The 72,089-nt window shown below is 43.1% G+C and overlaps 1 protein-coding gene and 1 long non-coding RNA gene across 9 annotated transcripts; both read right to left on the reverse strand.

Annotated features, from left to right (window-relative positions):
• Window positions 1–10,607: 10,607 nt before the first annotated feature.
• On the reverse strand, window positions 10,608–15,313 carry LOC123398604. Of its 8 annotated transcripts, none has more exons than XR_006610211.1 (8): window positions 13,384–15,139; window positions 13,194–13,277; window positions 13,010–13,048; window positions 12,003–12,918; window positions 11,777–11,926; window positions 11,398–11,658; window positions 10,929–11,178; window positions 10,608–10,773 (listed from the first exon to the last, which is right to left on the reverse strand). It is a non-coding gene; the product is annotated as an uncharacterized LOC123398604 (long non-coding RNA). The 8 variants fall into 8 exon arrangements; XR_006610212.1 differs by lacking the exon at window positions 10,608–10,773 and adding an exon at window positions 15,146–15,313 and having other exon boundaries at window positions 10,982–11,178; window positions 13,384–14,984; XR_006610213.1 differs by lacking the exon at window positions 10,608–10,773 and having other exon boundaries at window positions 10,982–11,178; window positions 13,384–14,136; window positions 14,215–15,139.
• Window positions 15,314–26,521: 11,208 nt separating this feature from the next.
• On the reverse strand, window positions 26,522–28,147 carry LOC123395589 (myb-related protein 306-like). The gene is made up of 3 exons (XM_045090609.1): window positions 27,889–28,147; window positions 27,631–27,760; window positions 26,522–27,507 (listed from the first exon to the last, which is right to left on the reverse strand). The coding sequence occupies exons 1-3, from the start codon at window positions 28,019–28,021 to the stop codon at window positions 26,832–26,834; spliced, it is 939 nt and encodes a 312-aa protein (XP_044946544.1). The 5' UTR covers window positions 28,022–28,147; the 3' UTR covers window positions 26,522–26,831.
• Window positions 28,148–72,089: the final 43,942 nt, after the last annotated feature.

Consider the following 72,089-nt stretch of genomic DNA (forward strand, 5'->3'; position numbering starts at 1 on the left):
CGCGCCGCACCGACTCTTCACTGCTTCTGCTACTGCTTGGTTGTGAGTTTGCGAGTTACCTCCATCTTCATAGTGTTTCTGGTGGTTGTGAGTTTGCGAGTTACCTCCATCTTCATAGTGTTTCTGGGTGTGACCGTGTAGCATAAATTTTTGTTGCATAAAACGATTCCCCTACATATTTCACTTTATACAAACAATTTATATAGGCAACAAATTACTCAATATTTCCATAGAAATGGAGCAAACAAGAAATTTATAAATACTCTAGTGTTGTTAGATGTTCAGTTTCCAACGAATTCGGCCTTAGTTCAAACTATGAAAGCCCCACTTGTATGAAAACATCAACTGCCACATGTATAAAGACTCCAACAATGTTAAATCTTCAGTGCTGTAATCAATCAACTTGTATGAAAACATCAATTGCCACTTTGAGTTTGTACTAGACGGAGTACGAAAATTCAGTAAAACTAAACAAGTTGCATTAGTGTAACACTACTGTAAATTGTGTCAGTATAGGAAACTAAGGAAGGAAAATTAGTGTCAGTACTAGATGGAGTATGTCGCTGTTGTAAATTCATTGAAAACCCAAGGCGAGGATAGATAGAGCATGTACTAAAAATATTTGTTCACACATAATGTCTTGATGCATGTACTAAAAATAATTGTTCAGAGTAAAGTGTTTAATGAAGTTTCTTGAGGAGTATATTTGACTATTCAAACATGAAACTAACACTAAAATTTTCTTCTGAATGTGCATAAATATTTATTTTACAAGATTCTGCACCAAATCTTTAGTTTACAAGATTCTACACTAAATCTTCGATTACTACATGAAGTCAAAACTTATCAGCTTATCAAAATTTACAAAACAAAATTTCATTGCCATGGCAACATTCCGAGTTCGGCTGACATGGCAACCGTTTTTCATTGTACTCCCTTTGTTAGTACTACTACACTAAAGAACACAACACTTGTACTCCCTTTCTGCATCATATTTTTTCATCTTGAGTTATGGTGCTAACCATATGTACATTCATCTTTTTTCATTGATTATAGATAGCAACATATCATTATGCATGTATTTAGATTTGAACTTGATTTCTCAAGAGGACGAATATGAAGCTCTAGATGAAGAATAAACTCAAGAAGAAGTACAACATCAATATGAGCATCCAAAAAGGACATAGCTACCATATAAGAAGAGATTTTATGTTTATTTTGCTTTTCTAGTAATCAAGAGCAAAGATGGATCTATTCAATTAGATGACAAGCTGCTCATTGCAACTCTGTCGAGTACAAGTGTATGAATATTTGAAAGAATCTGGTTAGACACAAAACATCAATTTGCCGATGGACAAGAAGTGGATGTCTCAAACAAGAAGGGAAGAGTTATCGAGGACATTCACAATCACACTCAACAAAAGGAGGACAGTTCGAGCGTTAGCAAGGTATCTCAGTGTTCCCTCTCAAACCTACACCGGAGGTTCTAGTTGGGTGACCTGAAGTGCATCGCTAGCAGCGTGAAGCATTTCCTCAAGTCTGATAACCTTTTACTAGAAATTCTACACTAATGCGCTTTTGACTTTTATAGGTTTATGCATCGATATCAGCTTTGGATCTCAAGTCCCCGTCCTCTTTTCAATCCAATGACAACCATGTTGCATATCGATGAGAAGTGGTATGATATGACATGAGTGAAGAGCTTGTATTATCTACTACTAGAAGAACCTGAATCCGACCGCACCGTGCAGAACACAAACAAAATTGGGAAGGTCATGTTTCTCACTATTCTAGCTAAGCCAAGATACAATGACAATGGAGAGGTCACATTTGATGGCAAGATCGGTACTTGGGTCGTCGTCTATATTATATACAATGTTTGATTTTTGTTGTACTTACTAATAATAAATAGTTATTTATATTAAACTTTTTTACCTATTACAAATCATCACATCACAATAATGTTTACCGAGTATATTTTATTATGCTTAGTATAATAAAGCACATAAATACGTCGGTGCATATTAAGGTGTGACATTCTATGTAACCAATTTCAACATTTGTCATTGCAAAGGAATTATTCTAGATTAAAATCATGTTTTGCCACAAATGTTATGCTATTTTCCATAAGATTTAGTTTGGTATATTTCCAATAAAAGGTTTCATTCAAGAGTCTCCCTTGGGTATGAAATGATAAAGACAAAATGCACATTAGTTCACATATTAATGTTCACCATGAGATTAGTTGTAGTGTATTTATATGATTTCATGTACATAATATCATATTTGAATATATTAGTACATCACTCTAGAGCATATGTATATCTGAAGAAAAAAATTCTTGTCAAAAATTTTATGGTCTAAGTTAATATATGTCTAGATAAATAAAAAAATATAATGCATGAGATGTCTACAAGTTTTCCCCAACAATTGGAATTATTCGTTTCTTGGTTCTTTCATCGGCAAATGTACTTTCCTAATTTTACGTTCAACTGTTGGGTTGCATCGCATGTTTGTTTTGTACTGTGTAGCAAAATAAAATCATTTGGGAAAGACACAAATGATAATTCAGAGCATAATATTGTTTAACGTGTGCAGTCGTAAAACTTTGTGACATAACTCGTTAATAACACAAGCATGTTAGGTTGACCCCACTCTTGGCTAATTAACAAACATATCATCCAACAACTATGCATCCTCATCATCAGAACGATAAATTATTGTCTTCTCCATCTGAAACAAAATCAATTTTATTAATATCTTCTTCTGGTACTCGGGCATATGCTTGCACTTCTACTTGAAATTTTGCTGCTTGATCTTCTGGTAGAGGTAATTGTTCTCTAACCAGAATGATTTCTCCCTTGTCAAGTGCCTTTACTGATATTCTTAGCTTGTACTATTTCTTATGGCTCCCTATTTCGTATCTTCAAAACTTGTATCTTTCCCTCCTTTGATGCACTAGTCAACATGTAAATAACCGTTTCAAAATAGTGCCCCCCTCCATCTCATCTTCAAATTTACCCTCTACTTCCTTCTGTATAGCTTTTGCAGCAAATGACTCCAAAAATATGTGAACTACTCCTCCCCGAACTATACTATGCCATCCTCTAAATAGATATATCACCATACAATAATCCCAATCCATTATGCAGTTCTTCTCCAGAAAAAAGCTAGTGAAGCTGCACCCTATATTTATCAACATCTTTCCAATGATCCGCAAAATTACCAACAATCTTTGGACATGACATTTTATTTAGCATCATACTAAACGTCATGAGATTTCCACCCACGCATTGCAGCCAATCACTGTTCCTCACAAACTCCCCTCCATAATAAACCGAATAGGAAAAAACTTTGAAAGGATCCATTTCAGATCCTACGGATGGTATATTGACACATAAACATCGTCTATGATGATCCCTACAAATTAATTGACCTCTAATCATTCTCAAATAACACCACCAAGTCTAAAATAGATGTTAGGTTTGACTAACCTCGTCCGCCTCTGCTTAGCCGATGCCACCTCCCCAATGCTTGTCCTCTATCATGCTTATAGTCGACGCCAGTCCAGCAAGTTGCTGCCGCGCCATCGTTCCTTCCCTCATACCTAAAATGAGTCGTCGTTGTGCCGCCACGAGAAGTAGGGTTCGGGAGAGAGGCAGTTAACGGATGAGTGAAACACACACACACACACACACACACACACACACACACACACACACCGAGAGAGAGAGAGAGAGAGGGAGAGAGAGTAAGGAGAGCACGTGTGTGTCGGCCTACATGTTTGCTTTGCCATGTTGATGAGTCAAAACCATGTTGACTCAACATTGATACTAAGTGGGCCGAGACGAGGGACTAAAATTCTGATTTCAAGAATAATGGGTGAAAGTTCACTCATTTGAGAGTTGAGGGAGAAAATCTAGACTTTTCAAAGAGTGGGAGATGAAAAGCATATTTCCTAGACTTATATTAGTTTCTCCGGCATTGTTCTTTCAAAGATATGGTGTGTCCGCCAACTACAAGGCATTTATGGCAATTTCGTTAATCTCAAGATCTGTCGACTCAGCCCCTCAGAGGTGTTCATAGGGGTAGGGTGTACGAGTGTGCTTTTATATGGTGAGTATCCATGCATGTATGTTTTTTTGAAAGAGAGGGAAAATCTTTGCCCCATCATATTAATCAAGAAGATTTTTACAAGGAAACCAAACACTCGATATCGTACATAGTGCACTCTCGCAACAATAGTGAACTCAAATGCTTATCACTCGCAAGCACCCACACTCAAGTTCTTCCTTAATCTTACCAAAAACAACACTTGGCAATGTGCAAATGTTTTCTATAAACTCTCGCATTTTGCTCGTTCCAAATCACCCACGAAACAAGCATGAGTAGGATGACAATTCCTTTACTTGTGTTGCTGGTGCCATTATAGCCATTTATGTTGCCCATCGAGTGCCACAAATCTGTCAGGAGAAGTACTCCCAATTTTCCATGTGCAAATCAACCATCCCAAGCTAAAGCTTGACTTGCTCCCAAATGTGTCTAGTGTATGTACCCTTGAAGTAAAAGTGTGCAGCAGATTCCGGTTTTGCTTGCACAATTGGCAAAGCCAACAATTAGGCTAACACACCATATTGGAGGCGGTCCTCCGTACAAACCATGTCCTAAAGGATGGGCCAAGCAAAGAACTTGTGCTTGGGAGGAGCCTAATTATCCCAAACAGCGGGCTTAAGAATGGCTCAGATCCCCAAGTTGTTCCTTATATGTCGAGGAGGCCTAGTAGGAGCCCGACGTTGAAGATGGTATCCTCTTTGTCGTTCTAAAGGTGTTTGTCCTGCATCTTGAACCAAATGCCATATAATCCCAAATTATTTTGATGTTGTCAACCTACTTGTGATAGTGCACACCATCACAAACATACAACTTCTTACTCTTCTTGGATATAGCATAAATGGATGGAGCAATGTATTTTGGCTTTTGACCTTGCAACCAAGGCGATTGCTAGAAGTGTGTAGTTTTACCATTGCCAACAGTGATTGTCGTCATTCTATGAAATAGAATGTCAACCTCTCTCTGATTCGTTGCACTCAATCCATGGCCAAACAGAGCTGAAGGGCACACGCGAATTTGTCCAAGTCAAGGATCCTGAGGCCATCAAACCCCTTGGGCCTACAAACTTGCTTCCATTTGACTTTGCACTTACCACCTAAGACCTTGTCTGTTCCTACCCAAAGTAAAGCCAACTCAAATTTGATGATAGCCTTCATAGATCCTTTGGGAAGGATCATGGGGTGAAATGATAAATAACCTGCAAGGATATAACATATTCAACGCATGAGTTTCTTCCAGCGACAGTGACATGCATGCCAACCTGTTGGACGAGTTTGCTTTCCATTTTTTCATGCACGTGTTGAATATCAGCCGCTCTCCATCGATGTACATAGAGAGGAAGCCTGAGGTATTGAAGCGGGAAAGTGGCCCTAACTGCTGGGAAGCCAAGGAGAACACTATCAAGGTTAATGTCCGAACAACGAATTGGAGCCACCAAGCTCTTCTATACATTAGTTACCAGACCAGTGACATCGCCAAAATTGCGAAGAACGCGCATAAGGTTGTCAATGTCCTCTATAAAGGGTGCCACCAAAATGGTCGGTTGTCCGCATATAGCGAGGTTCACATACAACTGGTCCTTTCCCACAACCTTCGCCAGCGAATTGATGGCAATCATGAAGAGGAGCGGTGAGAGGCGATCGCCCGGACGGAGGCCTCGTCTGTGAAGGATAGGCATGCCCAACACACTATTAAGCATGATGTGAAGGAAGACGTGTGATGTAAGGCCGACAACCAATCACGGAACCTCGACGGGAAACCTCGGTGCTACAACAACTCAAGCAAGTACTCCCAATGGACGAAATCAAAGTCTTTGAATATCCAATTTTAGCAGAAGGGATGGCGTGCGGGTAAGACGCGCAAATCATGTGTATGTTTTTTTGGAACCACAAACCTTTATTACTCAAAGATTAAAACGTTTGGGATACATAAAAGATCATGGGGGTTGGCCTAATCATACATGTCGCCCTTGATCTAAAGAATGAGCATACTTGGCACGCATATAATATGAAGCATAACCTTCAAAACAAAAATTGCAATTAAACTCCATTGCTCTTAACCTAATCTCAATATAATTTGACCGTAGCTTCCTCTACAACCCTCTGACACATCACTAGCGACTTGCTTAGGATAAGTTGCCACCATAATATCATGAACGAGGAAATCATCTGCAAGCGACAATCACTTCGAGAGTTGCAATGTCCTAAACACCATGAATTACCAGAGTCGACGAACCAAGGTAATTCCCACCAGAGTATCGACAAACAGTCGCACCAGTCCTTGATCTCGCAAGGCCTACATGAACATGTATTTTAGCAAATCCGATATGCAAAGCATGCGTGTAGGTAAGCATCTGCATTTGTTATGTAATCAACACAAATCATGTGTGTAGTGTACGGTCCCAAACAAGTTGGTGTTTGTTCCGCGTTTCAAAGAAAGGGAAAGTTCTGGTTGTATCCACATACCAGTGTACCCTCTATCCTCATCGTCCATTTTTCTTAAGTCGTCATCGTCCATTTTTCTTAAGTCGTCGGAGGGACGTGATCCCTCCCCACTTAAATATATTGCTCATAAAGCTGTCAAAGTCAAGAATCACCCCTTAAGCTTTGGCTGGTCCAGTTTATAAGAGAAATCAAATAAAAACATAAAAAAATGATTATGAGGAAAACCGGGTCAAAAATCGTACTATAACAAGTTCACAGGAAATGAGAAAAAAATTGATGTCTAGGAAAAGGCATGACCTAGCTAGCAGGCAGAAAGACCAACACCACGAGAGGATCCAAGTAGATGGGATGTTGACACGAGGGACCACAATACCAAGACTCGACAAACAACTTAACGCACCGCCCGACGTGCATACTGAGCCCCACGACACGACAGAGGATCATCCATAATCAACGACTGTCAAACCTTAACGGTTTGCGAATGGAAGATCCGCCATAAAAGATCAAAACAATTAGCGGGTTGGGAAGGCATCATTGCGCCATCATGAGCAAAGGTAAACTGAGACAACATCAAGAGCCCGAGGCTCACCACAACGGCAACCAGGGTCTTGAGCATGCAGGACGGAAACCATGCGAAGGACAGCCAAAGAGACGCACATGAAAATGAACACACCACCGTCAGCCCCAAACTGACCTCATCACCACCACCAAACACACCATCATGAACCATACGTAGCATCATGAGCCATCGTTTGGGCCTCCAAGATGACGCCTCGAAGGAGGTAGTGTTGTCAAGGACACAACACAGTCCATTCTTGCATCAAAGTTCATGTAGAAAAAAACATCGCCTTTTTCTTCTCTACCTAATAATAAAGCAAATAGTGTTTCTGGTCGTACGTCATTAAAATTGCCCCTGAAGTTGGCTTAAATTACCCACTATGCCATCCATAAGTGAAAAAGCGGTTTTGATTTTTTCTGTCAAAGCGGCCGTCACCTGCGGTTATTAATATCTGAGAACTAGAAGAATCACGAGCACGGGCGTTGCTTGGTGGCCAGAGCGCGTGTCTTCCACGGGGATGACCCAGGTTCGATCCTGGGATGCATCTTTTATCATCCCCTATTCTTTGTCTTTTTATAGCAACATGGGTTCATGGACCAGCCCATGTTTTATTATTTCAATATTTTTATTCTTTAAATTAGTTTGTAATTTTCTGAATTCCATTTTTTTTTTGAAAAAAATCTTCATGAAATCAAAGAATGTTTGGAAAATTTAAAAAAAGGCTTAAAAATCAGAAAATGTTCACGGATTCATAAAATGTTGATGGTTTTAAAAAACTGTTCGCATATTATTAAATAATTTACAAAATGTCTATGATTTTTTTTAAATGTTGAGAAAAACTATAAAAATACGAATTTCCAAATTTCTTCCCCATTTACAAAAAGGTCCATCGATTCTAAAAATGTTCACTGAGTGAAAAAAACTATCCATGCATTTTAGAAAAAAGATAAGTTTACATCAATTGACAAAACTTGATCACATGAACACTGATTTTCTCTTTTGATAGCAGCAAACACAAGTTCATGGGCCAGCCCATGTTTTATTAATTCATTTTTTTCTTATTTAAATTAATTCATGATTTCACAAAATTTCATATTTTTAGTTCTGAAAAAAAATGTTCATGAAACCATAGAATGTTTGGGAACTGAAACATAGGTTTGGGAAATAATAAAACATGCACGGTTTTAAAAAAAATGATGAACTTTAAAAATTGTTCACATATTATAAAATGATTCATAATTTTGAAAAATATATTCAACAAGTATAGAATGTTCATGATTTCTATAATGATCATTTATTCAAAACATATCCATGAATTCGAAGAAAATGTCTATGTAATAAAAAACAACATTGAGAAAAACTAAAAAAATCACGAATTTCAAAAATTATTCCCCAATTTTAAAAAGTTCATAGACTGTGCAAAAGGTTGTCCATGCATTTCAGAAAAAAAAAAAGATAAGTAAACATCAATCAACAAAATTTGATCACAGGAACATCATGACCATCATTAATGAGGATGGGAGAAAAGATAGGTGGCAACATGATGGGACACCGTGTTAAATAAAAAAATAGAGGATGCTCATATGTCGAGGTATTGAGTTATATTATACTTATTTGGCTATAACGTAATATTTTTGTCTCCCGTTGCAACGTACGGGCATATTTGCTAGTTCTTCCAAATAAAAGAACATTTGAATTCGAAACTTTGCAGATCAACGTCACACAATTTGTACCCACATACGTGTAGTATTAGTACCATACATGCATGCAAACAAAGAGGGCTTCATCCGTCCGTCCGTCCGTCACTGTCTGCATTCTGCAGCCGTGCTGTTGGTTCGCGCCTGGCCGTTATCGTGGCCTTTAAAGTTCGTTTACCCTTGTCCTGTCCGTTGCCGCCTCCCGCCTGCCCACACGCTGCCAGTGCCATTCCTCGCTGTCAAAACTATCAGCGCAGATACGCAAGGCTATGAACTTACGATGAAGCGGGTGCATGGCGGAGGCTGGATCCGAGGAACACGACGACAATGGCGACCTGTGACAAGAGCCGGCCGGGGGTCACCGGCTCTCCCAAACACAAACAGTTGTCGCACGAGTGACCAAAAGGCCGGATGGAACGGGACACGAAAGCGGTTCCAGGGAAAAGGAGAGGAAGATGAAAAGGAAAAGGCTGGCTGGCTGGGCTAGAGCTATTCATAGTGTGTATCTCTGCGAATTACTGCTATAATTGCTGTCGTGCTGCCCTTTTTATGCTGCTGTCGAGGCAGGCAGGTCCAAGCAGCCCACGCATCTAACTTTTCCTTCCACATAAATGTCCAAAATAAACATTCGTGTCGACCAGGCTACTCCCCCCCCAGTGATTTGATCATCTCCATTTAATTGGCTCCAAAATCAAGCCCACGAAAATGTAACTCTTTCAGGTCGGAGGCGTGCAGACTACACGATCTAGAACATTTCAGCCACTGAGGAAGCAATTAAGCAGAGGAAGCATGCATGTGAAATGGAGTTAGCTACTACAGTATTACTCCCTACATTCCTAAATATAAGTCTTTTAAGAGATTTCACTAGGGGTCTACATACGAAACAAAATGAATGAATCTATACTCTAAAATATGTCTATATACATCCGTATGAAGTCCACTAATGAAACCTCTAAAAAGACTTATATTTAGGAACGGAGGGAGTAGTACCTATGCTGTGTGCATGACATATTGACATGAACTAGAGCTTGCTTGGATGGTGCAAAGTCTTGGATTTGTAGAATAGGTATGTCTCTGCAAGTTCAGATGACACAAATCCGGGCAATGAGCTGACAAAAAGGAAGACACCCGGTGGTGGCCGGCCAAATGCCACTGTGGATTAAGAAGACAGATCCCACGGAAACTGTTTATAGCCAGGTGCAGTATATATCGATGGGAAAAAGTTTGGAGCCACAGCAGTTGACATGATCAGTGGCCATTGACAGATTCAGAGAAGCAATATGTAGATGCATAGATAGATAACATGAGCTTGCATGGATTACAATCAGGAGGAGGGAACAACCAAGACACCGGGGAGTAGACTAGAGATGCTCACTTTGAGTTATTAAGCATTTCAAATACAGGATTGCTAACAATTAATCATAGGGGCCCTAGAGCAGACATGATGCAACGGCAGCAGCAGCTTGACGATGGAGGAGGACGGCAGCGGCAGCAGCCTAGTCGCTGCTTGAAGAAGAAGACGAGGACGACGATGTGTCGGACTCGCAGTCCCATGCAACCTCGTAGACCTGCACCCTGTGGTGGAAGCTGCGATGGCAGCCGCAGGCTGAGCACTTGAGCGCGCCGAAGGTGCCCTCCTCACCCTCGGCGATGAACTCCCGGCAACCGTCCACGGCATAGCCCCCCGTGCTGGCGGCGTGGTTGCGGCGGCACTCGCCGTACCGCACGCCGCAGCAGCTGAACCGCACGATCGGCTCGCACCTCCTCAGGACCACCAGCCTCTTCATCACGAGGTGGCCTCTCTCTTGCCCTCTCTTCTTCCACTATGCTCCCAGCTACCTTGCTTCCAGTTCCAGCACAAACCAACCCCTATCCATCGCACCGCATATTTATAGACAACTTCCTTCCCCGGCGTCCTTGGCCTAGTGATACATCGTTTCCGACGGACAAAGTGCATGCTAACCTGCATAAACTCGACACATGATCACCCACTCATGCATGTGGAGACCTAATTGGGCTGGCTCAATTGATGGTCCAGCAAATTTCCACCTCACATTAGCAGGGGTGGGCAATTCTTGGGCCATTAAGGCAAACCTTAGATGAGACTGAGAGTCCTACCTTTCTGCCCTACCTCGTTCTCTGGGTGTGTGTTGTGTGCTCTTTTCCTCTCCTTTTCTTGGTTTCAAATAATTGGGGTGACCAGTTAAGGATACTTGAATCTTAAGAATCCCAAAGGAGTAGGCCCCTGCGACTGCGATCGAAAGGATATCATCAGCGTTGCATGCCAGCCTAGATATCTAACAAGGCAGGGTGTTGATTTCCTTTGCTCATTCTCTGCCCACCAGGCACCTGTTGCTCTACCCCATCCCTGTGCAAGTAGATTTCCTTTACTGTTTCAGCATGTGCCATAATGTTTGGACATGGATTTCTATATTGATTTAGACTCCTAAACAACAATTGGCCGAGTGTGATAGGGGAAAAGCTAAAAGGCCAATCATATGCAGCAAGAGAAGGGATCACAATCATGCAATCGACGCAAAGGTGAAAAAAAAATATCTTTTAACCAAGCACGCAACTATGTACTTACCCTTACGGGTTAGTGTCTCGGTATGGAAGGATAACGGTATAGGATGTCCTGAAACCAAAGATGGCTTAAACAAGTGATGACAGTCAGTCTACTTGGTTGAATACCTAAACGTACCAGAAGCATTCAGACATTGCCGTGCAGCCCAAAAATGCTATTACATGTAGGCTATGAATGGTCCCTGTTTGAGTGGGGTCCAAGGTCATCACGCCTTCACCTTTCTTAGGTGCTGCATCTACTTCAAAAAGCAGGGCTTTAAAACATCTGTCAGATCAAGAATACAAACCATCAATTTAATGATATTCAATAGTTTCGCAAGGATAGCATGCCTATTTTAATATGCGAAATCTTAGTGATGCAAAACATATGAAGGAGTCTCAACTTGACAAGCAAAGGGTACAAAGATTCATCTGTACAGTCAGCAACTCAGGAGTGCTAACTGCAGGGACATGTGAAGCCTATTAATTTTGTGCTTTCCATCCCAAGCTCAGATCCTGAGGCAGGAGAACATAACACCAAGAGAAATAACATCCTGGAGAAAAACAAATATCAAAGCTGCATTAGTGTGTAATGTGTAGATTTAAAAAACATTTGGATTTAGTGAAAACCTGCAGGGACATTCTGAGCTGACAAAGATAATCATCCAAGGGAAGATTCCTGCCAACTCCCTTTTTGCAGATTAGGCTTAGGTCATTCACAAAGCAATCACATCACCTTTCTTCAGAACAAGTGCAGAGTTCACATGGAACAACAAGAAGAAGCATGTGCATTCTTGTCCTAGGCAGCCTTCACCCTTTGAGAACTCAGTCTCAGGCAGCAATGCAAACCTCATACTGGAAATACCATGATACTGGATTATTTTGGAATGCCTGCACATGTCACATGAGATTAGACAACGGAAGCTTTTGCCTTTTCTTCTTAACTACCCAACCACAGAAGAGCTTGAGTGTTAGAGACATCATTTCCCTCGTACTGATGTGACTAACAACACACGATGCCATGCTCCTATGTTTTCGATATTTCACTAATATAGGATGTTTTCGATATTTCAATATGGACTACATACGGACTGGAATGAGTGAACAAATACACTAAAACATGTCTATATACATCTAATTCACAAAAAAGTTAGAACATCTTATATTTGTGAACCGAGGGAGTAGTTATGTGCTGGTGTAACTTTGCTTCAGTAAATTTGCTTGACTAATTCGAATTTTAGTTGTAGATACAAACTCCCTGTCATCATATCACCTTCACAAAGAAACTAGATACGTCTTACAGATATATTTGCAGCCCAGTCACTGGATGGTATTTTATGGGGGAAACTAGACAGAAAAGTGGGTAAGGGAGATGGAAAGCATGTACGATCAGAGCTAGCAACTAGCTCAAATATTAAATTAATCACAGAAAGTAGCAGTGTGCTCATAGATCACTGTTCAGCTGCCTTAGGCTTTTTTTTCTTTCAAATCAACCTTTGACCAAGTGAATAAAGGATGCATTGTGCCAATGGTCAAGTATATAGACCTGTGTGACACATGAAACATCATATAAGTTCGCGATAAATAAAACAGTGACATATGCACTCAAAAGCAGAGCCGCTCAATGATCTGGTTACCTTATTAAATTACCTTGATAGGACAAGCAAACAACAGACCTACGATTCCATAGCTAATTAGTTTAAAATGTCCAGGAAAAAGAAATCAGTTTCAGGTAAACCAAGATCGTCTAAATATGAAAACCATATGCAGTAGAACATTCAACGTTACAGACTGCAGCAACTTGGAAACTGAATTTTTTACCTGTAATATACGGTAGCAGGAAAAGAAAGGTTAAGAATCAGCCGTAAGATGATTCTCGCATCATGGTTCATGAATCCTTTCCATCTGCCAACAAAAAGTGCTTCAGCATTTACCTCATGAATACAAAGGACCAAAACATCCATGATAGCGCTGATTGACTGTCCTGATGGAAGATAAAGTGTTTATGTACCTCAGTAGTTGAATAGAGAGGCTCCACCTTTGACCCCGTGCCCTGGAAAAGGCTGGCCAATTTGCAGTTACGCCAAACCATTGGGCTATTTACGTTTTTGAACTACATCCAAATAATATTACCAAGATAAACTATTAACATAAAAACCATGATCAAGTGATCATTTAGAAATTTTCAGACATATCAACTATGCAAACAACTTTTTAGAGCAGGGGGTTTAACTGTTACAAGAATATATTTTCAGCAAGCATGCTGCATGCAACGCAGCTGTGTATTGTTCAATTTCAAAAGAAAACAAACCCAAGAAATCCTTTATTGGCAAGACCAAAACTACAAAGGGGTAGAGTCATGCACAAATTCATCAACAGTTAAAAAAGTGAAGCAACCAATGATGAAAATATGCATGCTGTGACCCATTAGCATTTAGCAAACATCAAGCAGCATAAGGCAAAGTTGAAGTTCTAAGCTCAGCATTGATATAGGGTAAAATAATATGACTTGGGCTCTCAAAGAGTAAACATAATATGTCATCTGTAAGAATTTACTCCAACCGACTAATGATTCGCTTTGTTTTGAATTTCATTAGGTTTATGCAATGCTAGACCAGCCAGGGACTATCTCTCCTGGTGGCATTTCTTGAAGATGAAGAAGAACCTGAGCAGGCACCCTGAGAACGCTGTGCCTTGAACACAGGAAGGTGGCCCATGAGCACACATACTCAGCTAGCCATACCAGAGGAGATACTCGGTCCCACTGTATGCAATACAAATAAGATCCTTTATATTCCGAGCTTCTGAAATAATCACTTATTGCAATTTGTTATATCCTGACCTTGTTGATTAAGAACAATAGAACTATAGAAGTGTTGGAAACTGCATATGCAGCGATGACATCTTCTTGCTCAAATGTTCAATATTACTCCCTCTGTCCCATAATATAAGATGCTATTACAACCAATATGCGAGTATATCTGTTGTAATAACATCTTAAGGAACAAGGAGCACTGCTGGATAATTCAGAGGAACATCTGCATCTAGATACTGAGGTTATGCTCGTAATTCTGAACCTGAAGGAAAGAAATTGTGACGAACTATGTTCCATTGCTAACATAATATGATTATTGCATACACCAAATCACTATGATGTAAAATATACCCTCTCCGTCCCAAAAAATTTGTCTTAGATTTGTCTAGATACGGATGTATCTAGAAGCGTTTTAGTGTTAAATACATCCGTATCAACAAATCTAAGACAAGCTTTTTGGGACAGAGACAATACTTGACATTGATTAGATGTGAATCTCAATAGCCAAATAGATGAATTCGGGCTATAAATAGCTAGGGGAAAATACTTGTCTGTTTCTCCTGAAACAAGTCTAGAATGTCAGAACACATGGAAGCCTGTAAAGAAAATTTCTTGATCGCTTCACCCAAGGATATATGGTAAGTCACAATTTACATAGCATAGTATACAGTACCATCTAACAACTTCATAGGAGTGCAAACGCTTGTCCATTCCATAGCATGCTAGCATCGAATACTGTAGCCCTTAGTGGTTCAGACATTCAGTCAGGCTCAGATATGAATCTTCAGGCACCACATCTTATAGAAGAACAGAAAAAATGAGACAAGGGAACGACGCACTGAGTTCTTCAGCAACCAACTGTTTGCGCGAACGGCGCAGAGCGGAGAAAATATATGGCGATTTCTCTTTTAATGATATATATCTGAACGGGTGTAGCCACCCAAAATTAGGAACATACCCGCGTGGGAAGAAGGGCGTGGACAGGGAGAAGAGTTGGCGGCTGGCTCTGGTCACCTAGAGGCTAGCGCCGCCGGCGTCGCCAGTGCCGGAGATCTTTCATTCAGATAAGCCATTGCCGGAGACGGGGGCAGGAGGATGGGGATTTGTTTTATTTTTTTTTACAGAAAAGAAGATGGGTTTGAATTGGTGGGGGTGGGCTGACATGGCTGGTGATGGGATTTCTTGGGCTGACATGCGCAATAGTTTCTGGTCGGATGGATCGTGGCCCGGACTACTTTCCAGCTTTCCTATGGCCTAAAGGCAATGTGCAATGACCCCTCGAAAAATAATATATCATTCTCATTTTGCGTCTCTGTCATTTTCCTTATTGCATCTCTTTTTTTGAAGTTAATTGTACAGAAATATCATAATTAAGGCATTATAAGCATATTGGTATTAAGATTGATAATTTTTACATGTCAGTGTAAGTCTGGGGCAAGACGTTACAAAAAGATCTAAATCGAATATAAATATGTATTGATGGTGTATCTGACCAACGAGTGCCGATGTGGCAAGTATTTTCAGAAAACCCGCTTTATTTATATGTAATCATATAAATGCCTTTTATATCACAGGAAAAAAAAATCTTGTGAAAGATTTTGTTTTGTTCGTAATTTATGAACACCCAATTGGACTCTTTTGAAAGTTTTCATTGAATTGGACAACTAAACAAAAGAAACATAAACTGGGCGTTGGCAGGAATCTGATCGATGGGGCCCATCTGTCAGGTGCCGATGCGACAAGTTTTTTTTTTGCAAAACCCCCCCTTGATTTATACAAAATTATATAAATGTCCTTTATTTCGCAGAAAAAAGATCTTGTGAAAGAAATTTTTTTGTTCACAATTTCTGAAGTCCGAATCAGACTTTTTTGAAGCAGCGCCCTAGGCACCGCGCCACAGAGGCACTTCAGTCACATAACCAGCAAGGTTACTTTTATACTAGCACAAACATGCTGGGCCGGTTGGTTGGGCCCAGCGAGGTGTACCTGAATTACTATTAAAAAATTATATGGAACTATTAAAATACACAACTATTTAGAAGTATGCAAATTATACATTGCAAGGCTGCGGGAATTACAAATATTGTGTATCCTTATTATATTATTCAAATACATAAAACTAAAAAAAGTATATGTCCAACAAACATTTTTTATTTTGAATTACTCATATATTGATTGTACTTTTTTTAATACACAGTTACTTAAAAGTTTCTGACATGTACTAAAAATATTTTTGTAATCATAATTAATTTTTGAAATAAACTAAATTTTTTCAAATTTTATTAAAAAACCCCGATGTGTTTCTTCAAATTCAAAATGATTTTACACAATAATTTTTAAAGTTGTTCATCATATATTAAGAAAATTACTTATAATTGTAGATACCATTGTGTAATCAACTATTAAAAAATTCATTCATAATATCTACCTTTTTATGAATATTTTTAAAAATATAGATTGTCAAACCAAATCATGTATTAATAAAGTATTCACCATAAATTATAAAAACTTCACTGTGCATTATTTAAAATGTTCATCATATCTTAAAAATATTCAACATATGTTATAAAAATTGTTAATTTGCATTTGAAATATGTTAAACGTGCTTTACCAAAAATTCATTATATTAAAAAATGTTCATCGTTTGTAAGAGAACTAGGCAACGAATGAACCCGAGTAAAATGCAAAATGAAAAAATAAAGCAGGCTTTGCTGGGCCCAATTACCAGCCCATCATTTATTAGTTAAAAAAAGAGAACGCGTGTTGTATAACGTGAGCGCCTTTGTGACCCGTTGGCTAGGGCGCCACTCCTCCAAACGGAGGTCGCGGGTTTGATTCATGTTGACGCCCAATTTCGACAGACAGGCCCCATTGGTCAGATACACCGTCAATACATATTTATATGCTCATTGAATGTTGGATAATTAAAATGAAGAGAGATGATGGCTTGCACCTTTTCAATGCATTTTTTTTACTTCACTCAATAATTTATCCTAAAGTTTTTATATGCACACTTTTCACCGGACGGAGGAAGCAGATCGGTTTCTAACGGCCTACCTCAGACTTGGTATCGACATGTAAAATTTATCAATCTTGGTACCAATCCGCATGTAATGACCTGATTATGATACTTTCGTGCAATTAACTCTTTTTTATCCTAAAAAAATCTGTTTTACTTTGTTACAAATTTCACTAGAAGTATAAATCATTTTTTCAAGGAAGAAATCATGTTAAACATAATAAAAATAGGATGTGGCTAGATCTCAGTCTAGATTTAACCAAGTCTCAATCATGTGATAGAACATATAAAAAAGAAATAAAAACTTAAAATGAAAAATTTGCATGGATCTCCACTAAGATCCCATGAATATTTCATGGACTGAAACTTCGACCGAGATTTAGCAATCCAGATAGAAATTACATTGAGGTTCATGGACAACTGAGCGGCTACTGCCGCCGCCAGCCAAGCCACATACTTATAACATTTTGTATCTACTCCCTCCGTTACTAAATATTTATCTCTTTAGAGATTTCACTACGAACTACATACAAATGTATATATACATAATTTAAAATATAGATTCACTCATTTTGTTTCGTATGTGGTCCATAGTTGAATCTTTGAAAAGAGAAATATTTAGGAACGAAGGAAGTATATGATGAAACTTCATGATATGTAGAACTATGCATTGTTCTGCCGTTGAGTTAAGAATATCATGCCACGTTAATTCAGGGGAAGCGTGTTGAAAGTACAAGAAGTGAGCATGTCTCAAAAAACGATGGATCATTTTATTTCCATGTCTCTACGTGCAAATTGCAGAGAAGAACATATGTATCGATATACATGACGATGCATGCAACCGGGCTGGGAACCACACGTTTTTGTCTGGCGACGTCAACGTGGATCGCAAGAAAGAAAGAAAAAACGTGGACAGACAAGCATGAGCGCGAAAACGCAGACAACCTTTTCGCGAGATGACATGCATGCATGCTGCCGACCACGCGGAATCAATCGCTAGTTTGCTACTACTACTACCATGCATGACGCTCCGTATATGTGTGTGTAGTAGCAACGGAAAAACAACTCTTGCGAGTTGCGACGGAAGAAAACAAGAAACGAGACGACATTAACTCTGGATCGATCATCGCGAGTTGCAATCCATCGTGCTATTGTGTGCGTACGTACGCACGCTCAGGGCCGGTTGCGATCATGGGCGCCCATACGTGCACCTATCTCTTGAGGCCGACCTGTGCTACAGCTCTAGCGCACATGAACGGGGCACTGACCACACGCGGCCGGGAGAAGCAAAATTAACGGCCGCCTCGTCAACTTGATCGACCCCGCACGGCCGGGCGCACACGCATTTCCGCGTGAAAAAGAAGCTAGGCTCTGCTATGTTTTGCATGCCATGCTAGCTATATATGCGGCCCATGAAATAGACATGCATACTTCAGAGTATGTGGATATACATATATGTCACGTTGTCACTGTACTAATACCATGCACCTAGGCTGCCTAGCTAGCTGAGTAGCTACCACGAACTGGTCGATTCGACCGATCGATATCCTATCCTTGTATGTATGCGGACGCCTTACGTGCTGCTCATGCAATGCAACGTACCGCAACGCGTCGTGGTACGTACGTGCATGGTCGACGCTCCGTTTAATCGATCGGTAGATCGAATAATAACATTGCATGGTACGATTTCAAAATCGTGCTCGCGCGTCCCATATGTGCAGAGGGAGTGCGCGCACCTAGTACGGCGGCTCGGCTAGTGCACTCTCCCTCCGTTCCTAAATATAAGACTTTTTAAAGATTGCACTATAAACTACATACAAATGTACATAGACATATTTTAGAGTATAAATTCATTCATTTTCCTTCGTGTGTAGTTTCCTAATAAAATTTCTAAAATGTCTTATATTTTGAAACGGAGGGAGTATATCTCTAACCCGGCCCCAGACCTGTTGAGACGGAGTGCTTGACACATCTTGACGTCGGCCCTTGCTTGGTTAATTAACCTCTTGATCATCATGCCATGCCATGCCCGTACGTACGTACGCTCGTGCGATCGACGTCAACTCATTCCAGGACCGCTCGGCTGGCTAGCTGTACGTACGTCTTCAACCACGATCGAACGACCGGACGAGTCCTGTGTGAAAGATCGCCTGGCAATGAAGAAGAAGTTGCGGGAGGACGTTTCTTATTTTCACACCTCCGATCGCACGTACGCGCGCTGGCATTTGCGTCGGCAATAAGCTGCTAGTAGGAGCGTTCTGAGCTGAGCAGTGGCCACAACGGCGGCGCTTTCAGGTCAGGGTCGGGGTCGATCCATCAAGCAGGGCATATATATATATATATATATATATATATATATATATATATATATATATATATATATATATATATATATATATATATATATATATATATATATATATACTACTCCCTCCATTCCTAAATATAAGTTTTTTTAAGGGTTCTACTAGTGGACTACATACGAATGTATATAGACATACTATAGAGTATATATTCATTCATTTTTCTTCGTATGTAAACCCTTAGTGAATTCTCTTAAAAGACTTATATTTAGGAACGGAGGAAGTATATTGCATTAACTCGATCGATCGGTTTCGCGAGAGGCGGGAATAACGTAGCCCTTCCGACATCTCTCCATGTCACTCTACTCTCTACGAGTCTACATTAAGGAGTACATCAACTCATCATGCATGCATCTCGATCGGAGGTGATATTGATCAACTCGACCGCAGTTAAATGTAAGATCATGTGGCGTCGACTGCATGCAAACGTAGAACTGAAAGATCAACGGGCTAATCAACTCATGATGCGTACAAGTACATTTTCGCTTGGGGCCCTCCTGTGCCTGAGTGAAGTTGAATTGTGGGCGAGTTAGGGGCAGGCAGGCCGATCAATCCCTCTGTAGCGAGGGGTCTAATTCCCCACATGCTCACCATTACTGCCCATCACTAATGAGTTAATCTACGCACATGCCCTTGTCCGGACGGCGCACGCCAATGCAAGGGATATAACACAACAACACAGCAACGAATAATGAGGATGATAATAATACGTTACGTTACGTACGCATTCATATGCCTTGCAGCGAGAAATAGCTGTGTGTGTGCCCCGAATATACATTCTGATGCCACGACGCACTGCGCGTACGTTGCAAGGCCAGCGTGTGCGTACGTACGTACGTGCTGCAATGCGTGGATGGCCTGGCTACTGGCTTCGACCTGCAATCCTGCCATTGCATGCAGCCTTAATGCATGTCCTACAAGTTAGTTAGTCATGTCGATTAAGCAAGCAAGTGCGGTATATATGCTGAACTGAAGAAGCTCTATGGGACTGTGGTACGGCCAGAATTAGGCGCTGCAACCTTGGTTAAGTACAAAGCAAAGCATGCTCCTGGTCTCAAGGACAGATGTCACAAGCGTGTGCTCTGCTCTCTCCTAGCTAGGTCCATCTTTACTTTACAGCTGGGTTGAGAGAGAGGAGAGGGCAAGGAGCTACAGCTACTACAGGAGGAGGAGGAGGAGGAGGAGGAGGAGGAGGAGGAGGAGGGGGCAGCATATGCATGGAGATGGAGCTGATAATCTCTATTGTATCTAGCAGCAGCCTAGCCTAGCCTAGCTTGCCAATAAGAGCATGGTTAATAGTATAGCCAACTGCTGGCTATAAGCAGTCTTATAGCCCATCTTATAGCCAGCTTGTACAATAGTTAGCTATAGAAGAGTACTATTTTTATCATATATGACCCACCTTTCATTCTCACAAAGCACCTAGGAGCACGTGCTAGAGCTGGCTCTTCACGAAGAGCCCGCTTCCCTTCTCTCTCTTCTTCTCTCTCATCCAACTCAGCAAAAATATAGTATTTTAATCCTTACAGCCTGCTGACTGTACCTTATTGTACTTGCTCTAAGTCCCCTCACATGTGCAGTGGTGGAGGGCACGCATTTACGCCCTTGTTTTCCTTTTCTCTCGGGCATTCAATTCGCGCACTCTGAGTTCCGCTGCCACTTTTTGTTTATCATCTCCCTGCCTAGGCACTGCCCTGCTGCCTTGCCCCTCCATCTATCCCGATCTTCATCTCTTCATGCATGCATGCACCTAGCTCATCGACCGATCCTTCTCCTCTGACCATGACGCATCACGGGTCAAATTTTGTCTACCTCTACTCTAAACAAATGCTACAGTATATGAGAGTCAAATTTTCTTCAGTAGTAAACTATTGCCACTGTTCGACCATGTGCTCCTTCTCCATGCAAACTATATATACGTACGTACACTGAAATTCTAGAGTGTGCTCGAAGTCTCTTCCTCTCGGTATTGTATACAGGTACTACGTATAATGGAGGTACATTGGTCAGTTTACTGCCCGGGCAAGGCAATGGCGTTCACATGCATGCATGCCCTGCCAAGCCCACAGACTAAAGAACTCGTCCATTAACCTTTTGCTGTGAGGTCATGGCTTGCATATGAGTGAGATGAGAGGGCCAGTTCTAGTTAATTTACACTACCCGTATAGTATAAAGTAGTGAGAGGGAAAGCATTTTTATTATTAGGATGGCGTGGTGCATGCAGACTGCAGAGATGCAGGTATCAAGGGCAGTGCCCTTGCATGCATAGCAGCCGGGAGAGAAACGGAAAAGGTCAATGCAGCGCCGGGATGGCTTTACTGCTCCAGGACGCACCGGCATTTAACGCCGCTCCCTCGCCGGCCGGCCGGCCGTGCGTTTCCAAGGCGCCTGCAGAAGTTTCTTTGCTCCTTCGTTATTAACTGAAACCTTTTTCTACTCCGACGACAGGCATACTCGCACCGGTGAAGCTACGCGCACGTCGTCCAAAAGAAATCTAGACAAGCTTTATCCAACGGTCAGCCGAACAAACCTGGGACTGTGTCGGCAAGACCTGTTGAGGTCTTAGAGCATGGTTAATAGTATAGCCAACTGCTGGCTATAAGCAGTCTTATAGCTACCTTGTACAATAGTTGATTATAAAAGAGTATTATTTTTATTATATATGATCCACCTTTCATTCTCACAAAACACCTAGGAGCACGTGCTAGAGCTGACTCTTCACGAAGAGCCCGCTTTCCTTCTCTCTCCTCTTCTCTCTCATCCAACTCAGCAAAAATATAGTATTTTAATCCTTACAGCCTGCTGACTTTACCTTATTGTACTTGCTCTTAGTCATCGTTACGGGGTTAGGGCCGTGCCGTATTTTTTTCCCTTCTATTGTAATGCACGGTCTCTTTTGCTGGTATTGTTCAAATCCGTATGAGTGTACCATGCCTTATGTTGGACAATACAGAACTGTCGAAATGATATTTTGTTTAGCAAAGTGAGGATATCCACTGGTTTTGAGTTTATTCGCGAGGTTACACGCTGGATCATGTGGCCCTTACTTCAGTATACAGAGGCTCAGTATCGTCTGAACTCTGGGTGCGGCCACTTGGTGATGGTAGCACGAGCTATATTCAGTCGATTCAATGATGACTTGATAATATGATTATTAATGCATAACAAGAAGCATCAAGGATAGATATACAATAGATAGGGGGTGATTTCAATATTGTTAGATGGGCTGATGAAAAGAACAATGATAATTTTGAAGGCAGATGGTCATTTTTGTTCGATACTATAATAGAGAGCCTAGACCTAAGGGAGATAGAACTCTCGGGTCAGAAATTCACATGGGTCAGAACTCTCGGCTTGGTAATATGATTATTAATGCATAACAAGAAGCATCAAGGATAGATATACAATGAATAGACATCTGATCTCCGCATAGCTATAACGTATACAGTCAACACATACATTCACACTTCCAAGTAGCAAAGTCAAACAAGACCGAAGCTATGGCATGATGAAGTAAAAAGTAAAACCCCGAAGTGATCAAAATAATGATCGACAAGTTACAACAACAATCATATTGGCTCTAATTAATCATTTCTTGACATCACGGAAAATGAAGCATCACTTGATAACCCATTCCTGAAATATTTGGACATAGGAGGTCACTGGACATGTTTTAATTCAAGTTTCTTGTTTACCCGGAGAGAGTGACTCTATCTGTTTAGTGTTCGAACGTGCAGGTATAAAGAAATTACAATATATGCATACACTCAATTATTCATTCATTATTCGAATGCTAACACTAGTGCATGATTAGTTCCAGCTATTGTCAACAAAGAAACCTCTTGGATGATTTTTTTTAGGTGGAATCTGCCAACTAGGTGATCCTAGTCAGAATCGAAGATGGGACATTATCTCCGTCAATTTAACACAAAACATGTTTGAGATGTATCAGGATGATTATTTTCGTGAAACCGTTTGGATGTATCAGGATGATAACGAAATGGTACATTATCGCTGATGTATTATCCCAAAACCTGTTCGAGACGTATCTCCGATGTTTATTCCCGTAGAACATTTTGAGATAAGCTCAGTTTCTTAGACCCTTTCGGATTTGTGATCGACAACGATATGCGTGAGATGATTCTCCATTTGACTCGTCCGTGATAACGGGACACGCGACGAGCCTGCGATTCTCTCTCAAAGAAGGCCAAGTTCCTGACTAAGCATGTGCGTGTCTCCGATGAAGGACCGTGCAGAGAGCGTATGCAATGCTTCATTGTGACCTAAATGAAAAGACATTAATTATAACTAGTAAGGTACGCTACCCCCCAAAGGATATCATGGTTCATGCTTCAACACAAGGGGAACAACAGAGCAATTACTTTGACCGTATTCATAGCCGAACTAGCTAGTGTAACAGTGCGAGCTTTTCATGATGAGCTACTACCACCACCATCAGATGCAGCAAGGGGGCGCATTGGAGCTTAACTCTAGTGCAAGATTCCATGGCTCAGCCTGTCACAGATCGCCGTCATAAAGGGAAGAAAAATTAGGTCAAGTGTCTTCTTAATTAGTTTTCATAAGAGCTGGTTGAATATATACATGATGCTGTTTGAATTAACTGAAGGAATCACTTAATTAAAAACAGATCACATGTATATGAGATTCTACATCCATGTGGGATCGTAGACGTAATTTGCAAGTCGAAATGGCATTTCTTTCCCCTTAAAAGTCACTTGTAGTGTAGCTACATGTCAGGTAAGTAAATCATATTGTGTACTCTGCGCAAACAGAGCGAGAGTTACAATAGGGCCTCTTGGTAACGCTACAAAGGATTCACTTGTAGGCGAAGAATCGGATATACCATGATAATGTATCCAACGTAGATTAAAACACACGAGAATAAACAATATATTCAGGTACTACAACTGTTATGAGATATGATTCATGTAGCCTCTAGTGTCAGCACTCCGATTAGTATTAACACGTTATTTCGAAAGCGGTTAAACGGAGTTGAGCCAAGTAGCGTGGGACATAGTCAGATAGAAGTATGTGCATTACTTTGAACTATATAAAACTGCAGAAATGACATGATATTTAACAGACAAACTTTTATTAAATTTTTGCCGGGTCATTTATAGTTACTAGTACATGGTCGTTACTCAATCTCGCGATAGCTAAGGAGCTTATAACTATTGGATGCAACCGATAGAGGATGATAGCATGGGATACTTACAATCGGTTTGGATAACAGTTTAATAATGGACTAGGTGTTTAGTCATCTTGACCTATTGCTCGCCGGTTGTGACACTTTTCCCCCATTATTATACTCTTTCTCACTTGTGAGCTTGTACCGAACGGCATACATTTCATTTAATAATATGATTGCATGCATCACTCAGATGCAGAGGCCGGAGACAATCCTCCTTTGTAAAGAAAATCTAGGTACAATTGCTACGGTGGTTGACGATTTTAGGAGCTCATATCTAGGTTGTCTGGTTGCAACACATGACAAATGCAATATTTTCTTGTAGGGTTGAGGAGTGCATGCCATGGTAAATTAGTAATCATATAAATGATTTTTATGGGAGTTTGGACTCGGTGAAAATTATCTTGTAATTAAGTGCACACTACACATTGGTGGCCCATAAGAAAAATTCCTAAGGCCTATAATCCTACAAACCAAACAATGTTTATACTGAAAGTTCCAAAGGATCAAAACCCTAAATGTCTCTGAAATTTATTTGAATCAAGGAGGTCCCTGAACAGTAACTTATATATTTGACATTTTTCGTAAAATATCGCTCTCTCTCTCTCACACATACGCACCCACGCACACACGCGCACGCGCGCGCGCACACACACATACACACACACACAAATGTAAAACGATATGTAAGACACATGTTCCATATGTATGGAGTGGTACATCATATGGAATTAGCTAGTAATGTGGTCCTTTCTGTTTCAAAAACAGAAATGCTTGTTCTCATATGGGCACACATGTGACGGCGTTGAGCAGTATTCTATTGCACTTTGAGATACATATGACATTTTTATTCAATAAATACTTAAATAGGATACCAAATTCATCCTCGGACACATATTGAGCAAATATTTACCTAAAATCATAAGAGGACAAGTTCCGTAAATGTCTTATTCAGACTAGCACCAAAAATAATATATCTGTGAGTTTAACTGTGATTTTTTTCATTATCAAATAAAATATTTGTTTAACTATCCATGTCCCTAAAAGAATTCAATATATCAGTTGAAGTAAAGAAAGGATCCGGTACAACATGTGGTTTTCAAGCATTAAATTGCATGAAATAAATGCATGACAGCTCTATGTCTAGTTGAGTCAAATATGAAAGGAAAAGATTTGAGCATATAGTATACTACTAGTACGATTTTAATGTGGCAAATCTTCCAGAAACCAGATGTTAAAATTTGGGAACTTCAGGCCTTCCACTCATTTTGATATGTTAAATATTACAGAAATTGCAAACATGCATGATTCACAAATGAGATCCCGGTTTAGATTGAACCTTTTTTGTTGTTGGGGGACTTGGCTCTGCTTTTGGTAACCTCATGGAATGACCTCACATTTTTCTAAGCTATTAAACTTATCTTTACGAAATTATTCAAAACTAAATTTTTCGATAACAGGTTCACATGATGCATCTGGTCTTGGAAACAAAATATTTTTTAGAAATCAATTAAACCTCCACTTAACTGCATAGGATCAGCGACAATTAAACTCTAAACAAATACTCCCTCCGTCCCAAAATAAATGTCTTAAGCTTAGTACAATTTTGTATTAGAGCTAGTATAAAGTTGAGACAGTTATTTTGGGACAGAGGGAGTACATGAACACAAGATATGAAATGATTTATCTTAGCTCGACAGGGTGGAACGATTATAGTGAGGTAAAATTAACATATGAAGAGTATACTCTAAGTAAATATTTATAAATTAAGCATCTATATAGATCTTTCTTTTATAAGATGTACATTCCTTTCTTTATCCCTCCTGCACGATCCATGCATGCATGATCAGTTTCAAACCCTAATTAACATCGGAAAGAGCAACTACTTAAAATCTAGAACGATTAAGCAAACTGGATCGACACCCAGCTCGATCTAAGCCCCGGCCTTTTCTTGTTTCTGCTCAGCTACCCGATCGGCGGCGATCACGCCGTTCTTAAATTCTTGTTCTTGCTCTAGTCGATCAATTCCCGGTTGGTACGCGCGCGCCGTACTTTAGAAGAACTCACTGGGGTCCCCTAGTGGCACCACGTCGTCCATGAGTCCCGCCTCGCCGTGGCCCATGCCGTCGTCCAGCAGCCAGTTCTCCAGCATGGAGAACGCCGGCGGGGCTCCGCCGGCGCCGGCGCCCGCCAGCTTGCTCGTCTCGGTCGAGCCCTCGGGGGTCTGCGCTGCTGCCGCCCCGGCCGCGCCGCCGCTGTGGCTGGCCGACGCGGACGCCGCGCCGTCCCAGGAGCACTGCGGCTGCTGGCGGGTCGTCGCCGTGGTGGAGGAGGTGGACCCCGACGCCTCCGGCCCCTTGCTGCTGCTCCCGGGGCGCATCCAGCCCTCCAGTAGGCGCGCGATGTTGTCCGCGCTGGACGCGTACGTCGTCACCGACCCCGGAGGCGTCGGCAGCGCCGGCACCGCCATCGCGGTGGGCTGTGAGGGCTCTAGAGAGAGCGCGTCGCGCAGGGCCTGCCTCGCAGTGTGGATGTCCGTCTGCAGCCGGCGCTCCCACTGCCCTTTGGGGGCGGCCGCCTTGGTGACGCCGGCGCCCTCCGAGCCGCCGTCGTGCCCACCCCCACCGGCGTCCTGCATCTTCTTGAGCTTCTTCTTGAGGTGGGTGTTCCAGTAGTTCTTGATGTCGTTATCCGTCCTCTCGGGCAAGTAGGACGCTATCGCCGCCCAACTGCGCATGGCGTCAACCGCAAGCTCATATCAGCAATTCTGTACTCTCTCTACGTCCACGGAAGAAACAAACAAACAACGAGACGGAAATTAAGGAAAGAGATGAGTTGGAAGCTATCATCACCGGTTGCCGAGGAGCGCCTGGAGGTGGACGATGAGCTTCTCCTCCTGGTCGTTGAAGTTGCCGCGCTTGATCCCCGGCCGGAGGTAGTTGGTCCACCGAAGCCGGCAGCTCTTGCTGCACCGCATCAGCCCTGCAACACCCCCCCAAATCAACAAAGGCTCGTCAATTCCAATTCCAGTTCACCTGCACACAAGATCGGGTCCCGAATTCCCGATCCATGCACGATCCATGACCCCTTGGGTATCCCGCCGTGCGTACCGGTGTTGGTCGGCACGGCGCGCCAGTTCCCGGGGCCGTGCTCCTGGATGTAGGAGACGAGCATGAGGTCCTCCTCCGGCGTCCAGGGCCCCTTCTTGACGCCCATCTTGTCGCAGCACGGAGGCCTCCCCATGGCGCCGCCGCCGCGTTCTCAGCTCCCACGGTGGCCGGCCGGGTTGGTGATGAAAAGTATCTTCTTGGCGCTGGCTAGGCACAGCACAGCACAGCACAGCACAGATGGACGCAGGGACTGGGCCGGTGCAATTAAGCGGATGAGGTAAAAGTGGGGGGGTGGGGGCTAGTGCTATATATAAGCCGTGGCGTAGCCTTGGGCTGGCTGGGCTTGTTGGGGGAGAAGGGAAGGAGAAATGCTAGCTACCACCACACTCACACTGTCTACTGAGGTTTGACCTGGAGTAGAATGCTGAGCTAATACACTGCGACGTGACCTCGACACATGTTACAGCAACATGTAGTAGTGGTACTACACATGCACACGAAAACGAGAAGGGGGAGCAGCGCAGCCACGCAGCAGCTGCGGGCCGTCAGCTGAATTATTGTAACCCCGCTGAGTGAATCTGGTGATGGGTTTGGTATAGTACTTTGCTGCTTCAGGATATCTGCCATTTTGGTTTCCCTCATCAATGACTACACTTGAAAAATGTGGAGTAAGTTGTGCTCTATCTTGCTACAGATGGATTTTAAATGATTAGTATTGGTTGTGTGGTGTGTCCTTTTTGTGTGAGGAATTAAATGTGAAGATTACTTTTGGTTGGGTAATTGATCACTGCATCTAGGTTAGTATCTCCAGTTCACAAACCATAGGTATTTAAAATCATATAGGCAGTCAAATTTCTACGAATGTGACTGCACAAATGTCAAAACATCATCATTTTTTTACCTGAAACGAGGAGTAAAAGTTCTCTCAATGGTCAGAAATTGTGGTGCAGCGTATCTGGTTAAGGGATGTGAAATATACACCTACAAAAATATACGAGTTAGTAGAATCCAAACAATCTGAATCGCCCATCCAATTCTAATCTGACGGCTCATGATAGTTAGGTCCATTGAAATCATCCTTAGTCCATGATAGATTTTTTTTAGTTGTTAATTCATGATAAATGATTTAGATTGATTATATTGCGACATTTTTAAACACATTAAATATGTTTTGCAACTTTCATGTTTCTACCTAATAAATTTATGGTTTGTATATCAAACTAATATGTAGTGTTTTTTATGATTTGACAACTTAGAATTTTTGTTTTGAAAAAAATAACTTAGAATTTTCTTCTTAGTAAAAAATGAGTTCGGTCAATAATAAGTTAGATCGGCATTTGATGTATGATGTGCAAACTTGCATTGCACATACATGATTGTTAGTAATGATAAATATGCGCGTATTAATCTGGTGTAATCAGAAATTGTTAGTTGTGCATATACATAGGACCTAAATTGTTAGTATACTATCAAAACAATAAATGAAAAATAAAAGTATACATTGTTAATTGTGAATATTTTTCCGTGAGAAATGCACATGCACCATGTGCTTATCTGGTTAATGATTTTTCGCTGTCATTATCTGATTAATTATACTACTAATATACTCATTGTTGTGTATTTGAGAATATTCATCGTCGTATATTTGAAAATAATAATGCATATATTCACTGTCGTGTATTCAAAATAAACGTGCATATATTCATTGACGATTATTAGAAAATAATAATGCATATATTCATTGCCGTATATTCCAAAATCTTCAATACTTTAATAATCATGCATATATTCATTGCCGTATATTCCAAAATCTTCAATACTCTAATAATCATGCATATATTAATTGCCGTGTATCCGAAAATAATAACCTGTGCTTTTTTTTGTTGGCGTCTCTTGTTATCCTAAAATGTTTTAAGTTCGAATTTGACCTTTCTTTGATCTCTGTAATATACAGGAAAGCTTTGAATAGGAAGTAGCACACATTTTTTGGTCAGAGTAGCATGCTAGCACAAAAAAAAACTGCAATACATAGAAAGGTAAATAATGCATGTCGGCTTATAAAATAAAAACGTGCCAGCAAACCAATACTATTACTGCAGATGATTTTGTTTTTGAAGTTCAGTCATCTCCTATTTATTCATAAAAGGCTGGAATCTCTGCCGAAACAATGTTCAAAATACAATCAGGAGGTTCATGCAACCAAACCTTACATAAATCAGTAGACACTCCTACCTTAGCTAACGCATGTGCTGCACTGTTTGCTGAGCGACGAGGCCTCCTCGATCAAAGGTGCGCCCCAGCATCGAAATCTCTATCCCTGCTCTGTAGCTTGCCGACTATCTCTTTGCAGTCCATCTCAATATGCAAGTTACTGCAACTCCTTGGTGATTTTTACTTTTTTAGTAATCTTATTTGAATTTGACCCATTCATTCGCACTGCAAAATTTACGTGGCCAGCAGCTGAATACATGATTAAGATGTGCATTAACACTGGAGTGCTAATTAATTAGTAAGTTAACTCATAACAACCATGCTTACTTTCTTAATTAAAACGATGGTGACTACCAGAATGCTATTTACCACATATGTGCAACCGATGTATTATGTATATCAAATGGTTCTCTTGCAAACAATGACCTTATTTTCAAACTTACAAGTGAACTTATATTACAGTATGAGTTATCAAGATCTACAAGAAACATCAAGTCTATTAATTTTAAGTCTATTATGTGGCTTGATTTAGTATTTTGGCAGGAACATTTTTAATTAGGATTAGGCTGTTAATCTTAGTATATTGTAATTATTATATTATACTTTTTACAATATTTGAATCTAAGGCACACAGACGTGGCAAAAGTTTCTGGCAGTGCGTAATGAGTTCCCAATAGAGGACAGCAAGGTGCATTAAATAGGATGGGGTTGGCTAAAGTCAGCTTGATTGGAGTGAACCGGGCCGCAAGCATTTATTTTCTGAAGCCATCTTCGTCTCTCACACATTTTTTCCGGGGCTAACAGTAAAAATAAATAATAGTATACTTCAGAAAATATAATTTTTCTCATAAATTTTTAAGGCCTGTATTTTTCTTGGTTCTTTGGAAAACACAGAGTAATTGAAATATAGACGCGTGTGTGCATGCGGAAGACACATGGCCTGTACCGATGTGAGGCATATTTCTATTGAGTCAGTTTTGGTGATTGATGATAATGTATTTATGAATTAATTATGTACATTAAGCCTTTTAGATATTTTATTATATGACACAAAATGATTCTCACCCCTCGATGGATTAGAGTGAAGACGATTTCTTTCCTGTGTTTCAATGGACTTGAGTCGTAGGAAAACCGTACTACTAAGAGGGGGCACACATAAAAATGGTTTGGGTGGAATCATACACATTCTTTCACACCCATGTTCCTCTCCCGCATCTTTGGAGCTCCAACTTTGTCTTTATTCTCTTTCGAAAAGAACCAAGCGGTAGTACCGCTGCCAACTACCGGTTAGAAACCGCCTACTCTGACACGAAAAATGTCGAGACCCAGAAGACAGCGGTATAGCCCACGACACTAGGCAAGGGTACTACCGCCTATAAGAGGTACTACCGCTGCCCAGGGCGGTACTACAACGGATAAGAGGTAGTACCGCTCCTGACAACGGTAGTACCGCTGTGGCGGAACTACCTCTGCTCCTCCTTCTTCTTTGCGCGTGTGTGGCTGGTTGTGCCGCCCCAACGGTAATACCGCCCTCAGGAGCGATAGTACCACTTATGTGCGGCTGAGTGAGGATAATGGTTGGATTTGTTCCCCCACTATATAAAGTGGTATTGTTTGCCAAGAAGACCACCTCTCCTAAACCTAAGCTCCATTGTTCCTCCAAGCTGCATTTATTCCCGATCTCTCTCCCTAGCCAACACAACGTGTTGATCTTTTAGGGTTTGCTTGAGAGGGCCTTAATCTACACTTCCACCAAGAGAAATTTGACTCCCTCACTAATCCCTTGCGGATCTTGTTACTCTTGGGTGTTTGAGCACCCTACACAGTGAGGTCACCTTGGAGACACAATCCATTATGGTGAAGCTTTATGGTATTGTTGGGAGCCTCCAATTAAGTTGTGGAGATTGCCCCAACCTTGTTTGTAAAGGTTCGATCACCGCATTTTAAGTGCACCACTAGTGAAATCACGACATCTCGCATTGTGTGAGGGTGTGAGGAGAATACAGTGACCATAGTGGCTTCTTGAGGAGCATTGTGCCTCCACACCGCTCCAACAGAGACGTACTTCCCCTCAAAGGGAAGGAACTTCGGTAACACATCTTTGTCTCCACCGGTTCCACTTGTGGTTATCTCTTAACTTTACTTTGCGCAATCTTTACTTGTGTTGTATTACTTTGCTTGCTTGTTGTGGTTGTTGTTGGCATCTTATAGGTTGTTCACCTAGTTGCATATGTAGAAAGCCTATTTGTTGCTAAACCTAATTTGTTGAAGAAAAGTAAAAATTGGTAGTTGCCTATTCACCCCCTTTAGTCAACCATTTCGATCCTTTCAATTGGTACTAGAACTACGTCTCTTTATTAAGGATTTTACCACCCAAAGAGTATGGTTGACGATGGAGATACATTTGTGGAGTTACCCGAGGTCGAGGGTGTGAACACGGTTTCACGTGAGGATTTAAATGAGGCAATTGCCTCACTTATATCTTATGTGGCGACCGAGGTCAAATCCTTGTTCAAAGAATTTCTTGATGGGCTCAAATTGTCTACCCGATGTGTTGCGAGTGGTTAACCCCACTACCTTGGATTCAGATGCCAACTTCGGTAAGGAGGGGGCTAGTAGTACTAAGAATAAGTTGCCTCAAGGAAAGAGTGGGGCGGATACCTTTCCCTCGGTTCCCCCTCCTGTGGTCTATGGAGGACCGGTCCACCCGTCGCATATTATCAACCTCGGTCCTCCTCCTAAACTTGTGAAGAATGATTCTTCTAATTGGGTTTTTTCATGTGATGTCTCATTTGAATCATAGCTCAACACAACTTTGGCGAATCATTGATCAAGGGTACTACCCACATGATCAAAGCAACCTCACCCCAAGAGAAGAGGCCGACAATCAACTCAACCACTTCGCATTGTTCATTCTTCAGTCTGTTGTCCCCATGGAGGATCTTTCTCACTTGCGTCCCTTCACTCATGCAAAGAAATGTTGGGAACACATTGTCTCCATGTATAAGGGAAGCTCGAGTATTCGACGGTCCAACTTTGAGGTGGTTCTTGATGAGGCTGATGAGTTTGTGATGCTTGATGATGATTACCTTCGTGAGCTTTACCGGAGAGTGACAACTCTTGCTGTCGCTCTTCAATATCATGGGTGTAAGGATACGGATGACAATTGGATCAAGCGTAAGTTTCCCAAGGCCATCATGCCATTCAAGAGGGCCATGTCCTCCGTTACCCGGCAAAGACTGTACTTTCACTCCTTGTCCTCAAGCAATGTGTTGGATGAATTTATTGCCATGAACATATTGAACAAGACCGCCGACAACGCTCTAGCTCATGTCCAACAAACAAGGAAATCCACACCCAACCTAACTTTGAAGGCCAAGGCTATTTTAGAGTAAGAAGAAGAATAAGATGAGTGTTGTCCCGAAGACACCAAATATGCTTACCGCGAGCACATGGAGCTTGCGTCAAGGCAATTTTGGGGCAACAAGAGAAACTCAAGGCCCAACTTCTCCAAGAACAATTCAAGTGGGTCAAAGGGAATGCAACGTGTGAGGAGTTGTTATAATTATGGAAATGTGAGTCACTTTGTGGTGGATTGTTCGTATGAGAAGAGGAAAGACAATGGTGGCGAGCTCATCCGCAAATACAAAGCCAAGTCCTTCCCCAACAAGAACAACTTCCCCAAGAAGGTGACTCAAAATATGTTGGTGGCTCAAGAAGAGTACTTATCCAATGCTGCTGCTGCTGATGATGAAGATGCAAGTGGTGAAGTAATGCCGATGGCCACGCTGGCCATTGCAACCTCCTCTCCAACTAACGTGTCTCTCTTCGACTCCCCCAACGAGGGCAGCATTACCAAGTGCCTTATGGACAAGGCATACAATAAGGTAACCTCCAACATCAAAACAACCATTTCCACTACCCCTTCTTCTACGGATAGTGGAGATGAAAAAGAGGAGGTAAAAGTTGAGGAAAATTCCTTTGATAAATTCTTGAGAAAAATCATCAAGGGTGAGACCAAGAAGCATTTTGTTGGTCTCTTGGAACAACTAGGTGCGGCTAGTGATCTCATTGATTCTCATGAAGAGACCATATCTAAATAAGAGGGGCACAGTCGTGACTATGTCGATGAGATAGGCGATCTTTCCATTGCTCTTGAGGAAGAGTTTGTTGGAAATATGCCCTAGAGGCAATAATAAATTGTTTATTATTATATTTACTTGTTGTCGGGACCCCGATCCTAGGTCATAAGAACCCAGCCTGTAACACATCACACCACTTTGCGGCCTCACGGACGGTAAACTCCACGGCCGCCACCTTACCTTGGCCAGGACCGTTTGCGTCTTTTGGCTCACGTATATGAATGTGTCGCTAGCGTTCAAACGACAAGAACCCGGGTCGACAAGACTAGTTATAAACCCAAGCGGTACATCCGTACAGGGACATGCATACATAACCCAGCAAGGCAGGTGTCGGTCATCAGCGTGTGTAGACGAGTCGTAGCGAGCTACAAGGACTCCATTACACCGCGTGGCATTTCCCCGAGGGGACAGACACAACAACAAAGAAGGATACATGCCGGTCAATCAATGTGTTCCGAGCAGTAGCAAGCTACCAAGGCCCGATGGAAACACAAGGAGGCATTTCCCTGTAAAGAGTACTACTAAAGGCAAACAACTAGGTGTCGAATCCCACACATATAATGCATTTCAAACATACACACATTATGCACGATATGTGTAGATACAACATGGCATCACAACATAACTCTATGACTCAAGCATTTATTAAAGACTCATAAGAGTCAACATAGTATGATATTACAAACAGGGGTCTCGTGACCCGACACTCAAGTCATACAAACAACAAGCGGAAGCAATTCATGTCTGGGTACAGACATCTACTAAAAGTGGCCGGAAGAGCCTTAAAAGCTACTACGACCCTACCAAAGGAGCCAGACCTCTGTCTGGGATTCCCAAGCTATTCCGGTCAACATCGAACACATCGCGTAGAACCTTTTAATGAGTCTAAGTCTTCTCTGCAAAAACATAAATAAAGCAACCGTGAGTACAAAGGTACTCAACAAGTCTTACATCAGAACTATCTACATATGCATCATGTTTCAATGAAAGGATTGTGGGGTTTGATTGCAGCAAGCCAGCTTTGACTCTTGGCTACTACGACTACAAGTTCTTTCTTTGAGGTGGGATAGCGCACACGAGTCCACATATTCACCAATTCAATACACCACTATGGATCCACTCTCGTCTCCCTACGAGAAAGCCTTCCATAGCACTCACACTTATCTTGCATGTTTTAGAGTATCCATTTAAGTTGTCTATGTACCACGTAATGTTCCCAAGTAGTCCATATCCGAGGACGCGGCTATTCGAACAGATTGATTCACCCTGCAGGGGTATACTTCTTCACACATGCTCTCACCACTTAGCACCATATGCACGTCATGCATCTCGGCAACCTTCAAGCGGAAGCACTGGCGTGGGTGTCGGCCAAGACCGTTAACCACAGAAGACCCTAGTCCAGGTTTATCGCCTATTTGAGACTGAACCCGCAAGGAAGTCCGGCTGAGGTTTCCTCTACGACCCCAAACGATGTGCGCAGGGTTTCCAAGCCCACCATCTGGGTGCCACTTGGTACACCGTGCCACTGTGTATCTACCGCAGAGAAGCCTACCCCGTCGGGCAGAGCTAAACACGGCCGCCAAAACTTTTCCTACAAACACCAGAAACTAATTGCAACTCCTGGACAGGGATCTAGGCAATTAATAAGCCGAGCGGGGTCATATTTCAGGGCCCAATGCATGGTAGTATCTTGTCTTGGATAACATACACATAACTCAGTTCTTAAGGACGGTTTCAATGAGACAACCCACCATGTACTCCTACATGGCCTCTCATCGCTACCTTTACCAAATCGGATTCACACTTTTACTCTCACACTGTAGAACATGATCACAACCATTCCGATTCATCATCCAGATGGATCAGACCCGACACGACTCTGAGCATAGCAGGCATTGTAAACAAGCATGAATGAGTAAGCACAACAAGGCTCCAACAGTTGCTACTCATGCTAAGTGGTTTCAACTATTTATTGTGACAAAATCAGGTCATGCAGAGGAATGGGTTCAACTACCGATAACATGTACAGTTGAATCGTGTTTGTCCTAATGCAGTAAAAGAGAGCAGGAGCGAGAGAGTGGGTTTATATCAATATGCTCAAGGGGGGTTTGCTTGCCTGACACGTGTGAAGATAGCAATGAGTCTTCATCAATGTCAACGATCACATCGTCGGGAACATCGTTTACCGAGAGGGAACAACACCGGCAAACAGGAAAGAACAACAATTACTTCACGGAAATGCAACACTATGATGCATGCTCAAGACATGAAATGAAAGGTGGCAGGGCTAATGTGGCTATCATTTCTTAAGTTGAAGTTGGTTTGAATTAGGATTCAAACACCACTTCAAGCCGGTTATTTTTCCAAGTACCCTTATAATTGATTCGACCTGATGCTCAGATATAACTTGTTTTAACATGCATGAGGATAGTATTTTGAGGTATTGATTTTCCTTGATCAATGTTTGGTCATATCAATTGAAGTGGAATTCAAATAGGAATCAAATTCCAACTCCAAACTATTTATTAAATTTACCCTATTCATCATTTTGCCTATTTGGTGTTGTTAACTTTCTCAAACCAGCATGAAATTGCCATAATCAGATTCTTTGGATTTTTCGGATCCTTTTTCATATATAAATTATTTCCATCCGAGTTATATTTTAATTTCTATGATTTTTACAAGTTTTGCTGTTATTCTGGAATTAATTAAAATCAGAAAAAGCTATTACTGCGTCAGGCTGATGTCATCCCTGCGTCAGCAGGTCAAGGAGCCGGTCCAGGTCAAACCCTGACCAGTGGGGCCCACTGGTCAGTGACCCAGGGGCTAACCCCGCGCTGACCAGCCCCTAATTGGGGTTTGACTAGGCGTGGGGCCCTTTGGCAGTGGCTCTAAGGCCTGATTAGTGGCGGGTTAAGGTGGCCACGTCGGCCCCCACCGGAGGGTGGTCACCGGCGACCATAGCCGCGGCGGAGGGCTTGCCGGAGACGACCTAAACAGCGCTACAGAGGTCCAAATCGAGCGCGGTTTGCAGCTACGGGACGTTGGCGAAGCGGCCGTTCTTCCAAGGTTAAGCAGCGAAGCTAGGGTGGCCGGAGGAGGTGCCGGCGACGAGCTCGTGCGGCGGCCGGATCTCGGATTCTTCAGAACTGGTGCTAGAGGGGACGGACGACTGCTAGAAGAGGAAAAATGGAACCGGTGGCTCACGGGGGGCTCGACTGGCGGCTCGGAACGCTCGAGGAGGCCCTGCTGGCAGCGAATCGACGACGGCATTCGGCGACCGGAGATGAGGAAGATGACGGCAGTGGCGGCGCTCCGAGGCTCCCGGGCCCGATTCCAGTGGCGATGAGGAGCAGGGCGACGCGGCGGTCCTTATGGGCTTTTCGGAGAGGCGAGGGGAGGCCGGAGGCTGCGGTAACGAGGAGCGACAGCTCGAGCAGAGCTCGGCCATGGCGAGTAGAAGCAAGGACGAGTGCAGACGGGGCAAATGGTGGCTGGTTCTATGGGGATGGCTCTCCCGAGCCTATCCCAGCCACCAGGTTGGCGGGGAGGCCATGCAGGCATGTGGCGTGGTGCCCCTGGCCGAGCGCCGTGGCGAGCTTCTCCTCTGCCTTCTGGCAGGAGGAAGAAGACGCGTGTGCCCCTGGTGGGCTAGGCCAGGCGACAGGTAAGGTTTTCTGTTTTCTTCACTTTATTCTTTTCTGTTTTCTATTTGCTAACATTTGTGTTGATTTGGAAATAAATCCAAATCATTTTGCAAAATCCTTATAATATTTTTATGTGGCATAAATATAAATGTCCAATACCACATAATAGTTTCAGTATTTATAAAGCTATATTTTATATATAGAAAATATAATTCCATTTAAAATAGTTGTTTGATTAATTCAAAAATCCAGTATAAAAAGTTTATGTGATCCAAAATATTGGTTGACATTTTTATTTCAGTCCAATATTTTATTGGAAAATCAGGGACATTTCCTTGAATCAATTTGAAGCAATATTTATGTTGCTTGTTTGACAAAAATTTAAATGATGAGGCTTGATCACTCCTCATTTCATTTCCAAAAGAAAAAAAAATAGGAATGCATGCATGAGATGCAATGACAAACAATTCTAGGTCTGGGGCTGTGACACTTGTTCATAATAATCGTTTATTATCCATGCTAGAATTATATTGATTGGAAACTCAAATACATGTGTGGATACATAGACAACACACTGTCCCTAGTGAGCCTCTAGTTGACTATCTCGTTGATCAAAAATGGTCAAGGTTTCCTGTCCATGGACAAGTATTGTCACTTGATAACGGGACATCATTAGGAGAATGATGTGATGGACAAGACCCAAACTATGAACGTAGCATATGATCATGTCAGTTTATTGCTACTATTTTCTACATGTCAATGTATCTGTTCCTATGACCATGAGATCATGCAACTCCCGGACACCGGAGGAATACCTTGTGTGTATCAAACGTCGCAACGTAACTAGGTGACTATAAAGGTGCTCTACAGGTATCTCCGAAGGTGTTTGTTGGGTTGGCATGGTCAAGACTGGGATTTGTCACTCCATGTGACAGAGAGGTATCTGGGGGCCCACTCGGTAATACAACATCACATCAAGCCTTGCAAACAATGTGACTAAGGAGTTAGTCACGGGATCTTGTATTATGGAACGAGTAAAGAGACTTTCCGGTAACGAGATTGAACTAGGTATAGAGATGCCGACGATCGAATCTCGGGCAAGTAACATACCGAAGGACAAAGGGAACTGCATACGGGATTAACTGAATCCTTGACATAGAGGTTCAACCGATAAAGATCTTTGTAGAATATGTAGGATCTAATATGGACGTCTAGGTCCCGCTATTTGATATTGACCGGAGAGTGTCTCGGTCATGTCTGCATAGTTCTCGAACCCGTAGGGTGTGCACACTTAAGGTTCGACGATGTTTCATTATAGTTGAGTTATAGGTCTTGGTGACCGAAGGTTGTCTGGAGTCCCGGATGAGATCCTGGATGTCACGAGGAGCTCCGAAATGGTCCGTAGGGAAAGATTGATATATAGAAAGTCCTGTTTTGGTCACCGAAAAGGTTTCGGGCTCACCGGTAGTGTACCGGGAGTGCCGGGAGGGTGCGGGGGGACCACTGGGAGGGGTGTGATGACCCTAGGGCTTCATGGGACAAGAGAGGAGTCAAACCAGCCCCTGGTGGGCTGGCCGATGCCACCTCTAAGGGCCCATGCGTGTGGAGTAGGAAATAAGGGAAAAGTACAAAGGTGGAAAAGGTTTCCAAGTGGAAGGGGAATCCTACTAGGAGTACGACTGGAGGAGGACTCCTCCTCTTCTCCCATGTCGGCCTAGCCAAAGGGGCAGACCTAGGGCCTAAGGCCTCCCTCCTCTCCTCCTACATATATTAGAGCTTTTGAGGGTTATTTTAGACACAATAACTAGCCACGTGCTACCGTCTCTCTAGGTCCGTTTCTCCTCTAGTCTTGTTTTCAGCGGTGCTTAGGTGAAGCCCTGGTGGACTAGCTCCACCACCATCGCCGTCACGCTTTTGCGCTACCGTAGAACTCATCTACCTCTCCGCCCCCTCTTGTTAGATCAAGAAGGAGGAGATCATCGTCAAGTTGTACGTGTGCTAAACGCGGAGGTGCCATCCGTTCGGTGCTAGATCGGGACAAATCGTGGGACGGCGGCGATTTGGATCACGAAGACGTTCTACTACATCAACCGCGTTTCTTAACGCTTCCCGCTTAGCGATCTACAAGGGTATGTGGATCCGATCTCCCTCTCGTAGATGATCATCACCATGATAGGTCTTCGTGTGCATAGGAAATTTGTTGTTTCCCATGCAACGTTCCCCAACAGAGTGATATCTTCATTTGAGTTGAGGAGTCACACAACGATGATCTTGCTAAATTACAAAAAGATCACGATCATGCTCTTGTTCTTACTCGTGTGCTCCAATCCAAAAAGGTTGCACTTAGGGTTTACCATGATAGACTCAATGAAGTGTTTGTCACACTTGACAAGGCTCACAAGGCTTTGAAGAGTGCTCATGCTTCTCTAAAATAATCTCATGATCAACTCCAAGTAAACCTTACTAAGGAAATAGCCACGTGTCCTCCTTTCGTGTTAATTGATAATGCCAATGCTTCTAACCCTTGTTGTGAGAATGTGCATCTTGTGGAGGAGAATGGCAAGTTGAAAGAGCAACTTGAGAAAGGCCTTGTGACTTGCATCTAAGGTGAGAAGAACCTCAATGACCTTTTGAGCAATCAAAAGGAAGTAGTTGCAAAGGAAGGAATTGGGTTTGCACCCAAGTAAAAGCTACGGAGGGTACTCATGAGAAGAAGAAGGACAAGATTGTGGGTGGTAATGCAAAGAAGGTCAAAACCACCCCATCCAACAGAGTCAACGACTTTAACCCCTATTATGTTTTATGCCGCGCTAGTGATGGGCATGTTTATGCCAAATTTGGTGGTTCTTCTTCTTATTACATTGAATGGTCTATTTGTGTTCCTAATACACCTTTCACTAACATGAAATGACCTATTACAGAATGGGCACCTAAATCCGAGCATTGATCTCTTGTAGGAGTTTGCTTCCGGAGGAGTGTCGTGGTTGCTTGATAGAGGAGCAACAAATCATATGACTGGAACCAATGACTTGGTGGTGGACAATCATTCTAATTCATCCTTAGCCACTCAAGTCTCCTTTGGTGATGATACAAGTTCAAATGTATTGGGTCTTGGCAAGTTGGTAATCTCTTCGGAATTAACCATTGAGAAAGTCATGCTTGTTGAGACCCTTGCATACAATTTACTTTCTATTCGTCAACTTGCACTCATGTGTTTTTGTACATTCTTTGCTGTTAACTACGTGGCCCTTTTGTGGAGCAAGACTCTTAAAGTAGCCTTTGTTGGGCATGTGAAAAATGATCTCTATATGGTTAACTTTTGGGAGCGACCCACTAAGACTGCAACTTGCCTAATGGCTAAAGTTGATGTGGGATGGCTTTGGCATCCCTGGCTAGCCCATGTCAATATGAGATCTTTGCAAAGTATCATCAAAGGGGATCACATTCATGGACTAACAAATGTGACTTTTTCCAAAGATCGTGCTTGTAGTGCTTGTATAGAAGGAAAGCTACATGAGACGACTCACAGACCCAGGACTACCATCTACTCGAAGTGGCCCTTGGAGATCCTTCACATGGATCTCTTTTGTCCTCCATATTTCAATAGGTTTGGGAGAAAAAGTATTGCTTGGTGATTCTGTATGATTACTAAAGATATACTTGCGTTTACTTCTTCAAGAGGAAGAGTGAGACCCAACAAACCGTCATCGACTTTGCCAATGAAGCTCAAAAGCAACATGAGGGAAATATATTAATGATTAGAAGTGACAATGGCACCGAGTTCAAGAACTACACACTGGATGAGTTTCTTAGTCATGAGGGGATCAATCATCGATACTCCGCACCATATACCCCTCAACAAAATGGTGCTGCAGAAAGGAATAACCGAACGTTGATGGATGCAGCAAGGATCATGATGGCAGAATTCAAATCTCCGTACAACTTTTGGTTCAAAGCCATCAACATCGCATGTCATGCATATAATCGCCTCTACCTCTTCAAAGGCTTGAACAAGACTCCTTATGAAATTCTTACCGGTAACAATCCCAACCTCAAGTACTTCCGGGTGTTTGGTTGCAAGTGTTTCATTCTCAAGAAATGTGCTCATTTGTCTAAATTTGAACCTAGATCTCAAGAGGGCATATTTGTTGGTTATGCTACAAACTCTCATGCTTACCATGTCCTTAACAATTCCAATGGACTCATTGAGGAGACATGTAACATGGAGTTTGATGAAAATAATGGCTCCCAAGTGTAGCAAAGTGGTCTTTGTGATGTAGGTGATGAAATTCCACCCCAAGCCATAAGAAGAATGGGTGTGGGAAACTCCCTACCAGTTCAGGAACCCCTTGTGGCTGAAGAAGAAGGACAATGTTCCACGGAAGTGGAACCATCCCCAATGAAAGACCCACATGCTTCCGAAGAACAAAATGAAGGCCCTCAACCAAGTGAACAAGATCAAGGGCAAGATCAACCTCATGATGATGGTGATACACCAAGTTATGCCCAAGATCAAGTTCACACCCTCGAGAAAGCTCAAGATCAAGAGAAATCTCATGAAGGCGGCCAAGGTTGTCAAGATGATGCTCCTCAACCTTGCATGGATGAGATTTTAGAAAGACGAGCTGCCAAGATCACTGCCAAGCTTAAACATAAAGAACATGTTTTGGAGAAAGTCTACGGAAGCCTGAGTAAAGGGGTAACCACTCGTATTCAATTAACAAACTTCTGTGCACATCACGTGTTGTTTCGTTTATTGAAACCCTAAAGGCACAATAGACACTCGAGGACACATATTGGCTTGAAGCCATGCACGATGAACTCAACAATTTCGAGCGCAACAATGTGTGGCAATTGATGCCAAGACCAAAGGAGATCCACAATGTCGTTGGAACCAAATGGATCTTCAAGAACAAGCAAGATGTGAACGTTGTCGTCATTCACAACAAGGCAATATTGGTTGCACAAAGCTACTCCCAAGTTGAGGGTATCGACTAGGGTGAAACCTTTGCTCCCGTTGCCCCCCTTGAATCTATTTGCATGTTGCTTGCATATGCTTCTCATCATGATTTAAAATTGCACCAAATGGATGTGAAGAGTGCATTTCTTACTGGTCCACTTAAGGAGTTGGTATATGTCAAGCAACCCCCGGGGTTCAAGGATACCAAGTTCCCCAATCATGTATAGAAGCTCAATAAGGCACTCTATGTCCATAAACAAGCCCCACGTGTGTGGCATGAGCACCTTACCGAGATGTTGCAAGACCGTGGATTTGAAATTGGGAAAATTGTTCCCACTCTCTTCACAAAGAGGTTTAAAGGGAGCTTGTTCATATGCCAACTATATGTTGATGATATTATATTTGGTTCCTCTAACAAAGCTTTCAATGATGATTTTGCCGCACTAATGACCAAAGAGTTTGAGATGGCTATGATGGGAGAGTTGAAGTTCTTCCTTGGATTCGAAGTCAAGCAACGAAGCCAAGAAACATTCATCAACCAAGCAAAATACACTCAAGACATGCTCAAGAGGCTCAAGTTGGATGATGTCAAGCCGGCCAAGACCCCCATGCCACTGAAGTGGCGACTTGACATTGATCCCAATGGTAAAGTCATGGATCAAAAGGTATATCGCTCCATGATTGGCTCATTGCTTTATATTTGTGCATCTAGACTATATATTATGTTGAGTGTTGGAAGGTGTGCATGATTTCAAGCCGCACCTAAGGAAAACCAATATGTTGCGGTCTGATGACCCAGGAGTATAGGGGATCAATCGTAGTCCTTTCGATAAGTAAGAGTGTCGAACCCAACGAGGAGCAGAAGGATCCGACAAGTGGTTTTTAGCAAGGTAAAATCTGCACGCACTGAAATTGTCGGTAACAAGTGATTGTGTGGTGAGATGATTCGTAGCAAGCAACAAGTAACAAAAGTAGCAAGGGTGCAGCAAGGTGGCCCAATCCCTTTTGTAGCAAGGGACAAGCCTGGAGAAAGTCTTATAGGAGGAAAAACGCTCCCGAGGACACACGGGAATTTCTGTCATGCTACTTTTCATCATGTTCATATGATTCGCGTTCGTTACTTTGATAGTTTGATATGTGGGTGGACCGGCGCTTGGGTACTGCCCTTACTTGGACAAGCATCTGACTTACGATTAACCCCTCTCGCAAGCATCCGCAACTACGAAAGAAGAATTAAGACAAAGTCTAACCATATCATTAAACTAGTAGATCCAAATCAACTCCTTACGAAGCAACGCATAAACTAGAGTTTAAGCTTTTGTCACTCTAGCAACCCGTCATCTACTTACTACTTCCCAATGCCTTCCTCTAGGCCCAAATAATGGTGAAGTGTTATGTAGTCGACGTTCACATAACACCACTAGAGGAAAAACAACATGCAACATATCAAAATACCGAACGAATACCAAATTCACATGACTACTATTAGCATGACTTATCCCATGTCCTCAGAACAAAAGTAACTACTCACAAAGAATAATCATATTCATGACCAGAGAGGTAATGAGTAGCATTAAGGATCTGAACATAAACTCTTCCACCAAGTAATCCAACTAGCATCAACTACAAAGAGTAATCAACACTACTAGCAACCTTACAAGTACCAATCGGAGTCGCGAGACGGAGATTGGTTACAAGTGATGAACTAGGGTTTGGAGATGAGATGGTGCTGATGAATATGTTGATGGTGACGAGTCCCCTCCGCTGAGAGGAGTGTTGGTGATGACGATGGCGACGATTTCCCTCTCCCGGAGGGAAGTTTCCCCGGCAGGATCGTCCTACCGGAGCTCTAGATTGGTTCTGCTCAAGTTCCGCCTCGTGGCGGCGGCGAATCCACGAAAAAGCTCCTCCTTTATTTTTTCCTGGACCAAACCCTTCATATAGCAGAAGAGGGGGGCAAGTGGGCGAGCAGGCTGCCCACAAGCCCTCATGGCGCGGCGAGGGGGTGGCCACGCCGTGCAGGCTTGTGGCCACGTGCTGGTGCCCCTCTCGCGCTTCTTCGGCCCAGTATTTTTTATAAATCCGGAAAAAAATCCTCGTTGATTTTTACGGCGTTTGGAGTTGCGCAGAATAGGTATCTCAACTTTGCTCCCTTTTCAGGCCAGAATTCCAGCTACCGGCATTCTCCCTCTTCATGTAAACCTTGCAAAATAAGAGAGAAAAGGCATAAGAATTGTACCGCGAAGTGAAATAACAGCCCAAGAAGCGATAAATATCAGCATGAAAACATGATGCAAAATGGACGTATCAACTCCCCCAAGCTTAGACCTCGCTTGTCCTCAAGCGAAAACCTAGCTCAATAAATATGTCCACATGTTTAGGGAGAGAGGTGTCGACAAAACAAGATACGAACATGCATGCATCATGATCATGATCAGAATAGCCATACCAACATATAATCTCTCATGCTAAAGTGATAAATCCTTCACAAAGTAAAGCATGGATCAAGAACCTTACCGAGAAGTAACAACCGATAGCCTTTAGTCATTGAAGCAATTGCAATTTATCACAACATCAGAAAGAGTCAAATAAGAGATTGTAAAGAAAATCCACATACTCAATCATTCTTTCGTTCTCTACAATTGCTACAACTCACATGGTACTCATGAGATCAAAGTTTCAGCTGTATACAGAGAAAGATAGGGGCTTATAGTTTTGCCTCCCAACTGCTTACCTCAAGGGTAATGTCAACAATAATAATTCATGAATACTTACTTCCAAGTTGACATATGAATATAAATATTTCCCAAGCATATGACGTTAGCCAAGATAAAGGCGAAATAAGGAATTGGTGAAGATCACCATGACTCTTTCAAGGGCAAAAAGTAAAGGTACAAGATAGGCCCTTCGCAGAGGGAAGCAGAGGTTGTCATGCGCTTTTGAGGTTTGGATGCGTGTCCTCTTAGTGCGGAGGAACGTCACTTTATATTGCCTCTTGTGATAAAGAACTTTATTATGAAGTGATGACCCACAAGTATAGGGGATCAATCGTAGTCCTTTTGATAAGTAAGAGTGTCGAACCCAACGAGGAGCAGAAGGCTCTGGTAAATAGTTTTCAGCAAGGTAATAACTGCAAGCAGTGAAAGTAGCGGTAACAAGTGATGGTGTAGTGAGGTGAAACGAAGCAGGTGAAAAGTAACAAGAAACAAGAGTAGCAACGGTGCAGCAAAGTGGCCCAATCCCTTTTGTAGCAAGGGACAAGCCTGAACAAAGTCTTATAGGAGGAAAAACGCTCCCGAGGACACACGGGAATTTCTGTCATGCTAGTTTCATCATGTTCATGTGATCCGCGTTCGTTACTTTGATAGTTTGATATGTGGGTGGCCTGGCGCTTGGGTACTGCCCTTACTTGGACAAGCATCCCACTTATGATTAACCCCTCTCGCAAGCATCCGCAACTACGAAAGAAAAATTAAGACAACGTCTAACCATAGCATTAAACTAGTGGATCCAAATTAGCCCCTTACGAAGCAACGCATAGAATGGGGTTTAAGCTTCTGTCACTCTAGCAACCCATCATCTACTTACTACTCCCCAATGCCTTCCTCTAGGCCCAAATATGGTGAAGTGTTATGTAGTCGACGTTCACATAACACCACTAGAAGAAAATACAACATACATCATATCAAAATACCGAACGAATACCAAATTCACATGACTATTATCAGCATGACTTATCCCATGTCCTTAGGAACAAAAGTAACTACTCACAAAGCATAATCATAATCATGATCAGAGGTGTAATAATTAGCATCAAGGATATGAACATAAACTCTTCCACCAAGTAATCCAACTAGCATCAACTACAAAGAGTAATCAACACTACTAGCAACCTTACAAGTACCAATCGGAGTCGCGAGACGGAGATTGGTTACAAGAGATGAACTAGGGTTTGGAGAGGAGATGGTGATGGAGATGACTCCCCTCCGACGAGAGGAGTGTTGGTGATGACGATGGCGACGATTTCCCCCTCCGGGAGGGAAGTTTCCCTGGCAGGATCGTCCTACCGGAGCTCTAGATTGGTTCTGCTCAAGTTCCGCCTCGTGGCGGCGGCGAATCCACGAAAAAGATCCACCCTATTTTTTTTTTCCGGACGAAACCCTTCATATAGCTAAAGAGGGGGGCCAGTGGGCCACCAGGGTGCCCACAAGCCCTATAGCCGCCGCCAGGGGGGCAGGTGGCGGCTACCAGGCTTGTGGGCCCCTGGTGGCTCCCCTCTAGCACTTCTTTCACCCAGTATTTTTTATATAATCCCAAAAAATTCCACGTTGATTTTCAGGGCATTTGGAGTTGTGCAGAATAGAGGACTCAGACTTGCTCCTTTTCCAGTCCAGAATTCCAGCTGCCGGTATTCTCCCTCTTCAAATAAACCTTGCAAAATAAGAGAGAAAACACATAAGTATGGTACCACAAAGTATAATAACAGTCCATAAAGCGATAAATATCAACATGAAAGCATGATGCAAAATGGACGTGTCAACTCCCCCAAGCTTAGACCTCGCTTGTCCTCAAGCGAAAACCAAGATCCATAAACATGTCCGCATTTTTAGGGATGAAGGTGTCGATAAAACATAATACGGACATGAGGGCATCATGATCACACATAGAACTACAATACATCATAAAGATTCTTATGGGAAAGTAACAATTCCTTCACAAAGCAAAGTATGAAACAAAAACCTTACCGAGAAGTAGCCAACAACAGTCCATAGTCATTGAAGCAGTTGCAATTTATCATAACATCAGAAAGAGTTAAATAAGAGCTTGTAAAGCAAACCCACATACTCAATCATCTCTTTTGTTTTCCACAATTGTTACAACTCACGTAGTACTCATGGTATCAAAGTTTCAGCTGGACATAGAGAAAGATAGGGGCTTATAGTTTTGCCTCCCAACCATTTACCTCAAGGGTAAAGTCAACAATAATAAATCATAAGTACTCATCTCCAAGTTGATATATGAATATAGATCTTTCCTTAGCATATGACGGTAGCCAAGACAAAAGCAGAATAAGGAATTGGTGAAGATCACCATGACTCTTTCAAGGGCAAAAAGTAAAGGTACAAGATAGGCCCTTCGCAGAGGGAACCAGAGGTTGTCATGCGCTTTTGAGGTTCGGATGCATGTCCTCTTAGTGCGGAGGAACGTCACTTTATATTTCCTCCTGTGATAAAGAACTTTATTATGCACTCTGTCACTTTTATGTCGTCCTCATCACAGGTTCATACAAAGCTTATTTTCCACACACTAATAGATCATACATATTAGTGAGCAATTTTTATTGCTTGCACCGATGACAACTTACTTGAGGGATCTTATTCAATCCATAGGTAGGTATGGTGGACACTCATGGCAAAACTGGGTTGAAGGTTTATGGATGCACAAGTAGTATCTCTACTTGGTGCGGGAGTTTTGGCTAGTATGAGGTGGAAGCAATCGTCACATGCTAAGGGATCTCTAATCATATAACATTGTTCAGAGCCAAGCAAACACAATTCATTATGTTGTCTTCCTTGTCCAACATCTACTTCTAGGCATGCAATAGTTTGGTGAGTGTTCACAATCATAGATGGTGTCAGAGAAGATATATTTATATGTGAACCTCTCTTTCCTTATTACTTCTTATTAATTGCAACAATGACTGGGGTCTATGTTGGTCTATTCTCAACGAGTTTCAATCATCATACTTGTTATATGTGAAGTGATCACTTTCCATAAGATCATCTCATGATCTTTCATGCTATCGTTCTTTTAATACTTTTGATCACGGCACAAAACAAAGCCCTTGACTAAGATACTCTTTATTATATAGCTCGCAAGCTCGAATACATCGGGGGAGACACAAGGCAAAAGACTCAAACTAAACACTAAAGACTTATTCCACTAAGAGAAGAAATAAAAACTGAAAAGGAAAGAACTAAGACAAAGGTAAAAGCAAAAGATATAAAGGTGATACGATACCAGGGCAACTCCCCCAAGCTTGGCAAAAGCCAAGGGAGTTGCCCATACCGATGCTTAGTTGTCTTCCTTTGGTGGTGATGGTGGTGGAGTTGTTGAAGCTGTCTTGAGCTTGTCTAATTTCCACTTGAGCATAAAGTTCTGCTCCATCAGATCGTCATTTTCCTCCTCAAGCTTCAACACTCTATGGCAAAGTTCCTGCTTACTCTCCCACAAGAAACGAGAACGGATAAAAAAGGTCTTAGGCTTCTTCCTTTGGTCAGGGAGGCATGACTTCTTGAACTCCACATGAGTGCGTCCAGGTTGAGGTAGAGGAGCCTCCTCTTCGTCGGAACTCATTTGTTCCTTCCCCTTGGGATCATAGTCCTCTTCCTCGTAAGTGGTCCAACCATATGGTTCAAAGTCCCCATAGACCTTGGGGTTAGCAAGGTAATCAACCACATAGCTCTCCCCCTCTGAATCCTGAGAAGACATCTTGACCTAGATCTGCGGCAGAAAACAGGCTCGAAACGAAAACAGAGGAAAACTGCGCGATATGGAGATCAAAACCCTCGGGCGTATATATAATGATTTTTTCTGGACCAGAAGGAGCGCTCCGCAAGAAAACGGAGTCCGGGAGGCACACGAGGTGCCCACAAGCCCTGTAGCCGCTGCCAGGGGGGCAGGTGGCAGCTACCAAGCTTGTGGCCTCCTCGTGCGCTCTCCGGACTGCTTTTTATTTTTCTAATTTTCTAAAAATTCCAAAACAGAGAAAATTTTCTACTGGAAAAGTTTCGGAGTCCAATTACTTATCGAAACGCATACCTCTTCGTTTTCAGGGTCTGAAAGAGGCTGATAAACATCCCTTATGTACTCCTGTGGAGTTATGATATTGATGATATTGGTCTCAACATTTATGGGAGTACGAGAGATATAATGCTTGATTCTTTGCCCATTTACCATTCTAGGAAAATTACCTTCCGTGTTATTGATTTTGATGGCACCGGAATGATATACTTCCTCAACAACGTAAGGACCTTCCCATTTAGAGAGAAGCTTGCCTGCGAAGAATCTTAAGCGAGAATTGTATAGTAGGACATAATCACCTACATTGAACTCTCGTTTATGTATTCTTGCATCGTGCCATCTCTTAACCTTTTCCTTGAACAACTTGGTATTCTCATATGCCTGGCCCCTCCATTCATCTAATGAGCTCATATCAAACAACCGCTTCTCACCTGCAAGTTTGAAATCGAAGTTGAGCTCTTTGATTGCCCAATAAGCTTTGTCTTCTAGCCCAAGAGGTAAATGACAGGCCTTACCGTAAACCATTTTATACGGTGACATGCCCATGGGATTCTTATAGGCAGTCCTATAAGCCCATAGTGCATCGTCAAGTTTGCTAGACCAATTCTTTCGAGATCTATTGACAGTCTATTGTAAGATCAATTTGATCTCCCTATTACTCAACTCCACTTGACCACTTGACTGAGGATGATAAGGAGATGCAACTCTATGGTCGACATCATACTTAGCAAGAATCTTGCGGAAAACACCATGAATGAAGTGTGAACCGCTATCAGTCATCAAATATCTAGGGACTCCTAATCTTGGGAAAATGACTTCTTTAAGCATCTTAATAGATGTGTGATGATCAACATTTCTAGTGGGGATAGCTTCTACCCACTTAGTGACATAATCAACAATGACTAAGATGTGAGTATACCCATTGGAACTCGGGAAGGGTCCCATATAATCAAAGCCCCAGACATCAAATGGTTCAATGACAAGTGAATAGTGATGGGGAACGTCGCATGGGAAACAAAAAATTTCCTACGCGCACGAAAACCTATCATGATGATGTTCATCTTTGAGGGGGATTTCAGATCTACGTACCTTTGTAGATCGCACAACAGAAGCATTAATAAACGCGGTTGATGTAGTGGAACGTCGTCACGTCCCTCGATCCGCCCCGCGAACTGTCCCACGAACCGTACCGCTCTAGTGCCGAACGGACGGCACCTCCGCGTTCAGCACACGTACAGATCGACGATGATCTCGGACATCTTGATCCAACAAGAGAGACGGAGAGGTAGATGAGTTCTGCGGCAGCGTGACGGCGCTCCAGAGGTTGGTGGTGATCTAATCTCAGCACGGCTCTGCTCGAGCTCCGCAGAAACGCGATCTAGAGGAAAAACCGTGGAGGTATGTGGTCGGGCTGCCGTGGAAAAGTTGTCTCAAATCAGCCCTAAAACCTCCGTATATATAGGGGGGAGGGGAGGGGCCTTGCCTTGGGGCTCAAGGAGCCCCAAGGGGTTCGGCCGACGGGGGGGAGGAGGAGTCCTCCTCCAATCCTAGTCCAACTAGGATTGGAAGGTGGAGTCCTTCCCTTCCTTCCCACTTCCCCTTTTTTTCTCTTTGATTTTCTTATCTCCCTGCGTACGGGCCTCCTTGGGCTTGCCCAACAGCCCACTAAGGGCTGGTGCAGCACCCCTAAGGCCTATGGGCTTCCTCGGGGTGGGCTGCCCCCCAGTGAACATCCAGAACCCATTCGTCATTCCCGGTAATTCCGAAAACCTTCCGGTAATCAAATGAGGTCATCCTATATATCAATCTTCGTCTCCGGACCATTTCGGAAACCCTCGTGACGTTCGTGATCTCATCCGGGACTCCGAACAACATTCGGTAACCAACCATATAACTCAAATACGCATAAAACAACGTCGAACCTTAAGTGTGCAAACCCTGCGGGTTCGAGAACTATGTAGACATGACCCGAGGGACTCCTCGGTCAATATCCAATAGCGGGACCTGGGTGCCCATATTGGATCCTACATATTCTACAAACATCTTATCGTTTGAACCTTAGTGCCAAGGATTCATATAATCCCGTATGTCATTCCCTTTGTCCTTCGGTATGTTACTTGCCCGAGATTCGATCGTCACTATCCGCATACCTATTTCAATCTCGTTTACCCGCAAGTCTCTTTACTCGTTCCGTAATACAAGATCCCGCAACTTACACTAAGTCACATTGCTTGCAAGGCTTGTGTGTGATGTTGTATTACCGAGTGGGCCCCGAGATACTCCGTCACACGGAGTGACAAATCCCAGTCTTGATCCATACTAACTCAACGGACACCTTCGGAGATACCTGTAGAGCATCTTTATAGCCACCTAGTTATGTTGTGACGTTTGATACACGCAAAGTATTCCTCCGGTGTCAGTGAGTTATGTGATCCCATGGTCATAGGAATAAATACTTGACACGCAGAAAACAGTAGCAACAAAATGACACGATCAACATGCTACGTCTATTAGTTTGGGTCAAGTCCATCACATGATTCTCCCAATGATGTGATCCAGTTATCAAGCAACAACACCTTGTACATAGTCAGAAGACCCTGACTATCCTTGATCAACTGGCTAGCCAACTAGAGGCTTGCTAGGGACAGTGTTTTGTCTATGTATCCACACATGTATCTAAGTCTTCATTCAATACAATTATAGCATGGATAATAAACGATTATCTTGATACAAGAACTATAATAATAACTTATTTATCATTGCCTCTAGGGCATAATTCCAACAGTCTCCCACTTGCACTAGAGTCAATAATCTAGCCCTCACATCACCATGCGAATTACATTGTAATAAATATAACACCCATACAGTTCTGGTGTTGATCATGCTTTGCCCGTGGAAGAGGTTTAGTCAGCTGGCCTGCTACATTCAGATCCGTGTGCACTTTGCATATATTTACGTCCTCCCCTTCGACGTAGTCGCGGATGAGGTTGAAGCGTCGTTTGATGTGTCTAGTATTCTTGTGAAACCGTGGTTCCTTTGCTAAGGCAATGGCACCCGTGTTGTCACATATCAAGGTTATTGGATTCAGTGCGCTTGGCACCACTCCAAGATCCGTCATGAATTGCTTCATCCAGACACCCTCCTTAGCCGCCTCCGAGGCAACCATGTACTCCGCTTCACATGTAGAATTAGCTACGACGCTTTGCTTGGAACTGCACCAGCTTACCGCACCCCCATTAAGAATAAATACGTATCCGGTCTGCGACTTAGAGTCGTCCGGATCTGTGTCAAAGCATGCATCGACGTAACCTTTTATGGCGAGCTCTTCGTCACCTCCATACACAAGAAACATCTCCTTAGTCTTTTTCAGGTACTTTAGGATATTCTTGATCGCCGTCCAGTGATCCACTCCTGGATTACTCTGGAACCTGCCTGCCATACTTATGGCCAGGCTAACGTCCGGTCTAGTGCACAACATTACATACATCATAGAACCTATGGCTGAAGCATAGGGGACGGTGCTCATATGCTCTCTATCTTTATCAGTTGCTAGGCACTGACTCTTACTCAATCTTGTACCTTGTAAAACTGGCAAGAACCCCTTCTTGGACTGTTCCATTTTGAACCTCTTCAAAACTTTATCAAGGTATGTACTTTGTAAAAGTCCTATCACACGTTCCGATCTATCCCTATAGATCTTAATGCCTAGAATGTAAGCAACTTCTCCTAGGTCCTTCATAGAGAAACTTTTATTCAAGTAATCCTTTATGCTCTCCAAAAAATCCACGTTGTTTCCAATCAGCAATATGTCATCCACATATAATATCAGAAATGCCACAGAGCTCCCACTCACTTTCTTGTAAATACAAGATTCTCCAACCACTTGTATAAACCCAAATGCTTTGATCACCTCATCGAAGCGTTTATTCCAACTCCGAGATGCTTGCACCAGTCCATAAATGGATCACTGGAGCTTGCACACTTTGTTAGCATTTTTAGGATCAACAAAGCCTTCGGGTTGCATCATATACAACTCTTCCTTAAGGAAACCGTTAAGGAACGCCGTTTTGACATCCATCTGCTAGATTTCATAATCGAAAAATGCAGCTATTGCTAACATGATTCTGACGGACTTAAGCATCGCTATGGGTGAGAATGTCTCATCGTAGTCAACTCCTTGAACTTGTGAAAAACCCTTTGCCACAAGTCGAGCTTTATAAACGGTCACATTACCGTTAGCGTCCGTCTTCTTCTTAAAGATCCATTTGTTCTGAATAGCCTTGCGGCCTTCATGTAGTACTTCCAAAGTCCATACTTTGTTTTCATACATAGATCCTATCTCGGACTTCATGGCCTCCAGCCATTTGTTGGAATCCGGGCCCACCATTGCTTCTTCATAATTCGTAGGCTCATTGTTGTCTAACAACATAATTGATAAGACGGGATTACCGTACCACTCTGGAGTAGTACGCGGTCTCGTCGACCTGCGAGGTTCGACAGGAATTTGATCTAGAGTTTCATGATCATCATCATTAACTTCCTCTTCAACCGGTGTCGCAACGACATGGGTTTCCCCTTGCCGTGCACCACCATCCACAGGGATGAGAGGTTCGACAACCTCATCAAGTTCTATCTTCCTCCCACTCAATTCTCTCGAGAGAAACTCCTTCTCGAGAAAAGCTCCATTCTTAGCAACAAACACTTTGCCCTCGGATTTGAGATAGAAGGTATACCCAACTGTCTCTTTCGGGTAACCTATGAAGATGCACTTTTCCGCTTTGGGTTCCAGCTTTTTAGGCTGAAGCTTTTTGACATAAGCATCACATCCCCAAACTTTAAGAAACGACAACTTTGGTCTTTTGCCATACCACAGTTCGTATGGTGTCGTCTCAACGGATTTTGATGGTGCCCTATTTAAAGTGAATGCAGCTGTTTCTAATGCATAACCCCAAAACGATAACGGCAAATCGGTAAGAGACATTATAGATCGCACCATCTCTAATAAAGTACGATTACGACGTTCGGACGACCATTACGCTGTGGTGTTCCAGGCGGTGTCAACTGTGAAACAATTCCACATTGTCTTAAGTGAGCACCAAACTCGAAACTCAGATATTCACCCCCACGATCAGACCGCAGGAACTTGATCTTCTTGTTACGAGGATTTTCAACTTCACTCTGAAATTGCTTGAACTTTTCAAATGTTTCAGACTTGTGTTTCATCAAGTAGACATAACCATATCTACTCAAATCGTCGGTGAAGGTGAGAAAATAACGATATCCGCCGCGTGCCTCCACGCTCATCGGACCACACACATCGGTATGTATGATTTCCAACAAGTCACTTGCATGCTCCATTATTCCGGAGAACGGAGTTTTAGTCATCTTGCCCATGAGGCATGGTTCACACGTGTCAAGTGAATCAAAGTTAAGTGACTCCAAAAGTCCATCGGTATGGAGTTTCTTCATGCGCTTTACACCAATATGACCTAAGCGGCAGTGCCACAAAAACATGGCGCTATCATTGTTAACTCTAACTCTTTTGGTCTCAATGTTATGTATATGTGTATTATCACTATCAAGATTTAATATGAACAATCCTCTCACATTGGGTGCATGACCATAAAAGATATTACTCGTAGAAATAGAACAACCATTATTCTCTGACTTAAACGAGTAACCGTCTCGCAATAAACAAGATCCAGATATAATGTTCATGCTCAACGCAGGCACTAAATAACAAATATTTAAGTTCATAACTAATTCTGATGGTAACTAAAGTGAAACTGTGCCGACGGCGATTGCATCAACCTTGGAACCATTTCCCACGCGCATCGTCACTTCATCTTTCGCCAGCCTTCGCCTATTCCGCAGTTCCTGTTTCGAGTTGCAAATATGAGCAACAAAACCGGTATCGAATACCCAGGCACTACTATGAGAGCTGGTTAAGTACACATTAATAACATGTATATCAAATATACCTGATTTTTCTTTGGCCGCCTTCTTATCAGCCAGATACTTGGGGTAGTTGCGCTTCCAGTGACCCATACCCTTGCAATAATAGCACTCCGTTTCAGGCTTAGGTCCAGCTTTGGGTTTCTTAGTCGGATTGGCAACATGTTTGCCGCTCTTCTTTGAATTACCCTTCTTTCCTTTGCCGTTTCTCTTGAAACTAGTGGTCTTATTCACCATCAACACTTGATGTTCTTTACGGAGTTCTGACTCTGCGACTTTCAGCATCGCGAACAACTCGCCAGGTGACTTGTTCATCCCTTGCATGTTGTAGTTCAACACAAAGCCCTTATAGCTTGGTGGCAGTGATTGAAGAATTCTGTCAGTGATAGCCTCTTGCGGGAGTTCAATCCCCAGCTCAGCTAGACGGTTTGAGTACCCAGACATTTTGAGCACATGTTCACCGACAGACGAATTCTCCTCCATCTTGCAAGCATAGAATGTATCAGAGGTCTCATACCTCTCGATCTGGGCGTTCTTCTGAAAGATAAACTTCAACTCCTGGAACATCTCATATGCTCCATGACGCTCAAAGCGAAGTTGAAGTCCCGGCTCTAAGCCATACAAGACTGCACATTGAACTACTGAGTAGTCCTCCTTATGTGTTAACCAAGCGTTCTTAACATCTTGGTCAGCCGTAGCGGGTGGTTCATCTCCTAGTGCAACATCAAGGACATAATCCTTCTTCCCAGCTTGCAGGAGCAACTTAAGATTACGAGCCCAGTCTACAAAGTTGCTTCCATCATCTTTCAACTTAGCTTTCCCTAGGAACGTATTAAAATTCAGGGTGACTGCCGCGTGAGCCATGATCTACAACACAAATATATTCAAAGTGGACTTAGACTATGTTCAAGATAATTAGAGTTTAACTTAATCAAATTACTTGCTAAATTCCCACTCAAAAAGTACATCTCTCTAGGCATTTGAGTGGTTCATGATCCAGTTCCACTAGCTCAAGTCCGATCATCACGTGAGTTGAGGATAGTTTCAGTGGTAAGCATCCCAATGCTAATCATATCAACTATATGATTCATGATCGACCTTTCGGTCTCATGTGTTCCGAGGCCATGTCTGCACATGCTAGGCTCGTCAAGCTTAACCCGAGTGTTCCGTGTGTGCAACTGTTTTGCACCCGTTGTTTGTGAACATTGAGTCTATCACACCCGATCATCACGTGGTGTCTCGAAACGACGAACTGTAGCAACGGTGCACAGTCAGGGAGAACACAATTTTGTCTCGAAATTTTAGTGAGAGATCACCTCATAATGCTACCGTTGTTCTAAGCAAAATAAGGTGCATAAAAGGATTAACATCACGTGCAATTCATAAGTGACATGATATGGCCATCATCACGTGCTTCTTGATCTCCATCACCAAAGCACCGACACGATCTTCTGTCACCGGTGCCACACCATGATCTCCATCAACGTGTCGCCATCGGGGTTGTGGTGCTACTCATGCTATTACTACTAAAGCTACATCCTAGCAATATAGTAAACACATCTGCAAGCACAAACGTTAGTTTAAAGACAACCCTATGGCTCCTGCCGGTTGCCGTACCATCGACGTGCAAGTCGATATTAACTATTACAACATGATCATCTCATACATCCAATATATCACATCACATCGTTGGCCATATCACATCACAAGCATACCCTGCAAAAACAAGTTAGACGTCCTCTAATTGTTGTTGCATGTTTTACGTGGTGACCATGGGTATCTAGTAGGATCGCATCTTAATTACGCAAACACCACAGTGGAGATATATGAATTGCTATAACCTCATCCAAGGACCTCCTCTGTCAAATCCGATTAAACTAAAGTTGGAGAAACTGACACTCGCTAGTCATCTTTGAGCAACGGAGTTACTCGTAGCGATGAAACCAGTCTCTCGTAAGCATACGAGTAATGTCGATCCGAGCCGCTTCGATCCAACAATACCGCGGAATCAAGAAAAGACTAAGGAGGGCAGCAAATCGCACATCACCGCCCACAAAAACTTTTGTGTTCTACTCGAGAAGACATCCACACATGAACCTAGCTCATGATGCCACTGATGGGGAACGTCGCATGGTAAACAACAAAATTCCTACGCGCACGAAAACCTATCATGGTGATGTTCATCTACGAGGGGGATTTCAGATCTGCGTACCCTTGTAGATCGCACAGCAGAAGCGTTAATAAACGCGGTTGATGTAGTGGAACGTCCTGACGTCCCTCGATCCGCCCCGCGAACCGTCCCGCTCTAGTGCCGAACGGACGGCACCTCCGCTTTCAGCACACGTACAACTCGACGATGATCTCGGCCTTCTTGATCCAGCAAGAGAGATGGAGAGGTAGATGAGTTCTCCGGCAGCGTGACGGCCCTCCGGAGGTTGGTGGTGATCTAATCTCAGTAGGGCTCCGCCCGAGCTCCGCAGAAACGCGATCTAGAAGAAAAAACCGTGGAGGTATGTGTTCGGGCTGCCGTGGAAAAGTTGTCTCAGATCAGTCCTAAAACTTCCGTATATATAGGGGGAGGGGAGGTGCCTTGCCTTGGGGCTCAAGGAGCCCAATGGGTTCGGCCGATGGGGGGGGGGAGGAGTAGTCCTCCTCCAATCCTAGTCCAACTAGGATTGGAAGGTGGAGTCCTTCCCTTCCTTCCCACTTCCCCTTTTTTTTCTCTTTGATTTTCTTATCTCCGTGTGCAGGGGCCTCCTTGGGCTTGCCCACCAGCCCACTAAGGGCTGGTGCGGCACCCCTAAGGCCTATGGGCTTCCCCGGGGTGGGCTGCCCCCCGGTGAACATCCGGAACCCATTCGTCATTCCCGGTACATTCCTAGTAATTTTGAAAACCTTCCGGTAATCAAATGAGGTCATCCTATATATCAATCTTCGTCTCCGGACCATTACGGAAACCCTCGTGACATGCGTGATCTCATCCGGGACTCCGGACAACATTCGGTAACCAACCATGTAACTCAAATACGCATAAAACAACGTCGAACCCTAAGTGTGCACACCCTGCGGGTTCGAGAACTATGTAGACATGACCCGAGGGACTCCTCGGTCAATATCCAATAGCGGGACGTAGATGCCCATATTGGATCCTACATATTCTACGAAGATCTTATCATTTCAATCTCAGCGCCAAGGATTCATATAATCCCGTATGTCATTCCCTTTGTCCTTTGGTATGTTACTTGCCCGAGATTCGATCGTGTAACATCCCAAATTTTTAGATTTGGTATGTTAGCAGGATCATTCTTTGTCATCTTGATTTCTATGCGTGTTTGAATTTTTCTGAATATTCTTTTCATTATGCAACTCAGGGCAATTTATATTGGAGTGGAGATAACATGACTTCTCCCCATTCAAATAAAGAGTTCATAAGGTTTAGAATATTATTTGAAGTCGCCTCATATGGTTTTGCAAATTTCATAATCTCCGAAATCATTTTCAGTTTATTTTTCAATGCTCGTTGTGTAGCATTTTGCATAAAAGTTATTTTGAAAAAAATTGCATTAGGTGGAACTAGGGTTCCTTTATTTTTTTATTAGGGGATTTATTTTATACTTATATATATGTGTCTATATTAGATTTTTAATATATATATATCTATATATACTTATATGTATATATTACTATATGCATATTATATATATATATATATATTTTTTGTATAAGTATATTTTTTTACTATGTCTCTATTTGTTTTCCTTTAAAATAATATTATTTAGTTATTTAGCTTTTTGTGCTCTTTTGTTTTTTTTGAAAAAAAAATTGTGCACCGGCCAGGTGGCCACGCATTGACCCCAGCGCTACTGGACTCCCTTGCCCCAGGCACCCATCCCCACCGGCGCTAGAGGCCAGCCCTTGTTTTCCCAGCGCTACAGCGCCAGGAGCACTACTGCTCCCAGCACCCCTGCGCCACGAGGGCCCCAGCGCCAGGACCTCACGGCCCCAGTGCATCCATCGCCCCAGTGCCCCAGCGAGCCCTGCTCCAGCGCACCAGCGCCCAGCGCCCCACAGCCCCGTGCCTCGCTAGGATTCCTCTCCAAACGGGACGAGCTTACTCTCCTAAAGCCGAGACCGAGACCATGTGCATCGCCAGGACTTTTCTTTCCACGAGCAGAAGAAACCCCAGGAGGCCGAATCCCCTGTTGCCGATTCGTTCCCTGCCGTTGGCATCCTCGCCTAGGGCGAATCCCGCCGTCGCCTACCTGCAACCACCGCCGCCTAGAGTTCGCCGATCCCCTGCAGCAGCACCTTGTTTACCGGAGTTTGCCCGTCTTCGCCGGAGCCGCCGTTCGTCGAAGAGTCATCGGAGAAGCACCACCGGAGGCACCACGTGGGAACCAACCCGTTTTTCACCGTTGTTCGTGGTAAGCACGTGCACGTAATCCGGTTCAGCCAATCCATGAAGTTGCTACAGTACAGTATATTACCTATTTTAACCTGTTTTTAGATCGGACAGATTCTCGGTAGAATTTTGAAACCTGTTTAACTTTTTACTCGTAACTCCGATTCAGGAAATTCTTTTTCCTGTGATCTCTTGCTGATGAGAAGAACATGATAGCACTAATAGTTTTCAGGTTTGTGATATTTAAAATTTTAGTTGGATCAGATTTAGTTTAAACTTATCGGAGGCCGTATTTTGCAAACCGTTCATCAAATTTAATTATTTATTTTGCTTTGTGCTACCACTAGCATGTAGATAATAAATACCTACTCATATTTTCTGTTAGTTGAGTTTTCATTAAATTCTTTGTTGTTGACTTTATTTTGATGTTATGTGAGTACGGTTTATTTATCGATGCCTTCGTCGAATATATATAGATTGCCCGAAGTGTGGAGCGGATCATAATTAAGCGTTAGAGTACTTCAACACCGTTCAAGGCAAGTTTGCACTTTTGATTATGCTCATCCTATATGTATGCTTGGCATTGTTATGATATCTTATTTGTTTGGTGTGATTCTTATATTGCTTGTCGCCATATGTGTGTCCTAGATTGCATTGTTTAATTGTGTGCTTGGATATGCTATGGTAGACATGGACTCATACCGAGTGTTTTATGAAGTAGTGAGTGTTTATAGCTGTAGGCTTGGGGCTTTTTCTCGAGTGAATGCGTCTATGGCTGAGTGCTCTATTGTCCCTAGAGAATGCGCCATGACTGAGCGCACTTGAGTTGTCGGGACTTAAATCAGGTGAATGCGTTGATGGCTGAGCGCTTTGGAGTCCCCATTGAATGCGTCATCGACTGAGCGCACTTGATACATCTTGAAGATCTTTGTCATCTCACCGTAGGTTTGTGAGTTCTGTGTTGCGGGTTTTTAAATTGGTTGTGGCGTGTGAGACCTTGATCAGTTTATGGAGGTAGGTGAAGTTAGCTTTATGCTGAACCAACTTGACTGTTTTGTTTGTCATACATTGCTTATGTATGTAGGTTTGCATTATCGTTATGTGTGAATTGCCAATACATTCAATGTATTGACCCTTGTGGCTGCAACTTATCATGTTGCAGGATATTCAGATGATCAGTGAGATACAGTAGGGTCGCGAGTCTTCACTCAACCTTTTCGTCGGTGGGCTATGATGGGACTCATCGTTATTATTTCTGCTACCTTTCCGCTGTCATTATTTATTAGAGATAGCTAAGTGCTATGTAGATTGTTATACTTTATAAATTCTGGATCATACGTTGTAATAAATGATGCACTTGCTATTCTGGTATTCATCTATACTGTGTGTGCTAGCGAGTCGATCCAGGGACTAGCATAGTTAAGCATAGAGACTCAAATCCTTCGAGGTTTGGTCGTTACAGATGGTATCAGAGCAATGCGTTGACTGTAGGTCGTGGCCCTAGAAAATGGATTAGAAAATCCATAGGATTGAAAATTTATTCTATAAACCTTGTCTACATGTTACTCCTTCATTAGACAATCCTTTAGTATCTTGACCAGATTAAGCAGGAACTAGTGCTGAGACCACCACTTATCTTGTTTTATTTGTGATATTAACGTGTTAGCATATCTGTTTATGCCTGCTTTGTGGCATGACGATACTAGGTTGCTTGCTTGATTGTTATTTTGCTTGTTTGTTAAATTAAGATCTTGTCGGAATTATTCGACTATATATATAGATATGTTTGATTGTTGTTATGTTTGTTGGAGTTATTTGATAGTGTGATTTGTTTGATTTGAAGTTTTATGCTAGCATATGGGTAGTGTTTTTTTCCCTTAGGCCTAATTCTATCTAGATCTCATCTATGCTTACCCACCAGATGTCGTCGAGACGTAATACTAGAGCCAGTGGTTCAGGAGACAACAACAATGATGTGCCACCGTTCATGCAACAATACCTTCAAGGACAGGCCCAGTTGATCCAGCTACTCACTCATAACATAGGGAACAACAACAACAATCCACCTCCACCACCACCACCAGTGGATGCACTTACTCGTTTCTTGAGGTTGAATCCTCAGAGGTTTTCCAGCAGCCCCGAACCTATTGTAGCAGATGATTGGCTTCGTTCGGTTCAGAGGAACTTTGAGACTGTTGGCTGCACTGATGCAGAGAGAGTGAGGTTTGCCTCACATTTGTTGGAGGGTCCTGCCGCAGCTTGGTGGGACAACTACCTGGTCACCTATCCCATTGATACTATCACCTGGGCACAGTTTCAGGCAGCTTTTCGCGCCGCACATGTGTCTGCTGGCGCCATGAGTCTGAAAAAGAAGGAGTTTCGTAGCTTGCGTCAGCGAGGTCGCTCAGTTAATGAGTATGTGGAGGAGTTCAATAAGCTTGCACGCTATGCGCCTAACGATGTTAACACTGATACAACCAGACAGGAGAAGTTCTTGGAGGGTCTCGATGACGAGTTGGGTGTTCAGTTGACAGTGGCAACTTTCAACAACTGTCAGGAGCTTATTGATAAAGCTATTGTACTTGAGGGCAAATTTCAAGAGGTGCAGGATCGGAAAAGGAAGGCAAGCGACACTGAGTTCAACTCTGGAGGTCATCAGAAGCAACGTAATTCATCAACATCTTCTGAGTACTATGATTCCGAAGTGGACGTGTATAATGGCCATAACCACGAGGTACATAATCCTCATAATGGCAATGGGCACAACCATGATGGACAAAGGAATGAGAACAACAACCACACCACTTTGACGCCCACCAAGAAGGATATAAGTCACTTGCTTTGTTATAGGTGTAGAAACCCGGGGCATTATTCCAACAACTGCCCTGTGTTGAAGGACATGGATGATGACAATGCAAGCTCCAAAGAACTGGGGTCTGATCACGTCGAAAGGGGACATGTGAACCACACAATGGTGGGAAGAGCTAATAATGCACCAGCCCTCGGTAAGATTTTGATCAAGTTTCAGTATTATGCCAGTTCTCTCAATATTGGTGCATCTTATTTGTTCATGTCAAGGGAGTTTTGGGATATATGCAACGAGTAAGCCTGAACACCTTGGGATATGGATTATATCAATTACCCATCTTTAACCTTGCTAGCCAACTCGAATCTCAAGGACGAGATTCCTTTTAAGGGGGGTAGATTTGTAACATCCCAAATTTTTAGATTTGGTATGTTAGCAGGATCATTCTTTGTCATCTTGATGCGTGTTTGAATTTTTTTGAATATTCTTTTCATTATGCAACTTAGGGCAATTTATATTGGAGTGGAGATAACATGACTTCTCCCCATTCAAATAAAGAGTTCATAAGGTTTAGAATATTATTTGAAGTCGCCTCATATGGTTTTGCAAATTTCATAATCTCCGAAATCATTTTCAGTTTATTTTTCAATGCTCGTTGTGTAGCATTTTGCATAAAAGTTATTTTGAAAAAAATTGCATTAGGTGAAACTAGGGTTCCTTTATTTTTTTATTAGGGGATTTATTTTATACTTATATATATGTGTCTATATTAGATTTTTAACATATATATATCTATATATACTTATATGTATATATTACTATATGCATATTATATATATATATATATATATATTTTTGTATAAGTATATTTTTTTACTATGTCTCTGTTTGTTTTCCTTTAAAATAATATTATTTAGTTATTTAGCTTTTTGTGCTGTTTTGTTTTTTTTTGAAAAAAAAAATTGTGCACCGGCCAGGTGGCCAGGCATTGACCCCAGCGCTACTGGACTCCCTTGCCCCAGGCACCCATCCCCACCAGCGCTAGAGGCCAGCCCTTGTTTTCCCAGCGCTACAGCGCCAGGAGCGCTACTGCTCCCAGCACCCCTGCGCCACGAGGGCCCCAGCGCCAGGACCTCACGACCCCAGTGCATCCATCGCCCCAGCGCCCCAGCGAGCCCTGCTCCAGCGCACCAGCGCCCAGCGCCCCACAGCCCCGTGCCTCGCTAGGATTCCTCTCCAAACGGGACGAGCTTACTCTCCTAAAGCCGAGACCGAGACCGTGTGCATCGCCATGACTTTTCTTTCCACGAGCAGAAGAAACCCCAGGAGGCCGAATCCCCTGTTGCCGATTCGTTCCCTGTCGCTGCCATCCTCGCCTAGGGCGAATCCCGCCGTCGCCTACCTGCAACCACCGCCGCCTAGAGTTCGCCGATCCCCTGCAGCAGCACCTTGTTCACTGGAGTTTTCCCGTCTTCGCCGGAGCCGCCGTTCGTCGAAGAGTCATCGGAGAAGCACCACCGGAGGCACCACGTGGGAACCAACCCATTTTTCACCGTTGTTCGTGGTAAGCACGTGCACGTAATCCGGTTCAGCCAATCCATGAAGTTGCTACAGTATCGTATTATACCTATTTTAACCTGTTTTTAGATCGGACAGATTCTCGGTAGAATTTTGAAACCTGTTTAACTTTTTACTCGTAACTCCGATTCAGGAAATGCTTTTTCCTGTGATCTCGTACTGATGAGAAGAACATGATAGCACTAATAGTTTTCAGGTTTGTGATATTTAAAATTTTAGTTGGATCAGATTTAGTTTAAACTTATCGGAGGCCGTATTTTGCAAACCGTTCATCAAATTTAATTATTTCTTTTGCTTTGTGCTACCACTAGCATGTAGATAATAAATACCTACTCATATTTTCTGTTAGTTGAGTTTTCATTAAATTCTTTGTTGTTGACTTTATTTTGATGTTATGTGAGTACGGTTTATTTATCGATGCCTTCGTCGAATATATATAGATTGCCCGAAGTGTGGAGCGGATCATAATTAAGCGTTAGAGTACTTCAACACTGTTCAAGGCAAGTTTGCACTTTTGATTATGCTCATCCTATATGTATGCTTGGCATTGTTATGATATCTTATTTGTTTGGTGTGATTCTTATATTGCTTGTCGCCATATGTGTGTCCTAGATTGCATTGTTTAATTGTGTGCTTGGATATGCTATGGTAGACATGGACTCGTACCGAGTGTTTTATGAAGTAGTGAGTGTTTATAGCTGTAGGCTCGGGGCTTTTGCTCGAGTGAATGCGTCTATGGCTGAGCGCTCTATTGTCCCTAGAGAATGCGCCATGACTGAGCGCACTTGAGTTGTCGGGACTTAAATCAGGTGAATGCGTTGATGGCTGAGCGCTTTGGAGTCCCCATTGAATGCGTCATCGACTGAGCGCATTTGATACATCTTGAAGATCTTTGTCATCTCACCGTAGGTTTGTGAGTTCTGTGTTGCGGGTTTTTAAATTGGTTGTGGCGTGTGAGACCTTGATCAGTTTATGGAGGTAGGTGAAGTTAGCTTTATGCTGAACCAACTTGACTGTTTTGTTTGTCATACATTGCTTATATATGTAGGTTTGCATTATCATTATGTGTGAATTGCCAATACATTCAATGTATTGACCCTTGTGGCTGCAACTTATCATGTTGCAGGATATTCAGATGATCAGTGAGATACAGTAGGGTCGCGAGTCTTCACTCAACCTTTTCGTCGGTGGGCTATGATGGGACTCATTTTTATTATTTCTGCTACCTTTCCGCTGCCATTATTTATTAGAGATAGCTAAGTGCTATGTAGATTGTTATACTTTATAAATTCTGGATCATACGTTGTAATAAATGATGCACTTGCTATTCTGGTATTCATCTATACTGTGTGTGCTAGCGAGTCGATCCAGGGACTAGCATAGTTAAGCACAGAGACTCAAATCCTTCGAGGTTTGGTCGTTACAGATTGTCAGTATCCGCATACCTATTTCAATCTCGTTTACCGACAAGTCTCTTTACTCGTTCCGTAATACAAGATCCCGCAACTTACACTAAGTCACATTGCTTGCAAGGCTTGTGTGTGATGTTGTATTACCGATTGGGCCCCGAGATACCTCTTCGTCACACGGAGTGACAAATCCCAGTCTTGATCCATACTAACTCAACGGACACCTTCGGAGATACCTGTAGAGCATCTTCATTGCCACCCAGTTACGTTGTGATGATTAATACACAGAAAGTATTCCTCCGGTGTCAGTGAGTTATATGATCTCATGGTCATAGGAATAAATACTTGACACGCAGAAAACAGTAGCAACAAAATGACAAGATCAACATGCTACGTCTATTAGTTTGGGTCTAGTCCATCACATGATTCTCCCAATGATGTGATCCAGTTATCAAGAAACAACACCTTGTACATAGTCAGAAGACCCTGACTATCCTTGATCAACTGGCTAGCCAACTAGAGGCTTGCTAGGGACAGTGTTTTGTCTATGTATCCACACATGTATCTAAGTCTTCATTCAATACAATTATAGCATGGATAATAAACGATTATCTTGATACATGAACTATAATAATAACTTATTTACCATTGCCTCTAGGGCATAATTCCAACAAATAGTTCATAGGTATTTCCTGACGCTTACTGATGTTCCCTATTCTTTGGCATTTGTCACAAGACAAGACAAACTTATGGGCATCCTTGAAGAGAGTGAGCCAATAGAAACCTAATTGCAATACCTTATGAGCAGTTCTGTCTCCAGCATGGTGTCTGAAAGGATCGATATGGTTGGCTAGAGGGGGGGGGGGGTGAATAGACAACGACCACTTTTTAATTAATCTTAGCAAGTTAAGGTAAACAACATACGGGTTCACAAATAATACGACAATGAGGTGAACCCTAAAGAAGCTAACAACGAGAGCTATTAAGAGAAGTAAGATATAGTCACAAGCATAAGCAAATAAAAAGTAAAGGATAGAGATAACCACAAGTGGAACCGATGGAGACGAGGATGTGTTACCGAAGTTCCTTCCCTTTGACAGGAAGTACGTCTCCGTTGGAGCGGTGTGGAGGCACAATGCTCCCCAAAAAGCCACTAAGGCCACCGTATTCTCCTCACGCCCTCGCACGATGCAAGGTACCGTGATTCCACTATAGGTGCCCTTGAAGGCGGCGACCGAACCTTTACAAACAAGGTTGGGGCAACTCCACACAAAGCTTGGAGGCTCCCAACTAGACCACGAAGCTTCACCACAATGGAATATGGCTTCGAGGTGACCTCAACCGTCTAGGATGCTCAAACACCCAAGAGTAACAAGATCCGCAAGGGATTGGTGGGGGAATCAACTTTTCTCTTGGTGGAAGTGTGGATCTAGGCCTTCTCAACCAATCCCTAAAGGATCAACAAGTTTGATAGGCTAGGGAGAGAGATCGGGCACTTTTGAGCTTAGGGAGCAACAATGGAGCTTGAGAGGGTAAGAGATGAGGTTCCACAGCTAGAAGAACCCTTTATATAGTGGGGGAAAAAATCAGACCGTTTTCCCACTCTCTGCCCGAGCTCCAGCGGTACTACCGCTCACCAGGGGCGGTACTACCGCTGGATGCAGCGGTACTACCGCTGGCCCGAGCGGTACTACCGCTGGGCCCCTGGTAGTGCAAAAGCACTACCACCGCCAAGAAAGTCTTCGCAAAAAGGTTCGTCCACGAACTACCGCTAGGCAGGCGGTACTGAGCTCCTGGAGCGGTACTACCGCTGACCAGGGCGGTACTACCGCTAGGGACCAATTTGCAAGGAGGAAAGAAACACAGTGGCGGGGGCCACTCCAAAAATGAAGGTAAGGGAGAATATGTGAAGTGTGCGCGTGCAAAGATAGATTCCACCCAAACCTTTCCACTACGGATCCCCTCTTAATAGTACGGCTTTCCTATGACTCAAATAAAGAGAATCATAGAGAGCGCCGTGCTTCCGTTCCATGAATGAGGAGACGAGTCGTCTTGTGCCGTTGACGTGTGTTATCTGAAACCTTAACACACACGGTTAGTCCTTTACGGTACTGTCATCAATCACCAAAATTACTTGGGCATAAACTATGCCCCAACAATCTCCCCCTTTTTGGTGGATTGATGACAATACCGGATTTGCACAGAGAATAATATGAGAACAAAAAGATAGAGATATATGACAATACGGGGCATATGACTCACAACATATGATGGAAATAAATCTCACATAAGTTCATGTCTCACAAACGATAGCAAACTAGAAGCAAACCAAGTTCGAAGCAAACCACGAATGAAAGGAAAGCAAAACAAAGTTCAACTATGAAAGCAAATCGAGCTCCTAGACTCTCTCCCCCTTTGGCATAAGACACCAAAAAGGGGCACACCTAACGCCACAGGTAGTTACTCCTCATCCTCAGCATCGCCAGACTCGTCGGTACCCTCCTGATCATCCTGCTCCTCCTCTTCCTCCTCATCGCCAGACCACTGGTAACCTTGAGCCTGCATCCAAGTAGCCTCTGGAGTGATATCGTCCTCTGATCCGCTGGAGATGTCCACATCAAGAGACCCGAGAACGCGCTTGTGCCTCTGGCGGCTCTCCTTCTAAGCCACGTGCGTCTGGTACTGACCCTTAGCCTGCATACAGAATAGAGTCTTCATCTTATCCTGCAGTTTGATGGCCCAAGATGGCATGGCAGAAGGGCGGGACTGAGAGGCGGTTCCTCTGTCAACAGCAGTCTCTGTGTCAGTATCCATGTGCTGAGAGGATGTTGATGGGTTGGCCCATTTCTCCTTGACGCGAAGCTTGATTGGGTCGTGCACAATGTAGTCAGACTGAGCGTAGAGCACCTCCTCTGGAAAAGTTTCTTGCCACTTTTGACAAATATAAGCGAACAGATAGGGCCCGTAGATGGGAACCTTACGCATGATGATGCAGTTCCAGAGTTCCGTAAACATTACATCAAAAATATCAAGAGGGGCAGACTCCTTAGTCATAGCCTCCTCACAAAGCAGCAACATCTCAGCCAAAGAGCCATGAACCTCGTCAAAGTTACCAATGCGAGGGAAGAGGGTGTTTTGAAGGATCCGATGCATGATGTCCAGATGTTTGGGGAGCACACCCTTCCTCACATAGAGTTTCTACAATTTGTCATTTGCGGGGGGCCTGTCGGTGGGGGCGGCAGCATGAGGACGCAACCCAAGTGGAGTGTCAGCTCCTTGGAAGTCAACCTTGAGGAGTTGCATGAATTCACGCCAGGAACCGGTCATCCTCTGAGACCCTGTCATCCACACAATAGAGCGCTCTTCATCAGGAGAGAAGTGGACCGTGACATAGAACTAAGCAACAGCAGTGGGGTCAAAATTTGTCTTAAAAGTGATGATGTCCTTGATGCCCAGTTTGTCAATCAGAGAGAGGGCATCACCAAAATAGTCCAGGTTCCGCTGAAGATGAGCTAGGTCAATCCACTGAACGGGGACATAGTTCTTCTTGAACTGCGCGACAATATCACGGTAGATCCTGCACTGATCCTTTGCCCAAACATGGTCAACATTCTTGATCACAGCCTTCTCTTTGAGATAATGGTTCTGAGTGCGAAACTGCAGAAAGTCCTTGGGGGGCATTGTTCGGACATTGATCCCCTTATCCTTGTGTGCGGTCTTCTTGAAGGACTGCTTTTTGGGTTGCAGACCTGAGGTGGCAGACCCCTCGGGAGCTTCTTGGTTGCTAAACTGCTTTGACTGCGTCTCCCGTGGGGGGTTCGAACGGCGAGAACTACCTGTGACACAAAACACACAGCAAAAAGAAGCGACAAAAAGAGTCAAGGCAATGAACTTAGAAAAAGCAGAAAAAAATAAACACTCATTGCCAAGCACATGAAAAGAATGCACAATGAATCCTCCTGGCGGTAGTACCTCTACCCCTGGCGGTAGTAACGCTGGGGGTCCTGGCGGTAGTACCGCTACCCCTGGCGGTAGTACCGCTGGGGTTTGACTTTTAGATCTGACAGATAAATATAGACCTCATGCATAGGGCTACACGATTTTTACGAGGGGCATGGGCTGTATATGAACACTAAGAACTCCACCCCAGCCCTACTCACATGAGGATCACAGGAATCACCGAAATAAGTACATGCCTAGGCAAGAGAGAGCAAGTTTTAGATCTAATCCAAACATAGTTCAAGTGCTAGATCTAAAACAAGTAAATCCTAGGGCATGGCAAAATAATCAGCAATGATTCATAGGACCTACACTCCCCTGAAATATCTCCTTCATGCCATCCAAGAACAAGGCACAAGATCAAAGACATGGATCCAATCCCCAAATGCTCCTAACCCTAGAACAAGAACATCAACCAAATAGAAGAAGGGGAGGAGCTTTACCGGGATTCATGGCCCTTGGAGGAGGAAGGAGAGGTGGAGCAACCCTTCCAATCCAACGGAGAGAAGGAGCTCCACGAAACGAGATCAAAACAGGGGGATTTCGGGCTAGGGGAGGGAGGAGCCGCGAGAAAGAAGAAAGAGCCTGAGAAAAACGGGCTCCCCCTCCTTTATATAGCCTAAGGGGTACGGGCCAGCGGTAATACCGCTGAGGACCTGGCGGTAGTACTGCTGCCTGGCGGAAGTACCGCTGGATGCAGCGGTAGTACCGATCCCCCTGGCGGTAGTACCGCTCCCCCTTGAGACAGCCCTAAAAATTTCCTAGCCGGTCGTGTTAGATTGGAATTCTGGCGGTAGTACCGCTATCTCTAGCGGTAGTACCGCTGGGGTCCTGGCGGTAGTACCGCTACCCCTGGCGGTAGTACCGCTGGGGTCCTGGCGGTAGTACCGCTACCCCTGGCGGTAGTACCGCTGCAAATGTCACAACGCGGCCTAGGATAAGAGAAGAACTTGGGCAAATGACGAGTAAGTAAAAACGAGATAACACCTAGAAAAATGTACTGACTTGTCATTGTATATCCTTTCTTCTATACAAAAGAAAGGTGGGAGGGGCGGTGGCCGAGGCCACCTATGTTTGAGACAATGGTATGACACCGCGAAGAATTATCCTTGGGTTCATGACCAATGCTCGTCTTTGAAGCACAAGTGCCATTTGACAATGGCTAAAGTGAAAGACTAGATTGATTTATGCATAATGGGGGGAGGGACAGTTCATTGAGAGGACAACACTCCCCCTATGTCCATGCCTACATCTAGACCAAAATGGAATGCGAAGTGAGGTGCAACATGCCTAGTTTCAATCCACATTACTTGAATCAATGATATTTAGCTCATGCCTTAACTCCCGGAACCTTGCTTCATCTAGAGGCTTAGTGAAAATATCTGCAAGTTGCTCTTCAGTGTGGATGAAGTGAACCTCAATATCACCTAGCTATATATGTTCACGAATGAAGTGATGACGAATATCAATATGTTTGGTTTTGCTATGTTGCACTGGGTTGAGGGAAATCTTGATAGCGCTTTGATTGTCACATAGAAGAGGCACTTTGTCACAAGTGACACCGTAATCCTTTAAAGTTTGCCTCATCCATAGCAATTGTGCACAACAACTTGCAGCTGCCACATACTCAGCTTCGGTGGATGATTAGGAGACGCAATTCTGCTTCTTAGACGACCAACTTACCAATGAGCGACCAAGGAATTGGCATCCTCCAGACGTTGACTTCCTCTCCACACAATCTCCTGCCCAATCTGAGTCAGAATAGCCAACTAGATTGAAGTTTGCTCCTTTGGGATACCAGAGGCCAAAGTTTGGGGTATGAGCCAAATATTGAAAGATTCGCTTAACGGCCATGTAATGGCTTTCTTTTGGTGCGGATTGAAACCATGCACATATCCTTACACTCAACATAATATCCGGTCTAGATGCACAAAGGTAAAGGAGGGATCCAATCATGGAGCGATATACCTTTTGATCCACTGCTTTACCATTGGGATCACTATCAAGCTTGCATCTTGTTGGCATGGGGAACTTGACTGGTTTGACATCTTCGAGCTCGAACCGTTTGAGCATGTCTTGAGTGTACTTGGCTTGTTTGATGAATGTACCTTCTAGACCTTGTGCAATCTCGAACCCGAGGAAGAACTTCAACTCTCCCATCATGGACATCTCAAACTTCTCAGTCATTAGTGCAGCAAATTCTTCATTGAAGGAAATGTTAGGAGAGCCAAACATAATATCATCAACATATAGTTGGCATATGAACAAATCCCCTTTAACCCTCTTAG

This window comes from Hordeum vulgare, chromosome 5H (genome assembly GCF_904849725.1).
Source record: "Hordeum vulgare subsp. vulgare chromosome 5H, MorexV3_pseudomolecules_assembly, whole genome shotgun sequence".
NCBI classification, from domain to species: Eukaryota; Viridiplantae; Streptophyta; class Magnoliopsida; order Poales; family Poaceae; genus Hordeum; species Hordeum vulgare.

What these genes read in the sequence shown, in the direction of transcription:
- LOC123395589 (XM_045090609.1), bottom strand. Translation starts at nt 28,021, where the DNA reads ATGGGGAGGCCTCCGTGCTGCGACAAGATGGGCGTCAAGAAGGGGCCC. An exon ending in CGCCGTGCCGACCAACACCG is followed by an intron (nt 27,761 to 27,888) that starts GTACGCACGGCG and finishes GGGGTGTTGCAG; the next exon opens with GGCTGATGCGGTGCAGCAAG. An exon ending in CAGGCGCTCCTCGGCAACCG is followed by an intron (nt 27,508 to 27,630) that starts GTGATGATAGCT and finishes CGCCATGCGCAG; the next exon opens with TTGGGCGGCGATAGCGTCCT.